The sequence below is a fragment of the Miscanthus floridulus genome, chromosome 4, assembly GCF_019320115.1.
Source record: "Miscanthus floridulus cultivar M001 chromosome 4, ASM1932011v1, whole genome shotgun sequence".
Classification (NCBI taxonomy): Eukaryota; Viridiplantae; Streptophyta; class Magnoliopsida; order Poales; family Poaceae; genus Miscanthus; species Miscanthus floridulus.
In genome coordinates, this window is record NC_089583.1 from 108,797,575 (window position 1) to 108,867,743 (window position 70,169).

At 44.2% G+C, this 70,169-nt stretch overlaps 5 protein-coding genes and 1 pseudogene across 7 annotated transcripts; 1 reads left to right on the forward strand and 5 right to left on the reverse strand.

Annotated features, from left to right (window-relative positions):
- Positions 1–2,521: 2,521 nt before the first annotated feature.
- Positions 2,522–13,648, reverse strand: LOC136550283 (brefeldin A-inhibited guanine nucleotide-exchange protein 5-like). Its single transcript, XM_066541804.1, has 32 exons — positions 13,316–13,648; positions 13,044–13,210; positions 11,982–12,103; positions 11,842–11,900; positions 11,357–11,414; positions 11,177–11,261; positions 10,882–11,085; positions 10,730–10,788; positions 10,517–10,586; positions 10,364–10,432; positions 10,166–10,288; positions 9,997–10,050; positions 9,805–9,893; positions 9,585–9,681; positions 9,373–9,471; positions 9,088–9,291; positions 8,874–8,984; positions 8,582–8,766; positions 7,869–8,492; positions 7,137–7,554; positions 6,754–6,993; positions 6,526–6,649; positions 6,268–6,416; positions 5,829–6,185; positions 5,512–5,678; positions 5,228–5,433; positions 4,959–5,122; positions 4,158–4,274; positions 3,814–3,950; positions 3,450–3,738; positions 3,249–3,344; positions 2,522–3,157 (listed from the first exon to the last, which is right to left on the reverse strand). The coding sequence occupies exons 1-32, from the start codon at positions 13,428–13,430 to the stop codon at positions 3,095–3,097; spliced, it is 5,121 nt and encodes a 1,706-aa protein (XP_066397901.1). The 5' UTR covers positions 13,431–13,648; the 3' UTR covers positions 2,522–3,094.
- A 7,958-nt stretch (positions 13,649–21,606) lies between these two features.
- On the reverse strand, positions 21,607–28,542 carry LOC136550285 (uncharacterized). Of its 3 annotated transcripts, XM_066541806.1 has the most exons (16): positions 28,052–28,531; positions 27,150–27,256; positions 26,899–27,018; positions 26,777–26,812; positions 26,527–26,658; positions 26,281–26,364; positions 26,093–26,211; positions 25,901–26,002; positions 25,396–25,512; positions 25,260–25,313; positions 25,013–25,079; positions 23,926–23,979; positions 23,210–23,299; positions 22,330–22,395; positions 22,198–22,230; positions 21,607–21,905 (listed from the first exon to the last, which is right to left on the reverse strand). In XM_066541806.1, exons 3-16 carry the CDS (start codon positions 26,986–26,988, stop codon positions 21,774–21,776), a joined length of 1,176 nt encoding a protein of 391 aa, XP_066397903.1. In that variant the 5' UTR covers positions 26,989–27,018; positions 27,150–27,256; positions 28,052–28,531; the 3' UTR covers positions 21,607–21,773. The 3 variants fall into 3 exon arrangements, 2 of the variants coding, with proteins under 2 accessions (XP_066397903.1, XP_066397904.1); XM_066541807.1 differs by having other exon boundaries at positions 27,150–28,531; XR_010782198.1 differs by lacking the exons at positions 21,607–21,905; positions 22,198–22,230 and adding an exon at positions 23,720–23,832 and having other exon boundaries at positions 22,324–22,395; positions 28,052–28,542.
- A 235-nt stretch (positions 28,543–28,777) lies between these two features.
- LOC136550284 (uncharacterized) lies at positions 28,778–33,218 on the reverse strand. The gene is made up of 5 exons (XM_066541805.1): positions 32,869–33,218; positions 32,015–32,064; positions 31,041–31,118; positions 30,000–30,861; positions 28,778–29,606 (listed from the first exon to the last, which is right to left on the reverse strand). The coding sequence occupies exons 1-5, from the start codon at positions 33,025–33,027 to the stop codon at positions 29,037–29,039; spliced, it is 1,719 nt and encodes a 572-aa protein (XP_066397902.1). The 5' UTR covers positions 33,028–33,218; the 3' UTR covers positions 28,778–29,036.
- A 323-nt stretch (positions 33,219–33,541) lies between these two features.
- LOC136552555 (protein STRUBBELIG-RECEPTOR FAMILY 3-like) lies at positions 33,542–39,604 on the reverse strand. Its single transcript, XM_066544115.1, has 19 exons — positions 39,231–39,604; positions 38,492–38,754; positions 38,144–38,273; positions 37,981–38,052; positions 37,810–37,875; positions 37,654–37,725; positions 37,480–37,551; positions 37,323–37,394; positions 37,173–37,238; positions 36,991–37,056; positions 36,516–36,910; positions 36,368–36,424; positions 36,148–36,213; positions 35,736–36,046; positions 35,369–35,637; positions 35,126–35,261; positions 34,393–34,526; positions 34,115–34,271; positions 33,542–34,036 (listed from the first exon to the last, which is right to left on the reverse strand). Exons 2-19 carry the CDS (start codon positions 38,613–38,615, stop codon positions 33,950–33,952), a joined length of 2,352 nt encoding a protein of 783 aa, XP_066400212.1. The 5' UTR covers positions 38,616–38,754; positions 39,231–39,604; the 3' UTR covers positions 33,542–33,949.
- Positions 39,605–50,884: 11,280 nt separating this feature from the next.
- Positions 50,885–54,673, reverse strand: LOC136552556 (uncharacterized). The gene is made up of 2 exons (XM_066544116.1): positions 54,076–54,673; positions 50,885–51,359 (listed from the first exon to the last, which is right to left on the reverse strand). The coding sequence occupies exons 1-2, from the start codon at positions 54,436–54,438 to the stop codon at positions 51,201–51,203; spliced, it is 522 nt and encodes a 173-aa protein (XP_066400213.1). The 5' UTR covers positions 54,439–54,673; the 3' UTR covers positions 50,885–51,200.
- Positions 54,674–60,837: 6,164 nt separating this feature from the next.
- On the forward strand, positions 60,838–63,699 carry LOC136549053 (uncharacterized; annotated as a pseudogene).
- The last annotated feature ends 6,470 nt before the right edge of the window (positions 63,700–70,169 follow it).

Genomic DNA, 70,169 nt, shown 5'->3' on the forward strand with positions numbered 1-70,169 from the left:
CCATTACACCTGACCTCCAGCGGAATAACATGGTGGATATGTGGTTCTTCACCATGAATATTTCATGCCATATGTTGAGCATATATCTTTGGGTCATTTGTGCATTCTGGACCTTGCGTTGTATTCATAACTTTTGTGTTTCTTGAAACTTTAGTTTTCAATAATTTTTGAATGGTCTCAATGACCTAGCTAAGGCCATAAGCTTTGCCTTATAAATAATTTAGCACCGATAAATGAAAAATAGAGTAATTGACCAAACTACTATTATACTTTCAGGCTTGGTTTCAGATTAGCACGACCATCACAACTTAGCAGCATCTGTGCCACAGAAAAGGCATCATCAACCCATTCCAAATGTGACAAAGATCCATGAGTGGGTTGATCCAACGGGAGACGCGCAGTCTGGGCAGCACACACTAATTATTTTCATATTCATATTGAGGCATAATCATGGGCCAGTCCAACAAAAGCCCGCGCGTGGTTTCTAGTTGGATATGTAAAATGGCACTTCTCACACTATTTGGAGACGTGCCACGCAATCTCTGAATCTCACCACCTTTTTTGGTTCTTGACCAGAAAATGACGTGGCGGAGGCTGCAAAGGGTATGGTTTATACGATAATGATTCTACGAGGACATCCGTCCCCAACTTGTGTCCGGACGTGGCCCCGTGACTCCCACTCCTTATCCCATTGGCATCGTTATCCTATCTCGTGACCTATCCCGCTCCCCCCACGAGCCCACTCGTTGCTTCTCCGCCATCCCGTGGCCCACTCCGCTCCCCTAGCACGCCACTTGCTGCCGCTCCACCCTCCGCTCTCTGGGCCTGCTAGCGTCGCCGGGACGGACACCGTGTGCCGCGCCTAGCTCGTTGCCGCCCCGCCCACTCGTGCTCCCTCCCTCCCTCCATCCCTCCCCTTCTCGCGACCTCCATTGCAACCCCACGCTCCCAGTGACCCGGCTCCCGCTCCCCCCACCGGAGACGAGGACGGCGGTGGCAGCTTTAACGAGGTAGGTCGGTCCTCCTCTGGATCTGAGCCCGCCTCCTCCTCCTCCGGATCTGAGGGACGCAGCGGTGGCTATGGTTCCGGCGAGCTCTGGGGTCCTATTCCCTCCTCCCCCGGGCGAGCTCGAAGGTGATGGGCCAAGGCTGGAGCAGCCTGCACCTCGAACCCATCCCTTTGTTGTTTGTACGTCCTTTGTTGTTTCTCCGTGGTGTAATGGGTTTTTTAGGGTGTTACAACAGATGATTTTTGAATGTTGCAATGGTTTTTTTTTTTGTTGCAACAAATGATTTTCGAATGTTTTTCTATTCCATGTTTCAGGGTTTATTTTTGTGATGTTGTAGTACTACTATTTGAGATGTTGCAGCACATATTTTTTTCGATGTTACCGCACATAATTTTCGATGCTTGCAGTACATATTTTTCGGTACATGTTTTCTGATGTTGCAGTATATGTTTTTTCGATGTTGCAGTATATAATTTTCGATGTTGCAGCATAATTTTTCGATGTTGCAGCGTATATTTTTCGATGTTTCAGTACATATTCTTCGATGTTGCACTACATAATTTTGCAATGTTGCAGCATTTATATTCCGATGTTGCACTATATAGTTTTTTCATATGTTTTGCGATGTTGCACTTGGTGTGTTTTCGTGCTCTTGGGACAAGGGGGCATGGTGGGGGAATGGGGTGCGTTGGGGAACAGGGACATGAAGCGCGGTGAGGAACATAGGACAGGGGCTGCGGTGGACGCAATTCTATTCTATTCCGATCTGATTTCTATTCACATTGGGAAGGGGGGCTGCGTCGGGAGCGGGCGGGTTTTGGTAAGAGGAGCAACATCGGAACGCATCTCGCGCGCCGGATGTCCGAGCGCTAGGATAACGTGGTTTATATCATGAGTATCTCATGATGTTGACACTGGTATAGTTGGAGAACTTTGCAAACAATCAAACATTGTGGCCTTGTTGCCATATACTCGATTGTAGTACCTGGGTTCTGGAACCTGTTCACTTGGGCTAGGGTTTGGTTGTCTCGTCGGCTGCATTATGGGTCTGAGGGTCTCGCCTATTAGTCCTACTTCTACAGCGATCACTCTAGTACGCAAGATAGGCCTACTTCTACAGCGATCACTCTCTCTCTCTCTCTCTTTTTGAGGGGTACAGTGACCGCTCTAGTACGCAAGATATATAAAGTATTAATAGTAGACAATATGCTGCGTTCACCTTGGCCTTCTCGGATTCTCGACAGGTGATTGAAAATATGAAAACCAAATAAACAATGCGCCTGCGTTGGCAGCAAATGAATGATTGGATTCTGGTAATATGGATTCACCTTGGACTTCGATTCTCGACAGGTGATTGAAAATATGGAAACCCAATACACAATGCGCCTGCGTTGGCAGCATTCCAAAAATACAGAAAACAGTAGTAATATCTGTATTGCTGTCAACTACGGATAAATACACTGATGCACAATATCAAACAATACATGCGCCCAATACGGACAAGACAAAAATACCAACAGATAAATGCACCGTGTCAACATTACAGCAACTTGAGGACAACAGGAATTTGCCAGCCCAATTCTGCAACAATCAGGACAATAGGAATTTGCCAACGCAATTCTGCGACAATCAGTCAGATAAGGCTATACTTCTCAGGACCCCACTTTATTAGACGCACAAAAACAAGGCTTGCCGCAAATAATCTACTATTGCCATATAATAACAGGCCTCAAGTACAATGTCCTGAACAACGTGTACATATCACCAACACTACTCTTCTGTATAATGGAAGCATCATCCCTGTCCGAGCACAGATAAATAGCTCAAAAGTACAAGTCACTAGCAAAAACATGGTGTGCGCAACAGTCAAGCTACTTCCCTTGCGTCATCCAAAAAAAAATGTGGCCTAGGGACTTGCTGTTCCCGCTGACCAAGCTCTTAGTAACTTCATAGGGAATAGCTGTTGCACCATACATGTGCCTTAAGGATGTCAAGCACCCTACCGGTGCTCCATGTTTGCACAAACTGCTGATGACGAATATATTCCAACAAGATATATGCAAGAGTGGAAATACTGCCATACTTCAGGGCATTAGTGGAGTAAGCTGTTTGCTAAAGAGATCACCAAGGGCTCCACGAACATCCATCTGAAGCATAACCACAAATTAAAGCTCTGGTGTTGTCGCATGTTTCGTTGATGGTACCTAAAAACTAAACGACATCTGAGAAAGTACGTACCTGATCACAACAGATAAGTTTGGTAATTAATGGATAGAACTCTTTCAGGTGACTTTTGAAGATCTGAGCATCCATGATGCACATTCCTTTCAAAACCTGAAATGCAAACAAAATTTCTTGTCAGAGCATAAACAGATTATCCTAAAACATGGATGAGAATTTCAAGACCTAACATAAAGCTTCCAGGATCCAGACATATACCATGACAATAACAGGTGCCCGTAAGTCTAATACACGATGTATGTCTGCACTGGCAGCCTCCCCAGTGCTAGGCCGGAGATCAGACGCCTCTTTCAAAATCTGCCCGCAAAAAGAAACCAGCTTCCCTTCTGCTAGGTACTTGATCTTTTCCTGGTCATCAGATTCCATATTCAAACCATTTGTTTCCTCAGTGGAGTCCTTTTCGCCCTGCTCCACTGTTGATTTATGGAGGATATCTAAATAAATTGTTGTTCCAGCTAGTTCTTGCCGGAGAAGATTCAGTGGAGGTCTACACAAATTTAAAATGTTAGAAACTGATTCCTAGATCAACAAAAGCAAAAATCATTTGGTCTTCAGGTCTTACCTTTCTGGAGGTATATGGTGCATCCTCGTCCGAAGATTTGAAGGTGAGTTATACGAAGAAGCAAACTCTAGGAGTGAGAGCAAGATATCCATTATTGCTATCTGTTGTGTGGCTTTTAGCCTGCTCCAATACCTCTTCTGAAATGTTTCATCGATAGTTAGTCACAATATATCAACCCAAGTAGGGCTGGCTAATATATTAGGGTGACGAATTCCTTATTTGCTACTAGAATTCTGATAGTCCTCTATTGTATCACAGACAAGGTGCATCCAGACCCACATTGTCAGAGAGACAATGGATGGACTCAGATCTAAGAGCATGTATATAAAGTGGAAAGTGCTTACCTGTATGCTGTCAATTGCCCCAAGCAGCAGTAACTGTGTGATACATTTGCTCCTGACAGTTTCCATCATAGGGCTCTCTTCCTCTTCAGCCTTGTCAGCCTCATCATCATAAGGGGCCTAGATCAACAAGCACGAAGCCAAAGAAGAAAATGTCAGTACTTCCATACTAGGCATACTAAGAAATGTTCATAGCTAGTTTTTGGATGCCATATGAGCTCATATGAGCTGAGCGCTTTAGCCTTCAACAACGACCAGATTTTTGGAAGAGTGGAATAGCAGAGTTTAGTAAAACTAACTCGAAAACTTATTCAAAATAATACATTGAGTACTAATGAAGACCCATACAATTGGCTGTCACAACAATAGAGTAGCATAATATAAGTTCATTAACCATACATGGTACCATAATAATTACGAGTCCATGTAATACATCTCTTGTTCACATACCAAATGGACTCAGGTGTCAGCGAGTTAACATACAAACTATTACAAAATAACCAGCATCCTTCGTGAGATGGATCAACACAAAATTTGAGAAAAGACCAAATAAAGCAAATATGTTTTTTTTTTCTAGGAATGCATGGTCAAATACCCTCCGTTCCAAATCATGTCGTTTTGGCTTTTGTAAGTACAAAGCTTTTGCTATGCACATAGACATATATGCTATGTCTAGATACATAGCAAAAGCTATGTACCTAGATGACTTATAATTTAGAACAGAGGGAGTACTAGACTACTAATGCCCAAACCATAGTACCTATGACCTATCAACATGTGCTGGAGGAAAGAGCATACATATACCTTCGCTAGTGAGGGTGGAGTAATATCATCTGTTCGACCTTTTGATTTGGATGTAAGACTTCTGACCAAAAGATTATCCATCATATTGCCCATAATTCTTTGTCCAAAGCTTTGTCCACGTGGGGAAACAGCAGGTTGTGTTCTCCCTGATGGTGACGGTAAACCTAGATGAATACATAAATTGTGTAAACCTTTCATATTCCAATCTGTATGGAATTTACTAAATTAGTGCATCAAAACAGCGATATGAACACCTCAGATCATGATACCTTCTGAATTCTCCAGGCTAGTTTGTGGGCCTGCCTCTGGATGACTATGCTCACCATTATTACTGATGGAGGGTTCCCCCCGGCTGCCATGGTAACTATTGCCATGTGCATTGCTTTCTTCTCTTGAAAGTAACTGCTGGTTGTTTGATTTCTGAAATCCTAATGAATTCAGCAGTTCAAGAGGCTGAGTTGTGTAGGATGCATCCCTGACAAGTGATATCAACAAAAACGAGTAAATAATGAGAAGTAAAAAAAATGGTAGGAACAAAAATTTCAGAAAATACCTGATACTCTTTAGTAATGTTTCCCAATCACCATCACTGAATTGGTGACCACCAACTTCAATCAGATGAACTAAAGCGCCAAGAGCAATTGAAACAACAGTTTGGTCTGTTTTTTTGGCACACTCAAGCAGCAAACTGAGAAGAGGTGGAAGCATAAAGGATACCTCCTGTGTAAATGCCACAATCAGACGATGACCAACCAAACAAGTTTCAGTGTGATGTCAATGGAATGTAGGGGATGACCAGTTTTCATCACACTGAATATTCTGAAATGCAAAGGATGTCCATGAAGCAACTTAAAGAACAACACATGTTACCTTATAGAATGTATTGAAAAGGTTGCAGATTAACTGCAGCGAATGAATGCTAGTATCACGAAGCCAATCATCCCCAGAAGAAGAAAGTCCATCCCTTCCAGCATGTCTTACATGATCAAAAATTGGAAACAGTACACGATGAAAAATACTCTCCCAGAAGGGAGAAGAGAACTTATGTCCTCTTTCATTCAACAAATCAAACAACACTTCCAGTGCACAGTGTCTGACTTCTGGTCTGGAGTCCAAAGTCAAATCAGACAAACCAGCCAGCATAGGAAACCAGTAGTGCTCAGTCACATCAAAATTGGCCTCTGGAACAACATCAATAGGTTTAACAGCGCCGTCTGGAATGAATCCCTGTATGATAGAGATAAATGAGACAAAAAAGTCATCCCCAATTCTAATGAATATGCAGGTGAATGTTACAGATAATCCAAACCTCTGCCAAACGATCTTCACATATACGCAGGAGAGCAATAGCCTTCAAACTAATCCGAGGAGTGCACTTGTTATTTGCAAAACCAATAAGACAGTTGACACAATCCATGAAGCAATCGCCAACAACTTGGTCAAAATGTTCCAAGATAACTGTAAGACATCATTTAGCTCACGAAGTCAGCCAATAAAATTTCAACATTGGTAGGATATAAGCTGGGTAAGGCACTTTACGAGCCAGCTATATAAATTCCTTATTTACCTTGTTCTACATTTTCAAAAGCACTCTCAACAATTGATTCATCCTCATCATCAGCCGCTGCAGTAAATATCATGAATACACAACGCCACCCTGACTTTATGCTACCAACTTTTGACTTGATCAACTGCATGTACATCCAGCAAAGTTTTTACATGTAGCATCATTTGATAAGAAACACCAGATCATTACATTTCATAGATGTGTCAAAATTCATGCATAAGGGCATACCTGAACAATGCAATCAACGATTAAACCTCGGATTTTTGAGTTGTGGCTATTCCTCATTAAAATGACAAAAGGCTTCAGTATGTCACTCTGAAATGTGAAGTTGTTTAATTCAGCACGCTCCAAGTACTTCATACCAAGCTGTCTTAGTGAATCAATGGCATACATTGCAACTTTCTCCTCATGGTGGCTTCCAGCAGCAATAAAATGCTGGGCCAACACAGACCATATTCTAGCCCACACCTACATTTCATGTATAAATGGTAAGTTGTTGTGGGCTATGGCAGATTGCATGTTCAGACCAACTTATTTATCACTTCACACAATTATTGTCTAGGAAAAATGGTGTAAAATGGATGGCACAGAGAACAAGAAACAGAGCATACCAGCCGTATACGAGCCATGTTATAATAGCTTATCTCTACAAGCTTCTGCAAGCTAAAGACACGAGCAGGTGTTTGTTTTAGCTCTTCAGCAGAAACACCACAAAGGGCGGTGAAGAATTCAACAATTGAATCACTTGGCAGTTTTACACTGTTTACAAAGATTTGTTCAGCAGGCTTCCCAGCCAACTCTTTCAGTGATTGGACTACAGAATCCCTCGATATTTGATTTGATCCCAGCATTACAGTTGCGGAAATTGAAGGATTTGAAGTGATATACTCGAGTCTCGAGACACATTCTAAAACAGCATTCCAAGTATCTTGTAAAGCATCCATATCAGTGTCAGCTAAACCAAGAAGAGTCCTCAGTGCCTCGACATTTTTACTACGCATCTCCTTGGGAGCATGCAAAAATGTAAACCTGCAAAATGGTTATGAAAGAAAAGGGTAGCATTATATCTATATATCTCTTATAAAGCTAATCCCCACTACAAGTCTATCTCAACATGCAAGCCATCCATATAATCCCTATTAACTATCCATATCATCTTCCACTAATAGCCATGCCATCCCACTAACTTCCAACCTCTTAATGCAAGCTATCCACATCATTTTCACTTAATTTCATTCCAAATTCTTCGCAATCTCTGCAGCAACGCGCAGAGTATCTTCTAGTTGCTACATAAAAAGTAAATGCAGTTGCACTATATGAAGAAGTTCAAAGGATAAACCTACCTCACTAAGGATGTCAAGAAAGCATATCGCATGGTGTCCATCCCGAGAACACGAGTAAGATGGATACCAGCACGAAACCCTTCCATGCATGATACAACCCTAGGCTTACTGTCACCTTCCTCCATGGTCACAGAAAATGTTGCAAGCAAAGGCCATCCTACTGCTTCAAGCATTGGTCTAACAAGCTCAACCTGATGTGCAACGTAGAAAACACCTTTCTTCTGTCCCTGGTTTTTGAAAAGTGCTTGGGTCTGTTTGATGATCTTTTCACTCTCTGCCTTTGTATCACTAGCTGACTTCAGTCTTGGAAGGGCTAGATTGAGGATATTGACAAGACGGCCTCTTTCTTCTGTTTCAGGTCTCTTGGTGGTTTTTGAAGTATCATGAGAATCATCTTTCATCTTTATCTCTTCCTTGACAATTGAATCATAAATTTCTTCCAAGAGCTCCTTTGGGGCACATTCTTCTGCATCACTCGCAGTGTTCATACGAACAAAATCTGATTTTGACATCTTAGGCCATACCATTGGATTATGTGCATCAGTATTCAACATTATAACAGCATAAGCAAGAACATAAGCAGTATCTGCATTTTTGAAAAGCTCAGGATTATCAGCACAGTACCTGCAAATAATCATATCAGCATCTGAGGGTCACTGGGGGGAAATCTTAAGGAAAAATGTGTTGAGTTCTATAAATACATATACACCTACCGCTCAGCAAACTTTTCCATTATGCGATCTATCTTCTGTGCTTCACCGGGAAGGCGAAATCCTCTCAGGAACTCACGAATTGCAGCATCAAACTTCAACCCTGAAAACTTCATGGAGTCAACATAGGCATGCATCACAGCAAGAGGGAACTCCTCGTGTTGTCCCAAGTATTCACCAATCATAACCTGCATATAGCTAACAGAAGTTAGATGTATGTACACCTTTTTGACAAATAACATTAAACAATAGTTATATTGTTACAGCAAGACGCTCAATGAAATCTCGAAATCACCTTATCCAAGCTGGGATTGCTCTTGAGAAATTGAGCTACAGATGATGCCTTATTTTCTATCAATTTATTTGACAATAAATATTCAATCCCTTTAGTTGGTTTACGATTAAACTGCAAAACAATTAGGTGAAGGTGTCAGTTACGAACTAAAACATTCAAGAAACAATGTGATATTTCAGTTCCAAAGTGGTTATAAAAACTGCAGGCATCCCACCTCTGAGATTGCAGCCTCCATTGTCGACTTATGAGCTTTGGCTCTCTCAAACTGATTCCGACCATCCTCTTGGCTCTTCATCTCATCAGTTGCCAAGCTCCTCGAAGCATCCTCTTCATGAGATTCAACAATGCTCCCTTGCTTTGAGGAATCTCTTCGAAGTTGCTCCCAATCAGCCAATGACTTCAGAATACTCACCAAGCACTGAAATAAAAAATCTTCATGTCAAACTAACAATAAACAAGAAATTATAAAGGAGGCTCGAGTAACCTGAATCATAGTAACCTGGAGAGACGAGCCTTTTACAGAAACTGTTTGGGATGAGGCAATGGAGTTAGTATCAGCAATTTGAGATCCTTGTGCTATTCTTGAGAGTGCACTAACCTGGTAGGAGACATATTATCAATCAGATGTGTTACAAGCCAAAGAAAAAAAAGACTGAGAAATTCAGAAGCTATGCTTTGTGGATATGTGAAATAAAAAAAACATATGATTACCGTGCGTTCAAAAAGATTTGGTCCCTCAAGATCACAGTCATAGTTCACAAACACATCTGCAAGCATTTGGGGATCTTTGCAAACTTTCTCCAATATCCTGATTGTAAAATCAGTCAAATAACATCAAACATAAATGTACTAGATGTCTCCAATGACCAAACTGTGTCTGTTCATGCATTATGCATGCAGCTGAGATTCCATAAAGGAAAAAGATAATCACCTAAGAACACTAGCCTTCTGGCTGAGGGGGCTATCAGAGCTATCCAAAGACCTTAACACTATCAGAGGAAAGAAGACACCAATTTCCCCCTGCACCAACATTTGAAAAATTCAAAGAATGTAATGGTACCAAAAGAAACATAACACAACAAACAATATTTCCATACATGAGTCCTCTTAATAATAATTTTACCTTCAGACTCTCTCTAAACCGGAGCAACAGAACTGAAAATATACCGCAAGCATACTGTAATAAAAGAAGAAACGTCAACTTAGCAAGATAGCCCACTCTTCAGAAATGATCAGTACCGTCACACCAAGTATGATGAAAACCAAAACTGAATGAATTTCAATTTTTTTACCTGAAAAACAACTGGCAACGAAGAGACAGATGCTCGCAGAAGAGCATATGAAAGATATGCTTTGACCGAATCAATGAAGTGGAAATTTTTTGTGAACGCATTGCTGACTCCCTCTAGCAATCCCTGAAGAGAATGGCTATGAATGACATCAAAACAAACAAAAAATAAACATTATCAACCCCAAAGAAGTAAGCTAACCTGTAGTAGTTCGAGTGATAGCAGCCTTGTCTTGGTAGCAACCTCATCGCTCTCTTCTTTCATGCTCATCTAAAAGGATGACAAAACGCAGGAAGGATATAATTGTTACTTTCATGTAGCTCTCACTAAAGTAACATTACTCAAGCAACCAACCTTGCAGAGAGTTCGAAAGAGCAATAGTGCATCACGCTGTATTATATTCACAGTGTCCAGGTCAATTCCACTGGAAAAACAGAGGGGGGGGGGGGGGGGGGGGGGGGGGGGTGCAAAGGTAGTTAGTTACTGCCACATCATAGTCCCGGATGCATCGCCTTAGACATGCAAAAACCCAGATACTAAGCACAACTTAAAACAAGCTTAACGAACCGTGACACTTTCTTCCCATCTTCAAGTTCAACGGCCTTGTCTAGAACAGCTTCCAGCCCCTGCAAATAAACTCTTTGAATTAGATGGAACCAATGCAATGCATGAGACACATTGGGAAGTTCCGATAGCAACAAGAGATCAAGTTTCAGTACCTTAATATCTGCTCCACCTGCAAGATTCTGAAGCTCTTCAACAGATGTTGGAGGTGCTTCAGAAGGACGGTTCATGGACAATGCATCTCCCAGAGTAACTTTTTCCTCATCTTGGCTATCAGTAGATATTTCTCCATTTTCAGATTCCTTTGTGATAGATGAAGGCGTATCTTTAACCACAGAGCTTGCAGGTGATACAGAAACCTGGAACCAAGAAAGTAAAATAATACCTAGAGAAACAACCTCAACAGATCATTTTCTTATGCACAAGATAAGATATGCGGAAATTCTTTACCTGCTCAGATTCCATTCTCCTGAATACAATGCTGATCATCTGGGTTAACATAGCCTTTGAGGTAGCCTGGTTCACAGGGCTCTTGCTAAGAAAATACAAATGAATAAATTATCATACAATGTTATAAAGACGCAACAAGCCAACATACTGCAAATAAGAAGATAGCGATATAACAGGTACCTATTAAGAGCAATGTTATAGCATACTCTAATGACCCCAAGCAATGGCTCTCCATGAACTGCATTCCAAAAAACAGAATCAAACGCAAAAGATGTATTGAGGATTGCAGCTTACATTGTACTTTAACAAACGAATATAACTACATGCAGAGCTGTTTTGGCCCCCACTGACTTTGGAGCAGTAAAATATAAGAATTTATTAACAACTTGCAATTTATTTTCTTATATGATTGTTATAAAGACGCTTGCACATACAGGAAAAAAAGTATGAGAAGGAACATTGTACAAACTAATGCATGCATGTTGCAGTGTTATGCATAAGCTTAACCGCCTAATGCATAATGTCATTATCTATAACCTCATATCTCCTAAATGCATTTCAAAAAACAGCATTAGTTAAACTTACCTAATAACAAAATACTATGGATGTCTCCAAGAGATAATAACAAATACTAGGAGTAAAGAGAATATGCTTGTAAAAGTTACCTCTAAACCTATTTGAAGCAACAGCATTGAGAAGCACTTTCAAGACTTGGAGAACAGTACTATAGCACAGAGAATAATACTCATGTTAGTACTTGATCAAAAGTGTGACACGACATTATCTCAGTTAATGTGATGTATACCTGTCAGAGGAGGTGTTATCGACGCAACCGCATACCATGTTCAGGATGTCTGTAAATATTGGGGAATTTTTGCCACCTTCTAAACCAGGATCGCCTTCTAAATGGTCATAAGCAATAAGTTTCTGGTAACAGAAATTGAACAACTCAATCAGAATGGATTGTTGAAGATGTGTCTATTGCGTTTTCATAAAACAAAAAAAAAGGTGGTACAGATATATTAGCGAACTGATTCTTGGTTCAAAATGAAATGTGGTGGAAAAGGAGCAGAAAAAAGCACACTGATCTGAACTGCTTTGCAACTATCGTAAAATCCACACATTTAACTCCACCCCAAGTAACTTAGCACTGCCCAAACTCTTGAGTACATGGCATAAGGGAAAAATTATGGAAATTGATTTATGCATGGATTATGGGCAAGATAAGATAGCACCAAATGTCCAAATCTCACATCTGTGTAAGCATATAAGCAATTACTGCACAAGGATCCAAATTCAGTGTTACATGAGATGTATATGATGGCAACATATAACTTAAATGGACGTATTTATACATCATATTTCTGAATATTAGATAATGTGTAGCATAGCATCCTATCTTATTGAACCTTGTCAATGCATAATGTAATATTGATGTATCAACTTAATGTCTAGACAGCTACTTGTTCATACTGCACACTCATTTTTACCATCCTGAGTTCTATCAGTCTTCATATAACAACAGTCTGTGTTACATCACAATCTTCTCAAAATTGTAAATAAGTCAAATGGCATAAACCTGGAACTATCTACCATCTCTAACCCAAACAACCAATTCAGGGCCTTGGCTCTGCGGTGTACAAAATGAGGACTGGTCGATACAAGTATCTACCCTAGACAAGGAAACGTGTTTCTATCCTGCTAACGTCCAAAGCATCCATGGTGCCAGAGCGAATGACCCCTCCAGTGACACCATCACAGTGCTCGACGTCAATGCAACACGTCTGACGATTTATAAGCCTCAGGCATGCAAGGCAAGCAAAGGAAGAGCAGAAATGGGATGATGATGATGATGATCAGTAATTACGTGGAGGCAGTCGAGCGCGGGCTCGACGAGCTTGACGTGCTTGGTCTGGACGGCGAGGCGGAGCGGCTGCAGCACCAGCTCGGCCTGGGGCCCGTCGAGCACGCGCCCAGCCGACGCGAGCGCCTCCGTGATGACCGCGCCCTCCGCCGTAGCCCCCTTGATGCTATCTGCAACGACACGAGCCAAGCAGAGGCCACCACAGCTCCATCATCAGCCACCACGAGATCCCAATGCGCGGGAGGAGAGGGAGGAAAGGGGCCGCACGCACGCACCGAGGTATGACTGGATGGATTGCTGCAGCGCGGCGAACTTGCCGCGGTTGGCGGCGCACTCCTTGAGCATGGCCTCGAAGGCCCGCGTGACGAACCCGCCCGCGGCGCCCGCCATGGCCGCGGAGACGGGAGGAGGGGCGGAGTGGTTAGATCCGAGGAGGGGGAGTGGGCATGGGATGGAGAGGGCGCGAGATCTGGAGGGGGTGCGAGATCTGAAGGAGGAGACCGCGAGCCCCCGCTGCTGTCCTCGGCTCGGCGGGGGGCGGATCGGACCTGGTGGTCTCGCACGCACGCTCGCTCCGCTGATTTGCCTTCAGATTCAGACGCTTTCGGTTTCAGCAGACAGATCGCCAGGACCATCTCTGAAATTTTTTTACGCAGGCATATGCTTGCCTTGTCACGGCGTACTGCCGTGACCTACGGTACTGTGCTAGTAGTAGAGCTAATGTCCCCCAGAACACGAACATTAGCTCCTCTTAATTTTTCTGCCATGGACTAAAAATTTAGGGTGCTGAAAGTTGAAGAAAAAGATGTTGTTGATTTACTACCATTTGTACCTGTGGCTATGAAGTTTATCTTGATGGTCTATGTGAGTTTTCTTCATAGTACGTTCGAGATTATTATAAGCTTTTGCATCCTGATGCAAACATTATGACTCATGAGTTTATAAAGAGCGTGCCAAGATGTTCATTCCAACTTCATCACCTTTCAGCATGTAATAGAAAGTCATAAAAAGAGGAATGAGAAAGGCACTTTGAAATGCGCGTTAATGGATATGATTCTTCGGCTGCTAAAAAAGTTGCAAGAATCCCACCACTCACAACTTGAAAGATGCATGTTCATTGATCTAGGGTTTTTATAGCCAAAGTACCAATTTTGTTTCATGTACATGTGTTTGTTAGTGCTTATTCCCTCCGGTCCCTCCAGTTTAAGGCGCATAGATAAACGAAGATTCAAAATTTAGAATTTTGGACCAATAATTATCCAATATTGTTTAACTATTCTAATACAAATTGATATGGTTAGATTTGTAATCAAATATACTATCCAATAATCGTAAGCTTATAATTATAAACAAATATACTATAAAGCAGATGAATGGTTAAAAGTGTAATTTGGGATATCATGTCATGTGATAATACATCTTAGGCTTGGTTCAATGGAGTTTAGGTTTTTTTTAGGGGAGCTCAATGGAGTTTAGGTGATGCATAAAAGATGGTGTGTCATAGAAATTATGCGAAGAGAGAGATGCGTTTCATCTAAATAAAACTTTGTATGCACTATTACCAACACATTGGAAACTAGATCACCGGGGGTGTTTTGTTTCATTCTTATGCTTTGGAAAATGAGTGAAACACCACTGGGAGCATTTCCGTCGCAAAACAACATACAACATTTAGATATTTAGACATGACACTATGCACCGTGGATTTTGTTTCATTTCTTCATAGGAATGGACTTATAAAATAAAACGGACGAAGTATTGATTCCTCGGTGGAGTGCGATCCGGTCGCATGGAGTGAGTGAATGAAAGTAAAAACATGTGAAGCAAAAATTGTACTGCTACTGTTTATTTGATTATGCGGCTCATCGATAGAGCAACTTTAGACTTGTAGTGAGGTTTTGCTTTACAAAAGATTATATAGATAAAAATATACATAGATTATATAACTTCGTCTTTTAATCTTGTTTCCCCTATTTTAGCGATAGCTGTGTTTTGTTCTTTTGGGTTATGACGATGAGTACCAGTAGCATTTTAAGCGTCAATACGCTTACACATAGGCGATGACGCGGCATGGGGTAAACAAATTGCTGCTGGATAAGTCAATTACAAAGCGGACATGGGTGGATACCTAATTCCGAGGGAGAGAAAGAGAGGAACAGAGTGCGGCTCTATTTTCGTTTACACGAGGAAAACACACGGCCGTCGGGCAAGGGCCATAACAGGTTTGATGGAAATTCGAGGGGCCATAGTCTCCATGCCTATTTGGTGCTACAACAGCGATGGAGCTTGCTAGCGGCAGTACGTCCAGACACTCACGCCTATAGCCGTTTCTCACGCGGCTTCGCGTGCCTACATGAGGTCCACTGCCGTCCGAATGTCACCAGCATTGAGAAAGAGGGGGAGGGGGCGGTGGATGCCCAGTCGACAGTCGGGAGGAGACACAGAGGAAGGCAGCAGAAAAGTGAGGAAGAAGATGCAACACTCTATCTACTTTTGAAACATCCAAATGCAACAATTGCAAGATACGCCTGAAGACTGATGAAACACTTTGAAACATGCATCTAAAACACTTGCAAAAACACATGAAAAACAATTGAAAGCCATTGTAAAACATACGCAACATTCAGATAAAACACTTGCAACATAAGCGTGAAACATATGCAACATCCAAATAAATACACTTGTAAAAGGTCCTAATGGCTTGAGGGGGTGAATAGCCTATAAAAAATTCTACAACAACACTATGCAAAGCAGTCAGACAAATATGAGACGAAGCGAATGTTGCGCTAGTCTACTAAAAATGCAAGTCACTTACCACAATTCTAGTTGCTATTGTCTATAAGCACTCAAATGCTATGTCACTACACTAAATTAGTGAGCTCTCAAAGACTAACTAAAGAGCCTCACTAACCACTAAACATGACTCTTGCTTGCCCTCGAAACTAGCTACACTAAAGGGTCAAGCTGCACTAAGAAATGTAAATGCGCGGAAAGGAATGGAGTGATATACCGCCGTGTAGAGTAATGAGCCAATCACAAAGGAGTCAATCAATCATAGGAATGAATACCAATGAAGATCAATCACCTCGGAATCAAATAATGATGCAATAATTTTTTATCGAGGTTTACTTGCTTGCCGGTAAGCTAGTCCTCGTTGTGGCGATTCACTCACTTGAAGGTTCACATGCCAAACCCTTAATAGGGTGCCACACAACCAACATAATATGAGGATCACACAAGCCACGCGTAATCCACTAGAGTTTCCTTTCGTGATCTCCCACGGAAAAGGCACAAGAATCCCTCACAATGTCGATGATTGAAGCCGACAACAATCACCAATAGCCGCCTCAACAATCCACCAATCACCGGGCCGTCTAGGTGTCGGCAAACATCAAGAGTAACAAGAACTCCACCAGCCCAAATCGCCCAACTAGTGCCACAAGATGCTAGACACTAAGCAATGCACTAGAGACTCTTCAATCTCACTCAAGATGATGAAATCAAATGTGCAAGTGAGTGGAGTGGTGTGCTCAGCTCTCAAAGGATGTATGCAGCTGTTAGAAGTGCCAACAGAGTGGCCAAAGCTGGCCACTAGCTCTATTTATAAGCCCATAAGAAAATAGAGCTGTTACCCCTTTGAGTCAGCTTCTGTGCGGTCACCGGACATATCGGTGTGGCACCGGACATGGGGTGGCGGTGCCCCTCCAACGGTCATCCAACGGCCGATAGGTCCTAATGGCTAGAGAGGGTGAATAGTCTATTAAAAATTTCTACAACAACACTTAACAAATCGGTTAGACAATTATGAGGTGAAGCAAGTGTTGCGCTAGCCTACTAAAAATGCAAGCCACCTACCACAATTCTAATTTATATAGTTTCTATCCACATAATAGCTATGACACTACACTAAGTTAGTATGCTCTCAAAAGCTAACTAAAGAGCCACACTAACCAAACTAACAAGCTCTCACAACTAGCTACACTAAAGAGCTTGACAACTAGATTACGGTAATGTAAAGAGAGTGAGCAATTTGTTTATACCGCCGTAGTCGAAGAAGGAGCCAATCAATCACAAGAATGAATACCAATGAAGACCAATCACCTCGGAATCAAATGATGAATACAATGATTTTTTTACCGAGGTTCACTTGCTTGCCGACAAGCTACTCCTCGTCGTGGCGATTCACTCACTTGGAGGTTCACGCGCTAACTGGCATCACACGCCAAACCCTCGATATGGTGCCACACAACCAACACAAGATGAGGATCACACAAGCCACGAGCAATCCACTAGAGTACATTTTGGCTCTCCACCGGGGAAAGGTCAAGAACCCCTCACAATCACCACGATCGGAGCCGAAGATAATCACTAACCTCCGCTCGATGATCCTTGCTGCTCTAAGTCATCTAGGTGGCGGACAACTACCAAGAAGTAACAAGAGAATCCCGCAGCGAAACATGAAACACCAAGTGCCTCTAGATGCAAACACTCAAGCAATGTATTTAGGATTCTCTCCCAATCTCACAAAGACGATGAATCAATGATGGAGATGAGTGGGAGAGCTTTGGCTAAGCTCACAAGGTTGCTATGTCAATGCAAAATGGCCAAGAGAGTGAGCTTGAGCCGGCTATGGGAGTTTAATAGAAGCCCCCACAAAATAGAGCCGTTGTGCTCCTTCACTGGGCACAACACGGGGTGACTGGACGCTGGACCTCAGCGTCCGGTCACACGATGCGTGCCACGTGTCCCCTCTCTTCAAATGTTGATCGCCCGATCTCAACGGTTAAGTGATGACCGAACGCTGCAACTCAAAGTGACCGGACGCTGAACCCTAGCGTCCGGTCATTTCCAGTAAGCATCTAGAGATGACTTTTCACGACCGAACGCGTCTGGTCATGCTTGACCGGACTCACCCAGCGTCCGGTCACACGACAACTCCCCCGTGCATGACCATGTCAGTGTGACCGGACATAGCCAGCCAGCGTCCGGTCAACGACCGACGTTGCGCTTCTTCTGCTGCTACTGACCGGACGCGTCGGTCCTTCAGAGATCGACGTCCGGTCACTTACAGCGACCTTCGTCTTTTCTGTCTAAGGTGTCGGTGGCACCATCGTACTGTCCTGCACTTTACGAGCGGACACTCCACCGGTGAAGTTCCTAACCCTTGCTCAAATGTGCCAACTACCAAGTGTATCACCTTGTGCACATGTGTTAGCATATTTCACAAACGTTTTCAAGGGTGTTAGCACTCCACTAGATCCTAAATGCATATGCAATGAGTTAGAGCATCTAGTGGTATTTTGATAACTGTATTTTGATACGAGTTTCACCCCTCTTAATAGTATGGCTATCGATCCTAAATGTGATCACACTCACTAAGTGTCTCGATCACAAAAACAAAATGGCTCCTACCATTTATACCTTTGCCTTGAGCCTTTTATTTTTCTCTTTCTTCTTTTTAAAGTCCAAGCGCTTTGATCATCACCATGGCATCACCATCATCATGTCATGATCTTCATTTGCTTCACCACTTAGGAATATGCTACCTATGTCATGATCACTTGATAAACTAGGTTAGCACTTAGGGTTTCATCAATTCACCAAAACCAAACTAGAGCTTTCAACGACTAGTTTTGAACAGGCGACGGTGGCATCACTTAATGGAGGCGAGGATCCCGATCTTCCATCAGGTGATGGTAACTATCGTTGTGGCGGAGAATGACATACCGATCCGGCTTCAGATCGAAAGATCGAACCCTGCAATCTTAGCACCACAGCTCCTCTGATTATCAACCAAGTCATGGACCAGGTTGACCTCGCCAAGAAGGCTAATCTCTACCTGCGCAACGAAGAACACAAGCAAGAATAAGAAAGAACGCAATCAAATTGCAGATGAATGATTAAACTCATGAAGTTGGGGTCTCATAAACCGATGAACGGCGAAACTGTTCTTGACTAGAATAATCTAAGCAAAACCCAAAGCCTAATGGAGGAGCGGTGGCTGTTTATGAAGACTCTAGGGTCGTGCAAGACCCCTGGACGCGCCCCTAATGGACCCAAACATGATACACGGTCCTAACGGACCAAAAGATCGGTGTCGTAGCACCCTGAACAGATTCTGGACGCTGACTTGTTTCGACGATTCCCATTGATTCCGAACTGCTTTTGACATGAGACCACTTGGATTGGCTTCCTTATCAAATTAGCTTTCCATCCATATGTGGATCATCGAAAATGGAGTTCGGATACGTCTTGGGTGACCAGTTTAAGGCAGTCTAGTCCTAGAGGCTGAGGTAGACTTGAATTCTTGTTGGACTGGGCCTTCGGCTTGTGTTGGATGTCCTTGTTGGTCATCATCACCTCCACCACTTCCTCTAAGTCCTTCATGACCCTCTCCAATGTTCCTAAGCAAGATAACATCATTAGGTAGTAGTCTATTCTCAAAAGTATGAAAAGTATCGCTTAAGAACGAGCTCACCTCTAAACTGAGTTGTCGCTTTTGAGCTCGGATCATTGGACCTTGCATGACTGGTTGGAATAATCAGCGGGTATCTCTGAAAAAGTGATGTCCTCATCACCACCCCTAGGGTGGCGGTGACTACCCAGCCACTGCCCGAGAAACCCCCTTCTCTGGATGAAAAATGGTGGTGCATCGCCCTAGGGGTGGCGGTGCCCGCGGCGATACCCATCACGGTTTCTCCTGCTCTCTGTTGAAAAGGGATGGTGTCACCAGACAAGGTGGCGGTGCCCCCGGCGGTGCACCAGTCACACCAGAGGCGGTTCACACCGTCACGTGCGGTGCCAGCCTCCGCAACCTCGCTCTCGGGCGAGTCCAGGTGGGCACCGCCCTATGGGTGGCGGTGCCACCGATCAAGGGGTGGCGGTGCCCCCCCAGAGCACCTCCCTCTCGACCTCCTATGTCAATCACCGCCATAGGGGTGGCGGTGCATCATCACAAGGGTGGTGGTGCCCTCGAGGCAGCAACACAAGCCCGGCTATGCCTCATTTTCTTCACCTTTTTTTACCACCTTTGCAAATGTGCTAACACTCCAAGTGTTTCACCATCATGTGTAAGTGTGTTAGCATTTTCACAAACATTTTCAAAGGTTATTCACTTCTCATCGACTGTGCACTAGGCCTAAAATGCAATGCAAGTATTTCAACACCTAGTGGCACTAGATGATCGAATTATCCGATAAGAGCTCTCCTCTTAATAGTATGACCATCTATCTTAAATGTGATCACACTCTCTATAGTATCTCGATCACCGAAAACAAAATGGCTCTATGGATATCACATTTGCCTTGAGCCCATTTTATTTCCCTCTTTCTTCTTTTCCAAGTCCGGAGCTTGATCACCTTCATCACATGTCCACCAACAACACTATGGACTTCATCTTGCTCCACCACTTGGATTGGACCATCCTATCTAGTCACACACTTAGATGCAAGGATTAGTCCAAATAGATTTTATCAATTAGCCAAAACTAAACTAGAGCTTTCAACTTGTAACATACGTTGAAAAAAAAACGGATGAACCATTGAGAACAGAAGCTTGCAACATACGTGTACAACTATTGCAACACATGTAACATCGATCTACTTTTGCAACATTCGCATAAAACATTCTTTGAAACATCTGAAACACTTGAAACAATATGCTTGCGCGTCGGCAGCCGGACTCGTGAAGCGCAGTGGTTGTCGGAGGTGTGGGCCGCAAGAGTGCAGAAGGGTCGCAAGTCAGCAGCCGGACGCCGGAAGCGTAGCAGATCCCTGATGTCGCGGCGTTGGGGAACGAAGATGGACTGTTGTGCGCAAGGTGGATGCCTTTGCCTTTGCGGCTGCATCGCTGACCCTATGCCACCGCCACCGAATCTCCGATTCACCACATCAGCTACTATGGTGAGCTGGGTTTGGGTCAGCATCTCGCCCACCTCTTTTTTTTAGCAAAATCTCACACATCTCTGAAAATAATGGATGAGGACTAACTCGCTCTAATGGATAAGGTTACACCAGACATCGCTTCAGCCTGTTCTTTTAGAGGTGGTAGTTGGACTGGCTCGGACGACTCACCATTGGAAGCATCCGGGACGAACGGACGCCCTGTTCCAAGAACTACCAAACAGCGATTTGGATGAGCTGTCTCTGTCCCTGAAGAACACGACGCGGCGACAAACTGCGAGGACGTGCGACATGTCCGCCACTTCTGTTTTCCTCGTTCGTGCGTGACAGTCAACAGCCCAGGCACGATCAGACATTTCGCTGTGCTGAGTTTTGTTTCCGAAGGCAGTCACAGGGTAGCAACATGCAGAGTTTAGCCAAGTAGCCAACGACAAAAACACCACTGGACTCGGGGCCTGTTTGTTTGCCCCCATGGCTTACAATCAGCAGTCGAGGCATCGAGCCACTAATTTTCATTGCTAATGGGTGGTTCCTCTGTTTTTATGCTACAGGCTGCACTCACTGCCCTCGCTCTTCGAAAGCAGAGTCCCAGTTGAGTGATTAGGAACACAAACTAGTTCGTCAGTATGAGTGTATGACACATTCAATTTCAGATACAGGGAGCCTGAACCAACAACTTCCACTGGGAACTCACTGCCCCGCAAAATTTCACGTGTGTGGTCATCTGTTTCGTTTCGTCCTTGAGAGCGTTGATTATTCAATTACACACTCTATCTAAATCGAAGGTGCAAATGGAATTCTGTGCAAGTGTAACAGTAAAGATTATGCTGATCTATTGTGGGTTTCTATTCCTCCGCTTTCTTCGGGAGCGGGCAAACGGATCAACCCATGTTCTGTCTTCCCTTGCAGCCCGGTCCCAGCGCTTCTGGAAATCACGAAGCTCCGATCGTGATTTTCTCCGGATCTGCAAGGTCGAAACAATGTTGTGGCAAACTGTGAGGACTGATCGATTAATGGCATGCAAATTTTGATGCGTTGCATATGGATAGCTAGAGCTGATTATTGCGCTGTTATTGTCAACTGAAGGGAAATAAAAAAAAATAGGCCCCCTTTTATTTCATGTGTTTTCCTGTAAAAATAAACTAATTCAAGTGAAGTGACAGGGTTTTGAAATCTGAATTTTCAGCTTCCACCGACATTTTTCGAGTTAGACACTTGAAACGATGTACAGTATACCAAATGCTTTGTTAGCTCACCTTTGTTCGCATATCAAGGCCTGGTGCCTTCCCCTGGTAAATCATAAAAGGTGTCAAGGTCGCTGAATAAAATACAGCAACATACGTAGTATGCATCAAACTTCTCTTTAAGGTCAGGCACACAGAACATACTCTCGTTTTTTGGACTTGAGCTGCTTTCTGACGAAGTGGCTGGGCATTTTTGCCACGAGTACCATCCTTCCAGAATTCAAAACGAAAAACAGAGGAAACATTTAACATTAATTTGCACACCAACAAAGAACATTCATAATATACAGATGTGAATATACAGATAGAAGGCATAGTATTATCAAAAGACATTTCCATTGCAAGCGAAAGATACAAAGTTCCTAGTTCCCATAATAACTTCACCTTATAAAATATCAATTATGACTCTAGCCGAATTGGATAGATGGCTCTAGTAACTCTCGGGAGCGAACGGATGGGGTTAAAAAATCCCCTCATCTGTCACACGCCAAAACATAGCTCTAAGAACTAGCTCAGGTTCTCACATAGGTGATGGTGCCGCTGTATATGGGTGGGGCAGTTTCGGGGATTTTCTCGACCTGCGTGAGAAGGTTACCTTCTATCTTAAGTAGAATGCCGGAGGCTGTCTTACCCCCGCGGGTCAAGTTTTTTTTTAATTATGACAAAGGGCTTTTCTTAACTGAGGTCAACCCCATTTCCAATACTCCCATAACATAAATGTAGAAGTTTGATGGCATCTAACCAGTTTTATGAGGAAACAAAGGGCTTTTGTTCTCACAAAAAAAAACTTAATTAAGGATTGTATGAATTATGCACAAGTGCAGATGAACCACTTTTTTTTCTCTGAGAACACACAAAAGCTTGCGTATTATTGCATTAGGAAGCGCAGCTCAAATTCATGGAATGTACTGAAAAATATTGCCATGATCTATTGTTCTTAGACATAACCATGTTTTTGTATGCAAGAGTTGCAGGAAACACCAAGGTTCTAACTTGCAGCAACAAAACAGGAGTTAAGACAAACCTTTGTTACTGTAGAACCTCCTAATGTCTGCACTCCTCGGTGAACTATAAATTCACTATCAACTACGCCGATGTTCTTTGTCCTGTCACCCTGAAATCAGTTTAAGAAAAAAACTTTTATTTTTTTATTATTTTTTTGAAAAAGAAAACTTTTATTTCAAGTCTTTACTAAAAAGAGGACAAAGTTTGCTTGGACAATGAGGTCATGAACTCAGAATGACTATGTTAAAAGATGCTAGATGCATAAGAGCATAAAGAGGTACAAATGTTTCTATTCCTTTATATAACACCTCGGGCAAAAAAATGATAACTTTCAATAGATTACCATACAAAAAATATATTAATTTAACAGATGGAAAATAGTGCTATATGATTTTTCTTGGGAATACTGATCATAATATATAATTTAAAATAAACACTTTTTTTTGCATGGACAAAGGTCAAACGAAAAACTTTCAATACTTTGTGCTTTAGATGAAGGGCGGGCCTGGTGCAAGCGGTAGAGTCTTACCGCCTGTGACCGGAAGGTCCCGGGTTCGAGTCGCGGTCTCTTCGCATTGCACAGGCGAGGGTAAGGCTTGCCACTAACACCCTTCCCCAGACCCCGCACAGAGCAGGAGCTCTCTGCACTGGGTACGCCCTTTTTTTATTTTGTGCTTTAGATGAACTTAAATTATAAGGCATGCCACAGTTACTTGAACAACATTTTTATCAAACCTGAGCACAATATCCAAACTTGTAATCGATACCCCATCCATGGATAAGATCATTCTGTATAAATACAATGTAGATATATTAATATCTGGAATACCCCACAAAAATCAATCAGGTAAAACCATAAAAGACAAAGGAGATTATCACATAAAGTACTTTTTTTCTTTTCAAAAACAGCTTAAAGACCTATGAACTAATGTGGACTCATATTTGCCTGTGTCCCTGACAAATGCAGCAGTGACAATGCGTGGAGCAATCAAGGTATGTGAAGGCACTGTAGTGAGTTCATACACACCTATAAAACTAGGACCATAAAAACACTCAACCTACGGGGGTAAGACAGCCCTCAAGCATTGCATTAAAAAGGTCGAGAAAACCCTCAAACCCCTTCCCCACCCATACACAGCAGCACCATAGCCCATGTGAGAACGATCACGATCGGGGCTGTGCCTTAGACCTGTGCTTTGGCATGGGACAGGCGAGATTTTTTTAACCCTAGCCTGAAAATTCGCTCCCACGGGGAGTCGAACCAAGGACCTAAGGAGTGTTACTCAAGCCACCTAACCAACTCAGCTAGAGGACCATAATACACAGAAATAACATGAATCTAATTCAAGAATTATCCACAAGTAATGACACAAAATGTTGACGAATGTAGCGTCAAAACTAACCTTGTGATTTGTGAATATTATAAATCAAAAAATATATTGTAGCCAATGGGACAAGTAGTTAGCTCCTAGCTTGTATATATCTATTGCTTCTGCACTCCATATTATTTCAGAAAGAAGCAAAATATAAAGACATCACACATATCAGAAAGAAACAAAATGTGAAGACTCGACACTAAGCCCAGGTTTCCACCCCTGCTTTTCTCAACATGGTTACTCACGGTTACGCATGTTCCAAGTATTCCCTGACTCCAAATTCCAAAATAGGAATACGATACACATGGACATCTAATGCTACACCATATTGTACAATTCATGCTCAGAACTTGTGGATCACTGAAAGGAAAACAGTCATATTGTCTGGTACAATAGAAGTTCAAATACAGAACATGGTTAAGAAATCATATGAAGATAAAGTCTACCTGGATAAGATGCCACACACATTGCCAAGCGGACTTTGAGAAAACAGGCGCCATGCCCTCGACCCATCTATAGATCAAACAAACAATTATCATGTCATGCACGGCTCTCAATCATATTTGTCACATGCATATACCATGGTTGGTAAATAGTAAGACAATTCTGGTGAAAATCGATCATGCAGTAAAAATGTCAAGAGCTAATCAGCAATTCTGTTGTAGCATAAGGAAGGGTTCAAGAAAGAAATACCCAGAACAAGGCGGTCCTTCTCTTGAACACTGTTTGTTAGCCCGGCTAACTCTTCTGTCAAAATACACATTGTGTTTGATTTAGTTATGATGTAACCACACATTTCCAAAATAAAAGTTGCACTACATGAACTTACCTATGAAAGGTCCCTGTTTTTTTACGAACAGTTATCCGGTGATGAATTTCAGAAAGCTTAGAGTCAAGACCTGGTTGTGATATCTCCAGCCCTTCTGATCTAACTATATTTAAGTATCTGAAAGGAATCAATGCATTAGCTAAATTGGTGCAGAGAATGGAAAGATCAAACAAACACATTTGGTGTGTGCGCGCGCGCATTTGTGTGTGGAGGGGGTTAGCATAATATGCCGTTTCTTCACAGATTTCTCCTATATAGAACACAAACTTAAGCTGGATATTTTCAAGAAATTGTTTGCTGCCTAGCACATACATGGCTGGCTGGCACTGGCAGCAGAAACATCCAGAAAACTGTCATTTTATACTAGTAGTTGCCTGAACCATGATTTAAAAGTCCAATAAACAGAACTCTGATGTGTACGTCTTTACTCTTTTTTTTGTTGTTGCTAGGCAATGATAAGTTTGACAACATAAGGTTGGTATCATGTAATACAATTACACAATACCTTCTCGGGTTAAAGTTATCAACTTCCAGATCTTCATCCCAAAGAAAGATGTACTGGTACATGGACACAACAGAAGGATGGAGGAACCTCTTTGCAAACCACCTATAAAAACAGATACCTTGTCATCTTATCTTAAGCTAAAATGAGAGACAAGGCATGCCGAATTTCAGTGCAAAGGAGGAGATACCATACCATTTAGTCTGGTTAGAAGCAGCTATATGTATCACACTTTTGCTCCATGGTAGATCATTCCACCCATTGACATTCCCATCATAATGGAACAATATAGCTGTAAAATTTTCTGGAAGAAACTGAATAATCAAGAGTCACATGACAATTTTACGTGCAAATTACCGCTTACAGAGGTGTAAATGAAGTACCTTCTTCATAATAGCATCCACACTTTTTTTCTGATTTATACCAGCAGCAATAGCAATAAAAAACTGATCACTTTGTTTAGACTTCTGCTAGGACAAAACACCCACAGAGCATTAAATAACTAAACAAATAAGATTCTGTAGTTATGAGGTGGGAACAGCTAATGCTTGTTGAGTTTGAAAAGTGAAACCAACAGAAATATTGTACTGGAATCAAAGTTCGTCAGGTATATATTGTACTTAACAAACCTTTGACTGCGCACTTGTCAGCCACAATGGCTTCAACTCCATGTCGGAGTTAGACTCCACTATACCATGGGGTAAATAACCAATCCTAGCCTCCGCTTTTTGAGGCACCTTAACAGCGTCTCTGTCAGACACCTGATATTTACATTGGAGGCGCAAATCATATCTTAGCAACAGAGGAAAATCTGCCTCTGGTTAATAGGGGGAAAAACAAATCTTGCGACTTTTGATGGAAGGAAATGTGTTCACATACCGTCACTGTATCAAATGGATGAGATTTTGCTTCCAACTGTAAAGTTGCATAATCACATCAGATTAATCTTTTATGTTCAGAGAACTCTGTTATACAATAAACCAGGGGATATTGATTGTTACCGATGTCTGCTTATGTTGAAAGTTAGCCATATTGTACACCAGGAATATGATTATCACGCACAGGACGAACAGATGCAACCGCAGTTTCATCTTAGGACACCTATCGCCCCCCTTACCATTCTGTACAATCAAAAGTAGGTAGCAATATAGTAGTATCCTGACCTCACACTCAACCAACCTTCTAAGGGTTCAGAAAATGTAGATGCCACTAATAAGTAAGGAATCATCAAAAGATCACTAAGCAAACTCACCTTATCTTTCAAGACACTAGTTTTCTGTGTACAACTGGAAACAGATGGATCGCCTTCTTATGGTGTCAAGAAGCAACTCAAGCAAGTGAGGATCATTTCATGACGCCCTGCTTGCAGGATAGCAGGCCAAAAAACAGCGTAACAAACAGTATCATTAATTTTATAATGGAAAGATTGGCGTGTTGCTTAGTTCAGGCACGCCACACAGAATGAAGGAGAAAATTCTTACAACATATAAAAAGGAAAGACTAAAAGTATTGTCCGGGTCCGACTGCATTGCAAAAGGACCATGATATTGTTAAGCGTTTACAGTTCCCCACATCCCTTTCACAGACGGGACTGAGCAAACATCTCACACAGAACACTGAACACATCGACCACCACCCACTCAAACAACCTTAAGTCAACAGGTTCCAGGCACACATCAGGTAAAAAAAAAAACTTTAGCATCTCTTTTCTCCATATTTTTGCTGGTAAAACGGAAAAGGATAGGGAGCTAACTAGGCGGTGAAATCTCGAACGAATAGATGAACGTCCGGTGCAAGCATCATGCGTGATCACGCTTTTGTTGTTCGGAGTGCAGCAGTGCCCCCTTGAAGCAAATTGACAGCAAAGGGGTGTGACGCACGCATCAATGACGAGTGGAGCAGGAACACTGACACACCGGCCGCGACCGAATTACACTACACTTGATTAACCCACCCCTCCAGACTCCAGTTCCAGGCTTCCAGCTCGGGAGCCACCTCGCGACAACGAGCGCGTCCCAAGAGACCGTTTCCCAAATCCGAATTACAGGTAGGAGCACCCAAGTCCCAAGGCACGAGCAGAACCAATCCATGACATACCAGGCGTAGCACGCGGATATTTGTACTATCGGATTGAGTGAGAACAAAACGAATTACCGCGGCGGCGGGAGGAGCCGGAGATGATGCCGCGGCGGGCGGGAGGCCTCGGAGCTGAGCGCGCAATGGGCGGTGGTGGAGCCGTGGGGGCGCCTCCAGCCACTCGTCAGTCGTCGCACGGGTCACGGGTGGGCGCCTTGGCAGCGACGGCACCGGTGGTGCTGATTGTGTCGTGGGAATGGCCAACGAAACGTCTCGCAGTGCCGGAGGCCGGAGGGATTGGGAAAGGTTGGGACGGGGACGGGGACGGGCGGAGGCGACCGCGGGAGGGAGCGAGAGAGCCCGAGAGGAACAGCGCGACAGCGACGGTCGGGTCAGAGCCTCAGAGGAAACGCGACGGGTGGCGCCTCGCCTAGTTCCACCCGCGCTGCCCTCTCAGTGCTCGCAGCGAGCGCACCGCACGGCGTCCTCCGCTCGGGCGACGAGCGCGCAGGCGGCGCAGCTGCCGTTTCGGCCACGCCCGCGACCGGGTTTTCCGCTCGGTTTGTTGGTTCCTTCTGTCACCCTCGCCGCTAGTGCGCGTGTGCCGTGTGCACGACGGTGACGCAAGGCCCACGAGCGGATGCATGCCAGGAGAGTGACGCACGGCAAGCGGCCCACCACCAGCCCAGCACTGCCTCTTTTCTTCTCGCTGCCTAGAGCCGAACTGTTAAGTCCTGCAGTTTCTCCTACTGGTTCAGTCTGACAGATAACTGTCGGTGTTCAAGCATCAGTTCACATGGTATAACAGCTTAAACTATTAAGCATTACACAATCAGACAAGTATAGCCTAGCTCGGATAATCTCTACAGGAAAATGAGGGTTCCCCTCTAACTGTCCTTACTCCTTACAAAACAACATAAAAAACAGCTAGCCCCTTCCTGTTACATCAGTTTGAATACTGGGACAAAAACTTTTTTGTCAGTTAAACAACACTGGAAGGGGCCAGCCAATGATATATGGTTAAGCTGTACACAGTTTCACCGGCATTGAGCTGATGGTAGCTTCACCGCCGGCTCTTCTTGCCCCCTTTGCTGGGGCTATCCTCCTGTGCTGCCGCACTCCTCTTCCTGCCTTTGCTGGGGCTATCTACCAGTGCCCCAGCGCCCCTTTTCCGGCCTTTGATGGGGCTATCTTCCTGCGCCTCAGCAATCCTCTGCCCACTCTTTGGAGGCCGACCCACACCTCTCTTATTGGCTTGCTCATTTCTCTGTATAGTCTTTTGATTAGCCAGCACATCACTGCAAGGTCTCTTGCCATCTCCTTCATTGGCAGTAGCGTCCCTTGAAGAAACCTTGATTGCCCTTGCATCACCAGCTGTTCTGGTCTCTCCATGGCTTTTCAAGAACAAGCTTGCACTCTGCTTCACTGTTTTGCATGCAAAGTCACGAAGCTCAACCGCAGCCATGTGCTCCAATGTAGCCTTCGGGTAGAAGGCTATTACATTATTGATGAAAATGAGCATATCTCTCAGAAGCTCCTTGGTGCAAGAGATTGCGCCACTCTTGACCTTAGAGTGAAGTATTCGGAAGTCCATATGCCGGCGAATCATCTTCTTATATCTAGCTCTTTTCCTCTGTATATAGACGAAAAGGAAAGGAGTCAGATGAAATTCAGTCCATAAGTGTTCATGCTATTTCACAGACCTTGAGAATGATTTGATGGAACAATCAATTTGAGAAGTAACATAATCAACTATAGCCAGCTAGTAAGAAAATAACCATAATTAAAAACCCACAAAAATCTGAGTTGAGTAACTAGCAGGAAAAAAAAAGCGGAACCGTTTTAATAGCAGTTTTAAAATTATTAGCACCCACATGAAGTATCCCATCTCTCAAATGACCTAAGGAGTCATTATAGTCAACATAAGTCCTATATTAATCAGTGGAGTATATATATACAGATAATTTAGACCATCACTTAGGTACTGCAAATAGAAAAGTGATGAAATTCGGTGAACCCATCATACCTGAGTATCAAGTTGGCGTTGCAACATTTTGCAGTCATCTTGAGTCGATATAGTATTCAAAATTTCTGCCAGCTTCAGTTTAACTCTCTCAATCACAGGCTGGCCACATTCTGCCTTTGGAGATCTCAAGCCCTTCTTCATAACATCAGATCCTGCTTTGGGAGTTTTCAAGTCCTTTATAACATCAGGTTCTACTTTGGAAATTTTCAACCCCTTCTTCATAACATCAGATTCTGCTTTAGGAGTTCTCACGCCCTTCTTCATCATATCAGATTCTACTTTGGGAGTTGTCAAGCCCTTCTTCATTATACCAGATCCTACATTTGGAGTTTTCAAATCCTTATTCATCACACCAGATTCTACCTTTGGAGTTTTCACACCCTTCTTCATAACAACTGATTCTACATTTGGAGTTTTCAAGTTCTTCATGCAGCCTTCAGACGAACCCTCCCTTTGTATGCATGCTGTAGATGTAGGTTCACCATCCCCACTACTATCACCACCTTTCAGAAGTGTCCTTCTAACTCTCCTTCCTCTTTGTTTTCTAGAACCCCAAAGCAAGCCATCTTTGGGACCGACCTTTTCAACGTGGGCCTGGGGATATGACTCATCTGGTGATGGATTGATAGCTTGAATTGAATCAGTATCACACTGCTGCACTTTCTGAGATTTCTGACTGTTGCTTGCTTCCTCTGTGAAACTAGCAGCTGATGATCTATCCCTGGACGTTTCTTTACCTGAGGAATTAGTATCTGCTGTATTTTCGGAGCGCGGACATGATTCAGTATGACTGGTGCGGCATTCAGAACTCCCATCAACATGTTTGCTATTGCTGAGGCTTTGAATAACAGATTGGAGAGATCTGGAAGAGTAAAAGGAAGATCACACATTACCAAAAAGTTGGCAAAGTATCAAACAATGACTTGCTTGGGTGAAAAACAATCAACAAAGATTGTATCTGGGATAGTCAACAATAAGAAAAAAAAATATAAATAGCTCAAGTGAACTTCAAAAATGCTCTGTGAACAAATTGTCACTAACCCAATAGAATTTTCCGACTTCTCCAAATCCCTTTTGAGTTCAGCAACTCTCTGCTTACGAAGCTCTTCAAACCAAGCACTGCATTGAAGCAAATAGGATGATCGGAAGTTCGGAACTCAGAAAAATATAAAATGCTTCACATCAGAGTTATCTATTCAACTGCAGCCATCTGAAAGGCAGTGCAATGCCTGCATTGTTGTATACATAACTTATTGCTTATGGGATTGAGAATCCAATCTTAAAGCTGAGGTTGTTGATCACTAAGTGGTCTATGTTTTAGTATTTTCTCTCTTTATTCTCTTCCTTGTATATTATCCATTCTTCAAACTGAGGTTGGTTATGTATACTTGTGAAGTAGTAAGATGCAAATTTAAAAACTTGAATCACCAACTTGCAAATAGAAAGAAGTGCAGGCATTTCTGATCGTTGAGTACAGAAGCAGACATGCTGATTAGCAACTACTCCCACGTTCCAAATTATAGTTCACTTCAGTTTTGCCCTGCGTCAAACTTCTCTAATTTTGACCAAGTTTTTAGAAAAATACATTAGCATGTACAAGTTCAATCAAATGCATTGTCAAGACAAATTTCATGAAGAATTTAATAAAAATAATTTGATATTCTAGATGTCGATGTATTTTTCTATAAACTTGATCAAAGTTATACAAGTTTGACTTAGGACAAAGGCACAAAGCTAAAGTAAACTATAATTTGAGATTGAAGAAGTATTGTTTAATATGATCAAAATGTAGCATGCTGCTTACATGTTATCATTTAGCACAATAGCAAAGACTCTTCCCGACTGTTATGTTTAAAGATTCACAAAGTTCTTAATCAGCTCATAAAAAAGGCTCAAAATTCATATTACTTCAACTTCTCTAGATATATAATGATATGCAGTAGTTGTTCTATGCCACTCATCCAATTTGCAAGGTCATGACAAGAAGGTACAAAGTATGAACATCACACGCTTACTTGCATGCAGAGTACCGCAACTGTATCTCTGCAAATTTTGCTTCACATTCCTGCAGATATTAACAACTGTAAGCAAAGAACTGGTATGTAACTCTAATAACAACCACTTGATCAGTCTGCCATAACTTACAGATGATAATAAAACAGTTGAACTGCAATGCAATCAGAAAGAACTTGATACGTAAAACAAACTGCACAAAAAACACACATTACTAGGCTAAAGGTTCTATTACGTTTCACTGTTGGGAAAAAGGCAACATAGTAGTAGCACCCCAAAAATGCCTAGGAAATTATACAGCAGCGACAACAGAGCCTTTTAGTCCCAAGCAAGTTGGGGAAGGCTGCCTGGGAAACTATCTTGTTTCTAAGAAAATAGCTGTCACCTAATAGTGTGCTCCTCGTGTGTGAACTTGAAAATACTCAAATAGCGCACATCATTTCAATGGCTATAAGAACATGTAAGCAGAAATTTGTGCACAAACCATGCAATGTGCATTGTCATGGTGTGTATCGCAATCACACTTCATTAATGCCTACATGATTGTTACTGGGCTTCCCTTTGTTCAACTCAAAATCATTGCATGGTAAATCAAATCCAATCACAGCCTACTTAGGAACCAACCATCTACGACCACAGAAATTCAGCATTTATAGAATCACATAGCTCTACGGACATTGCAAAATCAAGCATTCGCAGAGGTAGGGCCACGGAACCCTAGCCTCGATATTAGCTGGAGACAGTTGTTCCGCGCCGGTGGGGCCCTAGGGGCCCTAGGGCCATGCCCTAATCCGTATCCGAGTCGGTCTCGAGCTGTAAACACGACCTAGGGTTTTACAGGGTGCGGGGTGTGTACCTCGGGCGAGAAGGTGCACGGGGAGCGGGTCCGGAGCTCGTCGGCCACGGTGGCCCACGCGGCGCCCCCATGCCGGAGCACTGCGCCGCCCAGCACCAGCTCCTCCCACGTCCCCCAGCCGCCGCCGCCGCCGCCCCCTCCCACCGCCACCACCACCATCGGTTGCCGGCTCTGGTCGGCTTGATCGCAGGGGAGACGGGCGGTGGATAGCCAGTAGGAGTCGGAAAGGGAGGTCAGGAGGAGAGGTGGACAAGGTGTCGGGTCGTCGCGGTTTCGGGGCCGGTGGTCTGGTTTCCCTGCCCCGCCTGCTGTTTTTTCGGGTTTGGCTCGCGTCGCGTGGGTGATGGATTTTTCATGTTTGGTTCCTATTCCTGGGTTCGTGGTTTCGTGCGGTGCCTCGGACTCGGGCGGGAGAGCGCGCGCGTGACGTGGGGACGTTGGGTGGTGGGGCCCCACGCCGCTCCACTTTTTTCCCCGTTGCGACCTTGGAGTAGTGCATTGGAATTCGGAATCGGATGACCCGACGGGGACTGAATTGGGTCCGTGTCGGAAAAAGCACTGAACTGGAATCGGATTGCAGGATTGGACTTTAAATCCGACAATCATGAATTGGATCAGAAAATTTTCAGCGGCATCTCAACAAAGTGAAATCAATCGTCAACACAGAGTGACCTTTAACACGAGCAAACTCTAATATATTTGCTTGACGTCTTGGTATTTACATATGGTCAAAATAACCACGCATAATCACACCAAGTGATCTGGAACCGGGCACTGAGAAATGTATTGTGCAGACTACAGAATTACAACAATAGTTTATTGGACTATAAATTGACCAGAGATTCAGAGGAGCATTGCTGACAATGGACAAAACGCGGTGCATTCTTTGCATCATGCTACTGTGTTCCATCCATCTTGCGTTGGGCAAAATATCCTACTACCGTATCAATGATCATCAAAGGCATCTTGCAACATGGCCAGAGAGAACTGAATCTGGCAAGAAGCCCCAAAACGAGGTGCATTCTTGAATTCTAATTTCTAAGCACGGGCCTCCACATTTTTCCCTTCCTTAAGGGATCGCCTACATGGAAGCCCTTGATACACTACTTACCATGCGAGTTAAGTCTTGGACAACTTCAGACATTGGTGGCCTGAATTCCGGTTCATGCTGCATAAAGTTTAAGGTTAGTCACACTGCATACCTTCATGTGAAGAGGACGTCAGATGTAGGATCAAATGTTTTTACCTGAATGCAGCGGCTAATAATGTCAGCAAAACGGGATAATGCCTTTTCAGAACATTGTCCTCGAATGGAGGGATCAACCATCTTCGCTATGGCATCAATATCATAGAGTTGAGAAGTGGCCCATCGCACTAGATGTTGTTCAGCTCGTGGACGTGAACTGCAAATTCCATTCCATGTGAAGTTGTTAGATTCCTTAGGTCAGAAATCATCTTCAAGAAAAATAAATGTGCCAGATGAGTGTAAAAAAATGGATTTGTGTTCTTTATTTCTAATGTTACCTGTCATAAGGTTTACGCCCTGTTAGAAGCTCCAACATAACTACACCGAAGCTGTAAACATCACTTCGATCACTTACTGATCCAGATTCATGCACTTCAGGTGCTTCATAATGGAATAAGGTGCGTCCGGACAACTGTCATGCAAAGTAAAATAAAGGTTGGTTTATAAGAAGATGGAATAATAGCATTCCCTCCCTTCTCATCAAGCATGGATTCTACTATTCACTACTTTGAAATGAATTGGCAAGTTTTAATGACAGCAATATATCATAAGTTCACAACCAAAACTCAAAGAATAGCATTGTATATGGAACTTTAATTTTAAAGCATCAAAATATAAAGAAAAAAATAGCCCAGTAAAATCACATGTGGTTACAAAATGGAAGGAGAAAACAAGCATGAGGTGGCAGGTACAGATGCAATAGAAAACTGGTATAGGCCAAAAAGCATCACGGCATAATGCATGTTTTAGTTATGTTTAGGTTCATATTTGTCTTAACAAATGTGTTGAAGTACAAGTGAATTGTCCACAATCATACAATTTTGCAGCTAGTTATATAAATGTGGCCAATAGTCCAATACAAACCCGTTTTCAAGAGACTGAACTAACAAACAAATATAAAATAGATAGGTCGGGATTAGCAAAATAGAAATAGCACCACCTTTAGTTACAAGCATCCTTAATAGGTAAGAAAAATCTAATATCAAAATATTGTGATTAGCATTATTTTACCTGAGAAACTGATTTTGATGCTAATGATGCAAGGCCACATTCAGAAATATGCACAACTAAGGTGCTGTTGAGAAGAACAACAGATGGTTCAAAATTTTGATGTACAACTGGTGGTTGGCAACTGTCATGAAGATGTCTGCAAAAAGGAAAGATATACACAGCATTTTCAGATATCTTTTCAAATCACAGCACACAAATAATAATTAAAAAAAATGGGATAGGGGCAATTTTATGTCTTCATACTGTAATGATTTTGCTGCCTCCGCAGCAACTTGGAGGCGCGCATTCCATGATAATGGCTTGCTTGAGTCATCTACATGACGAAGTTCATCATGTAGGGTCATCTTGCTACAGTACTCGTAGACAAGTAATCGCTGCTCAAACTCCGCACAGTATCCAACAAGACCAAGTATGTTAGGATGCCTCAGTTCAGAAATCCTCACAACTAGCTCAAGAAAGGCATCTACTGGCACTTTTGAGTTAGAAGTGTCGATCTTCAAAATTTCCAGTAGCTGCTTAAAAAATGAATACATAATTTCAGAGCTGATAACTGTATCATGAACCCAAACTTGAAGATAACAATTACTTGAAATTTTGCTGAACCATTTACCTCTCCATCAGGAAGCTTTGCCAGATATACCTTACCAAACCTGCTGTCTCTTATGATATTTTCCTCACTGAAACTATTGGTATATTGTTGGAGGGATGCAATGGAGAAGGACTTGACAGTAGTCGTCGATTCCACCTTTTCAACTGAAGGTACTCTACCCTTTCTTGTACGAACACTTGGTTTGACAATGACTTTTTCAGTCCGCGGTGCAATTGGCTGCGGGGGATGCAGTTGGTCCTCAACAAAATTATCAGCCTTTTCCATATCAATCACATGCTCTTTTTTATTCATTGTAACAACCCCAGGTACAGCTGCCATGCGATTGTTTGTGTTAACTTCCGTATACTAAAATTTGCAGTGCACTGGAATAATAATTCTGGGTTCTGATGCAACTGAATTTGAACTCATTTACCTGCCATTGACGAATCTAAGTTCTGCCCATCCCTTCGACTTGGATCATAAACCACATTTGAAGTTTCTGCACAAAGCATTCTTTAAATGTAAACAGATTGAGGAAATGTGGGACCTCATATGCCAGTATATCTGTTAATTCTCCTGTATTCAAACTTGCACCGAAATAAAATAATAATAGTTACAATTGTGTGCATTTTCTTAGGGTTCAAGTCAGTCACCTGACGTTGGCATTTTTAACTTCTGCTCCTCTCTTCCATCAGAAACAACATTCGAAGCTGCTTAAAATATTGAAGATGTTAAAGGTTAGAGGGAAAAATCAGAGAGAAAGAGAGATGACAGAATAGTGTCAAGAGAAAGAATTGGAACCTTTCTCAGCATTATTCTCGAGTTTTAATGGCGACTCCTTCATTTCTACCACTTCCTTGATTTTAGGCTCTCCAAGCTTCTGAGGTACCCTTCCTATCTTGTTTTTCATATAAATATGACCTCTCGACTTTTTTTCTTTGTACTTGGATAAACAGTACATTGCAATTAGCACAAGAACTACTGCTAATACCACCCCAATAAGAATATTTCCAACTAATTTGAGTGTAGTATGTTTTCCTGATCCTGAAGTACTTCCACCTGGAACACTAGAAGAATGTGCAGGTTCTTTTGAGGGGACATGCCCTGTTGAAGGTGGGACTGATGGTAATGGTGTTGGCGCCAAGGGAGGCTGCGCAGATGGAGCTATGCTGGTATTGAATGGGTTCCCATCCTTCCTGGGCAGTAAATTAAATTATATGAGCACTGTGCACCCCTGCCAAAAAAAGGGCCAATCAAGGAAGTTCTGAGTTCTTACTTGAAGTTTGGCAAGTTCAGTAATTTCACAGGCACGGGACCAGAGAAAAGATTGTTTTCAATGTTCCTGTTGAATTAAACAGTTGTCATGAAATACGGCAGAAATTTCATTTCATTAAAAGGCCAATTCAGTTACCCTTCAGGAAAAGAAAAAACAGAGAATCTATAATGGAGTGGGCATACAAATCTTGGAAAGGGAGATCTTGCAACACATTAAGGGTTCCGGATATTTGATTGTTCTGAATATGTCTGCAACGATTGTAGAAAGTGAGGTAATTAAACATAGTGAAAAGTCCATCACAAATGATAGTGCGATAGGCTTTCAGTACTCACAGGCTAGTCAATGCTGTCAAATTTCCCATTGAAGGCGGCAACGAACCGGTCAAGTTGTTGTCAGAAAAATCTCTAATTAAGAAGATTGATTGTCATTGATAAGTAGCTTTAAATTATCTGTAGAATAACATTGTTATCCAAGTTAGAGTGCTCTTACAAATTTGCAAGTCCAGTGAGTGCTGAAAATACATCTGGTATCGCTCCAGTCAAATGATTGCTATTGAGTGACCTGCAAAATGAAAGAACATAGGAGGGACAGATTGAGAAACTATCATAGCAAGTTCTAATTTTCTAAAGGCCTGTGAATTTGTATTGGCAGTAATATACTTACATGCTTGTCAAAAGTGTAAGGGACGACAATGTACTTGGAAGGCTACCACTTAGCTGGTTAGCTGAAAGGAAACTGTGATTGACAGAAAGGTCTTGTAGTAAGAAAATAATCATGCAAGTGGATGGAAAGAGCAATAGAATGCTCGAGTAGACATACAATCTCTGCATTGTGAGTGGTAGACCATCTGGTATGGTCCCGCCGATATTATTGTTGCTGAGATCCCTAAATGAGGTAAATCAGGCAGCGTTAAGTGCCAACTTGATAGAATGTCACGAATTCAGATCCCAAACAGACTGGCATCACAAACTCTACATATTGTCAGCTTACAAGGTGATTAATGATGTGAAATTCCCCAAAGTGTTGCCCAGCTGTCCACCCAAATTTGCACCGCTGAGTACTCTACAAGAAGAACATGCTGCATTGTTCAGTTAACCAAAAGGGCTCACTGAGTTGAAATACTTCAGGAAAAAAATATAAGCACTGATCATACATGGAGGTGATATTTGACGCCACACATGAAACACCCTGCCAGCTCTCATTGCAGGGGTCACCACCATTTGAAGTCCAATTAGGCAGCTGTGGTGCTCCAAGTGCCGTGTACAAGCCATTTATCGCAAACACTGACAAACATAAGAAAACACATAACATGGAAATTGTAGCGAGTCAGTAAATTAACCCATTTTCAGTATCATTGTAAGCATAAACACACACAATCTCAATCTGCGACCCTGCGTGATCTTTCGAACCCATAGCGATGTGTGTGATGTACCATGACCGCCTGACGAATATTGAATCTTGAAAAATAGTGGCAGCAAACAAAAAAAAGGATGTTGCATACCATCTTGCTCGTAGGTGTAGGGCCGACAAATCGGCAACGCAGAGAGTAACAGCAAGATGGCGGCGGAAGCAATCAGCGCTGACAGCTCCCGCGAGCTCCCCGGGGTGCCCATCACCAGAAGCATATCCGTGAGCAATCCTCCAATGCGAGCATTAGCAGACGAGCGACCACAGTGGATGAAGGTGGCAAACTCAGTCACGTTCCTCTCTGGTCTTTGGACACACTGATCAATTATGAGTCCCTGACTCCCTGAGGATTACAGCCTGGGGTCGAAAAAAAAAAGGAGGGAACATTAGAACGCAGGGGACAAAGGAACGAGAGGCGCACGAGAAAGTAAACAATGCTGATGCAGGAAGATTCTCGGAACGCAAAAAAAAAAAAAAAAAAGACCAAAATTCAGTATCAAACTCACAACATCTGGAGGGAAAAAAAAAATAACTCTCACTTCTTGCGGTTACGCGTGTTAAAGAAATCACGACGCTTCCTATACTGCAATTGTTTTCAGGCATCTCTTCTCGCCTGTGTGTGAAAGCGTCACTTGCAGTTCGCTTAACATATCTTTCCAAAAAAAAATATTCGCTTAACGCCTTAACATCTTCTTCTTCTTCGCATGGAAGAGAGCACACAGGTGGGAATGCAGAGCGGGGACGAGAGAAGAAGTAGAGCCGGAAAAACCAGGGACGCCGAACAACCTCCAGAATCCAGAAAGAAGAAAGGAGAAGAAGAAGCCCCCCCATACCTGCATCAGGATCCTGTCTCCAAGGCAGCACTGCACTGCGCAGCAAGCAAGTCCAGTCTCTGCCGCCGCCTCCGACGCCGACGCCGCTTTACCGAGACGCTCGCCACCGAAAGCAAGCGACCAGCAGCAGCGAGTGCGGTCCTCCTTTTCTCGGAAAGACTTGGCCGCTAAGGATTCGCTCAGCTCGGTGGGGAGTGGAGGAGGAAGAAGAGAAAGGAGGATGGCGAGACAGGGACGGGGATAGATAGAGAGCTGGGTCGTCACGCACAGCACAGATCTATCTATCCGCTCGTCGCAGTCCGTCGCGGGCGCCGGAAAAGGAGACAAAGCGGGGGCGCGTAACGCGGCGGGACTGCGGCGAGGGGGGGGGAGCGTCTGTGTTGAGTGCGCGCAGGCGAGGCGAGCGGAACAGCCATTTACTGCAGACGCTGGGGCAGGGCCGCAGGGGCTGTGGGGCAGGCAGGAAAAGGACAAGCCCCCACCGAAACGAGCCGCTTTTGAATTTGAGAGAATTTCCTAGTTGCCATCGAAACTTAGGCATTCTTTAGTCCTCCCTTATACGTAGAGAATTAAATATGGGCTAAAAATAATTAATTGTATAGTTTGCGACTAATTTACAATATGAATCTTTAAGCCGAATAAGTCTATGATTTGACAATGTTGTGTTATAGTAACATATATGCTAATGACGGATTAAGTAGGTTTAATAAATTCATCTCGCGGATCACTTACGGCTGTACTTTGTTTTTTTATTAGTATCCAAACACCCCATGTGACACCCCCATGTAACGTCCCGAAACTTTACATCCTAGATTTAAACGAGGCCTTATAATACTTCCTTGGTTGCCATAAAAAATTATAGCATTCCTTGGTTGCCATCACTTTGTAATTTTTGATTCCTTCATTGCCATCACCGTTACATAAATGAGTTTTGTTTACTTAACTGCCATCTATTTAGATAATTTGGTTCCTTATTTGCCATTGAGCTGACAGAAAGGCGCGATCCTTGTTCACTTTGGAAAAATGATTTTCCGGTCTTGCCCCTGCCCCTGTCCCAGATGAACGCATTGGCCAAAAAGCCCAGCAATCCTTCTTGCCGCATTATTTTTGGGGAAAAACAAACACGGATCAAGTACCCGATCCACGGCCTCGTTCGCTTCGCTGAAAAACAAGTCGAAACACTGTTCCGGCTGATTTGTTATGAGAGAAAATATTGTTCCGGCTGAAAAAATAAGCTGAAAAGTACGGATTATAAGACAAGCGAACAGGGCCCACATCTGCTCGCACCCTGATCTCGAGCGCGACACCACGGCGAGCCCTGCGCGGGCGGACCTCGTGCCGCCAGGCGCCGCCGTGCGCCGCCGCCTCCACGCACGGACCGTGCTAAGCGCATGCCGCTGCCGCCGGCATGCGTAGGCAGCACTGAGCGCCGCCACCGGCACTAGCGAGCCGCGCCACCGCAGCTGCGCGCAGGCCGCGCTGAGCACCGAGCGCCCAGGCGCCGTTGCTGGAACTAGCAGGTCGCGCTACAGCCGCCACGCGCAGGCCGCGCTGAGCGTCGAGCGTTGCCGCCGGCACTAGCGGGCCGCGTTGCGTGCCGGGTGCCGCCGACGCCACGCGTGGGGCGCCACCAACCGGACGCCTCCTCGCCCCTGCCACCGATCGATGCCTCAACGTCGCCACCGTCCGAGGCCTCAACACCGCCACCCACCGGGCGCCTCGCCTCTCGCCTTGGCCCCCACCTACCGCCTCCTTGTACTGTTGTACATGGTCTGAATTCTGTTGGAGAAAATTCAAGAGAGGGGTAAAGCTGTCTTTTTTCATCTAGTCTAACAGAATGTGCCTGTTGTCCACGGCAATGACAATGAAGGAATCAAGAATTACAAAGTGATGGCAACGAAGGCAAGCTATAATTTTTTATGGCAACCAAGGAAGTATTATATTTTTTTATGACAATGAGGAAATTTTCTCTTTGAATTTGCCGCTGCCAGCGCCAGTGTCCATCGGCTCGCCCCTGGGAATGAGCAGTGCTGGCGACAGCAGTTGTACGGAGCAGCTCAAGCGATTTTAGGTTGAAAAAAAAAAGTCTTAGAGCCTCTTTGGCAGGGGCTTCAGCTTTGACCCCTGCAGGAGCTATGCCAAACGACTGTTTTGAAAAGGGCTCCGCATGGGGAGCCGGTCAAGAGCCGAAGCTATTTTTTGTCTGCGCAGGAGAAACCTCAAAAACGAGTTTCACGTGGCTCCTTGTTGTGGGTTCACGTCGTTCAGTGCGAATGAGACGTTTTGCCAGATGTTTTTCGAAACGGCTTCAGCTCCTCCAGAGAAACTGCTCCTTTAAAGAAATTAGAGCCGGAGCCATTTTCAGAGGAACCAGAGCGTGCCAAACAGGACCTGGGCCTAGCATAAGGAGGCGTGTGAAAATACGATGGATTCAACAGGTCCCGAGTGACTGAGTGAGCCCGCTTTCCGTTCGGCTTTCGATTTCCGGCAACGTTGATGGCGTTGGCGCAGGCCAATGGACAAAATGGATGGGGTCACGGAATGATCGCGTACTCCCTCCTACCTCGCGTGAGCCTTTTGTCCTGTCTTTCCAGCCCGATTCCAGCGTAAATCACCGGGGCGCAATTCCATTCACGTCACGTCATCTCTGAACCTGCGCATCGGCATTTTTCATCCGTTCTGACCGTGTGTCGTCGCCGTGCACGACTGCACGCGAGCGGGCGAAAAGCACGTGGAATTTCCTCCCTCTACTTTCTCCGTCCGTGCCATGCAGAATAACACAGTTCCTTTCCTACCGGCATTCCCAGCAAGGCAGACATAGTAGAAGAAGAAAAGGGCACTCGAATTCCTACAAGCGAAGAGCAATATTCCAACCAGAACCAGCAATGCAGCAAATCGCACGAGGCTAGACCGTCGGATCCACGCCAGAAAGGAAAGGTGACGAAGCTTTTTGAGCTCTTGGCGTGCATCCGCTGGGCGCTGTACGGTGCGGTGCAGTGTGATTGGCTATCGTCGTCAAGTGGCGTGTTTGTTAAGTACAATCGCACCCACAACATATTTTAGTCGTGGCCAGTGATGGACACTCACGGTGGATACCCGTCGGTTTCCGGCTGTAACGGCTACTAAACGGCCCTGCCAGTACTTTTTGAGAAGTTTACTTTCTAATCCTATCGAATGTTTAGATACATGTATGAAGTATTAAATATAGACTAAAAAAATAACTAATGGTACTAATTTACTAGACAAATATTTTAAGCCTAATTAGTTCATAATTTGACAACGTGATGCTATAGTAACACATATGCTAACGACAAATTAATTAAGCTTAATAAATTCGTCTCGCAAATTACTGATGGATCCTGTAATTTATGTTTTTATTAGTATCCGAATACCACCTCGGACACCCTCTTATGACGTTCTAGGTGACACCTTAAATTTTTACGTCCTGATCTAAACCAGGCCTAAACAATGGCCAGTGCTAGGGGTCGTCGGTCTAGTAGCCGTTGTAGCTGTGTCAGTCCCGGTGGCCGACGATCCGCTCGAGGCCAGGTTTAGATTGCAACTTTTTTCAACTCCATGAATAATATCACTTTCGTCTTATTTGTTAAATATTGTCCAATCATAGATCAACTAGGCTCAAAAGATTCATCTCGTGATTTTCAATTAAACTATGTAATTAGTTATTTTTTTTACCTATATTTAATACTCCATGCAAGTAACTAAAAATTAATGTAATAGAGAGAGAGTGAAAAAACTTGAAATTTGGATGGTATCTAAACAAGCCCCGAGTCGCCGAACTGACACGACAGGACCGCAGCGCCGCATGTCCAAATCCTGACCGAATTCAAATCACGGTGGCTTTTATTACTGCGATCCGAGTAAAAAAAAAAGAGCGCGTGTTCAGTTGTTGCGTGAAGTTTGGATTTTGGGCTACTGTATCACTTTTGTTTTTATTTGGCAATTAGTATTCAATTATGGATTAATTAGGTTTAAAACGTTCGTCTCGCAATTTCCAATCAATTAGTTTTTGTTTTCGTCTACGTTTAATGCTCCATATACGTAGCGCAAGATTAGATGTGATGGGTACTGTAGCAATTTTTTTGGGAATTTGAGGTTCAACTAAACACGCGCAGAATGGACTTTATTACTAGTGGCATCAACGAGGAGTGACGGCGGCTGCCCTCACGTGCATCGCTAACCCTAACCCAGTCGGTAATCACAGATCATCTTGTCCTCGCCCGGTCGCCCCGCATCCCGGGAAAGTTAATTACGCTTAATCCAAGTTGCCCTGTTGTACGGCGCGACAAGGCCGGAGGCGCAACCGCGCCCGAATTTTTTACTATTTGGCCCTTTTTTGAAAGTTTCTCTCAAATAGACCTCTGGCGGAAAGAATTCCAGAAATGGACCCTTGGCTCGGCGCCAGAGTGACTGGCGCCGAGCTTGGCGCCACGGTCATTGGCGCCGAGGTCCTGGGCACGGGAAAATGGCCTGCCAAGGGCTCGGCGCCAGAGTGACTGACGCCGAGCTCGGCGCCATAGTGAATGGCGCCGAGACACCTGCATTTAACCTAGCCTGCACTTCTTCCTCGAGCGTTTTTCCTCTTATTTCTCCTCCGTCTCGGGTTTTTTTCTCGCCACTTCACCCTACCTCATAATCACCGGCAACTTAGAATTTTGGCTAAGTCCCTAAATTTACCATGAGATGGACATGCTGAAATTTGTTAAGCCTGGATTTTTACCATGACTTGGACATTGTCAAATTTGATTTTTACCGTGGGACAGACATATGCAAAAATGGCCAAGTCTGAATTTTTGTTATGACTTAGAGACTAGAATTACCATGGATATGTAATTTGAATTTTTACCATGGCAATGCCATATTGAATTTTATTGTGACTTGGATATGTTACAATTTGTCTAAATCTGTGATTTTACCATGAGATGGACATATGTATATTTAGCACGAGATGGTCTGATTTTTTACCGTGGCTAAGTCCAAACTTGACAAGACTTGTTTTGTTGTCATGGAAGTATTAGCTTTAACCTTGTTAAACACCATATCATTCCTACTCAACCATATCGCTCAACAGAGCACAACTCCTGACAAAATTTGGTTGTCCATCACAGATCTATTTGTCGGAGTTGAGCATGTTCTCTCTTAGATATGACCACGAGCTCACTCAAATGAGGCTTTTGGGTGGCGCCATGGTGGTTCGTCGGTGTCAGTCCGATGTCACATGGTGGTGGGACCATGTGGCAGAACCTCCTAAGTTATAGGGCCCACATGCACCTGTCACTGTCCGACGACCTTTGACATTTATGCATATGTTTCTAATAACTTAAAAAGACTGTCGGGTGTCCTCGGGGAACCCCGAATCATCCACGATTTCCGAGCAGGATCACGTTACAGAGTCATTGCAGTATTACAACATTTATTCAAATATCAAAACCAGAGTAAAAACAGCGGAAGTCTTACAATAACATAGTTTACAAACAGTTGTTTCAAACCTTACAAACTAAGTTCCATAATTATTACAAACCATAGTAGTAGTAGAGTGGCATAACTAACATATACTTAACACACAAAATAAACATCCTGCCCAAGGATCACACATTTAATTCTCATCGTCAGAACGAACGATAGTCATGCAGCACGATCCAAAACAGATCTGCTCATGAGGCTCACCTGCAACAAGGGGTCAACGAACCCTGAGTACAAAGGTACTCAACAAGACTTATCCGAAATCTTAACTGATAAACTCAGTAATGTAGGCTCAAGGATTCAAGGTATAGCTTTAACAATGATCAAAGTTCTTTTGCGTAAAAGCTCTTTTAACAACATTCTTTATATAGAAAACTTCTCAAGAATTATATACAAAGCTGACACGATCCGCACTGAGATCATGAAACTTCATATTCAGCACCTTCACAAGCCTTATTCAAGTTCCAGTTATTAATTCTACGATGATGAATAGTGAGTTGAGTCTCTATAACCGAGGAGCAACGACGATTCGAACCGATTAACACCCAGTTGGGAATTCCAGACCACACGACATATGCGGGTCCCCGACCTACATATACCAACCTACCCTCAGATCCTCTAAAACAAGAACGGGTCCACGCCACCCGAGAACACAGTACTCCACCATTCCAGCCCATGGCCACGTGGGTACACGCTATTCCCGCCATCTCTCCACTCCCAGTGCGCGAGTAGCCATTCTCGTAATAGAATTGCCAAGTTTAGGCTTACCGGAGTATGTGGTTAGTACTACAAATTCTCACCTCATGCAATTCAACAACGGACGTGTCTTAATCGACACAGGCGAAAAGAACCCGCTCACAAGACCTCCATGTCTTGTGGCTCACACTCACCGAGTCCACCCGGTCTAGATTTATTACTCCACATTCCTATATCACATGTTAACATAGTTAACCAGTGTTCCATTTGTAACTTGCGGGTGGCAGGTAGTCACCCGACTTTCATCGTTCTACGCATAGCTAAGCAAGACTAGGCATATACGAGTTTAAAACTGGTAATATGGTAAATATGGAATAACAAGGGTGGTAATGCAACAATTAGGCTTTTACTTAACTCCTAATCACTTAATGCAGTAATGGAAAGCAAAAGCGAAATTAATTTATAAAACACAAGGTAGGGTTGTATGCATCCGGGGCTTGCCTTCGTTGACAGAAAAGTCCGATTCCTGCGACGTTACACAAGTATTCGACCCGACCTCAACAGACGGATTAACCTCTTCAACAGCTTGATTAACTACCACGTTTTCACCTTCGTTCACTACACGTAATAACAATGCCATGTTTAACATGATGCGGAATTCGAAACATGATGCTCGATGAGGGATGAAAAATTAATAATTTGAATACAACTTTCCTTCGCGGTACAGTTGCAAGTCAAACAAACTAATCCTTTTTCGTAAACACATACATCAACTGCCAAGGATCATTAACAACAAATGACCCAAGGTCATCACTCAATCCAAAATTCCAAACAAAACCTAAATCACTAAAGGTTACTATTTGCATTTATGAATTAATTATTTAATTCAAAATTATGAAATAAATCAACTTATTCTAATTGAGCCCAAAATTTTAGTACATGTTCATTACATGTTAACTAAGTGGCAAAACAAATTTCATAATTTTTGGATAAATAAATAAGCCTAGAAAAATCCTGGAAATCCATTTATGAATAAATTGAGCAATTTTTATCACATTTAAAACTTACTGAAAAACACTATTTCATATTTTTCTTAAATACTATACATCTCAGAGAAGTCACACAAAAATTTTCATAATTTTTGGAGCTCTAAATAAATCTACACAAAAATAACAAAAATAGACACTATTCATTCAAATCTGAAAATAGAAAAAAAATCCATTTGAACGCTGAGTCACTGACATCGGACCCCACCTGTCATCATCTACCTCCCGCGTGTTGACTACGACGACGACGGCGCTGACCGGCGCAAACTCACCGGCGGTGAGTCCAAAGGCGACGGTCAAGGTACCAAAATGACCACATCATCACGGCGCATCGACTGAAGGCACTAGCTAGACGAATTACTATGAGTTACGAGCTTGGCGTCGGCCATGGCGGATGCGGTGGCTCGGCGACGTTACGCCGGCGAAACGAAGCCGAAAACGGGGAAACAGAGGGCATGGGAAGGTCCAGTAGCTCACCACGAACACGTTCAAGCAAGAATTAAGGCCGGAGAAGCAACGTAGACACGGGTCGACGTGAACAGCAACGGCGGCGGAGCAAGGATCGTCGGTGACGGTGTGCCGGCGACTGCAGTGGATAAAACGGCCAAACAATAGTGAAATGAGCACTACGGCATCGAGACGAAGCTAAAGGGACATCAATCAAGGGCAACGGCTCACCGACGGACTCTGGCCACGAAGATGCGCATGCGACGGTGAGGTTACCGGCCGCGAGGAAGAAGGCGATGAAACTCGAGTTCCCGGTGAAGACAAGCTAAATTGGTGGGTCAGATGGACGCGCAAGGTTCAGGCGGAGCTGGGACTAGCTTAACAGCGACGGTGGAGCACGACAACGACGGCACGGGCTCGCCGGAGATGGAGCAGCGGCGACGGGAAAAACAGAGAGCGAAGAAAGAAGAACGACGGCGGCTCCAGAGCTTTATAGGGCAGCCAAGGAAGCACAAGGAAGCCACGACGCAGCCTTCGGCACGCCAACGCGACGCCCAGACGGCCACGCGCGCGACTGGAAGCAAGCCGAAGATTGCCGCCGGTGTAGCCTGAGTGGTGAGTACTGTTCACAGAAATTACAAGTTTGCCATTCGCCAAATTTCATAAATTACTCTCAAATTTTCTAAACAACTCAAAAATCTCCAAAAACAAAAGTTGTTCAAAATCAAAAGTTCTACAACTTTGCTTTTATAACCATCTCCTAATTCGGTCTAGATTTTGAAATGAACTTTTGAATTTGAATAGGGAAATTTACCGAATTACGCCTTTTTGATTTACTCAAAAATTTTCTAAACAACTTGAAAAACTTCAAAAACAAACTTTGTATAACTTGCCAAGCTCTACACTTTTGCTTTTGGGCCCAACCCCAAAATATGCTTAGATTTTGAAATAGATTTTCAGGGTAGGGTTTACATGTTGAAACGCGGGGTTTTCTCGAAAAATTCAAAACCCAGTCAAACTTTGAACTTGAGTCAAACAATACAATTCAACACTCATTACACAAATGTAAACTTGTTTTAGTAATTGCGCATCAAAGTTTTCACCAAATGCCAAATGCTTTGCAATGCATATTATGACATGTCAGATTTTAACATTTAAACACCCGAGGTGTTACAGACCACGACCTGAGGAACTCGCAGCAGCCAGCAGCTCTCATCTGTCATCTGTGGCTTCCCCAGCAGAGAGAAGACCAGGTTACAGGAGTTTAGCCACTGTCGCTTCTATAGAATTAAGAAGAACAGGGCATAAAAGATGCGATTCCTTCTCTATTGTCCTAGGTGAGTCGGGATTTTGCACCACATCCACGATCTATGCGTATTTGTTTTGTGGTATTATGTGCTCTAATATCTGCTTACATTTTGCATAGTGGCTGACATTCTAGATTTGAAAATCACATTGACATATATATATATCCAAATTTACTTCTTCAATTTCTCACAATCTAGCTTATATGAGATGTACAAATTTATCTGCAGCTCATGTTTTGATTTTGATTGTTTATGAAGCAAATTATCGCGTATCATCATCGACACCTTGGCAATCGTTCCTGACTTTGATCCTGTCACTTCACAGGGACTCAGGTAAGTAAATGATTTAAAGCATCTGAGACAAATGAATGCCCCATCATCATATATGGAACCCCAAACGCCATCAGAGAGTACTCAAACTCGTAATAAGGTATTAAATTGAGTTGCTATACAAATTTGGAAGATAAAATATCGCAAACTGATTTAGGTTTAGGTCCAAAAACAAAGTTTGTTGTACTCAACTCAAACTACAACTTCTATTAAAGGTCAAACTTTATATCTAGAAAAGAAACTATAGTTTTACTGTGGTCAAAACTGCATCATAAAAAAGGGTGTTAACTATTGATCCAACACTTAGAAACATTTTTAGGCTCGTTCATCAACATGAACCCTAGATCATTTTTTATCCTAAGCATTTCTACGTTGTTTTAAGTGCTCAAATATCAAGTCAGTGTAAAACTCTAGAGTTAGCCACATTTCTCAATATCCAAATCATGGTAAAATTTTAAATTTGTCAATGTTCAAGTCATGGTAAAATTCTAGTCTCCAAGTCATAGCAAAAATTCAGACTTAGCCATTTTTGCATATGTCTGTCCCACAAATTTCAGCATGTCCATCTCATGGTAAATTTAAAGACTTAGCCAAATTCTAAGTTGCCCATCTTATGGTAAATTTAGGGACTTAGCCAAAATTCAGCTCGGGGAAGAAGTGCAGGCTGGGTTAAATGCAGGTGTCTCGGCGCCATTCACTATGGCGCCGAGTTCGGCGCCAGTCACTCTGGCGCCGAGCCCCTGGCAGGCCATTTTCCCATGCCCAGGACCTCGGCGCCAGTGACCGTGGCGCCGAGCCAAGAGTCCATTTCTGGAATTCTTCCACCAGGGGTCTATTTGAGAGAAACTTAAAAAAAAAAAAAAGGGGTTAAATAGTAAAAAATTCGGCAACCGCGCAAGTGAACAGGCGGCGGCGACCGTCGAGGCCAGGAGGGCATTGGATAATCGGGTTGGTGAAACAGTGGCCGGATTCCGCCTGTCGTCTCCGTCGGCCCGTCGTGCTGCAGCGGCCGCAATTCCGCCGTACGGAGTAGCAGTAGATCTGGCTGGCGGCTTAGGTCTGACCAGTCGGGCTCGGCACGGTTACGGTCTCGTTGCCTCGCGGTTGCAGCGTGTTTTTGTCACTGCGTTGTCAGGTTGGCTGAACAAGAGACGTGACTAAAGTCTAGGATGTCGTGTGGGATGTCATATCGAGTGTATAATAAAATAAATTATAAAAATCCTCATTAATCTACCAGACGAATTTATTAAACTTAATTAATATATCATTAGTATATATTTATTGTAACACCACATTATCAAATCATGGACTAATTAGGTTTAAAGCAAATTAGTCTTAATCTATGTATTTAGTTTCGTAATTAGTCCATATTTAATACTTCCCGCATGTGTCAAACATCCGATGTGACCAGAGCTAACAGGGCCCGCACGCTGACAGACTACCAAATGACACCCTGGGCCCTTGCCGCTAATGACTGCCTCGGAGTTTGGACTGTCGAATTGCCTGTCTCCTCGAGGGCGTCGTCTGACGTGCCGGGTCGCCCGTCACCACCGAACCTGTCAAGGTTCAGCGTCGACACGAGACGGCGTAGTCACCTGAAAGCTAGCGAGCCGCTTCTCACGGTTGCAGTCATACCGTTCTGCTATTGATTTTGATTTTGACCTTACAGCCTTTATACCGTATCACTATCACGCGAGCGAAAGCGACCGCAGTTACCGAAAGGAAAACAAGGTGGGCGCTTGACCACACACGCCGCCTGCGCCTGGCACCTTCGTCCTTCGCACACCTTTGCCCACGGTGAATGTTTTCAGCCTTATAAACCTGTGGGTCCTTGCTAATTCTCTGCTTCGAGAAATAAGGAAAGAATGCAAATATGCAGTACTACTTTTGAACGTCGAACACGGGAGGCACTCGAAAACCAATCATCAGACAGAATCAGACGAAAAGACTTCCTGAGATTAAACATCTGGAGGTCCACATTTGCCAGGCGAGTTTACATTACGTGCTCCATCAGGCATCTACTACGTAACACACAGCAAGTGGGATCTGCAGCAACAGCTCCACGGATCCACCAGCCGCCGCTCGCCCGCCACAATGCAGCAGCAGGGGGCAGCAGCACAAGGGGAGTGTTTGATCCGGTGACTAAAATTTAGAAGATGTCACGTAAGAGTGTCGCATAGGATATTTAGATACTAATAAAAAAACAAATTATAGAATCCATCGGTACTCCACGACACGAATTTATTAAGCCTAATTAATCCATCATTAGCACATGTTTACTATAGCACTACATTGTCAAATTATGAACTAATTAGGCTTAAAAGATTCGTCTTACAAATTAGTGACAAGTTGTGCAATTAGTTTCATAATTAATCTATATTTAATACTTATACAGGTGTCTAAACATCCGATGAGACAGCAACTAAAGTTTAAGAGGAGAAACCAAACATCTCCCAAAACTTGCTTCAGAACAAGACCTAAACCTGTACAGACACAGAAAGAGAGGAGAGAGAGACTGTCTTGGCTGTCATGCTCCTGAGCCACCAGAGACGGAGTGGATCATCGGCAATACACCCACAGAGCACACGGCTGCTCCTCTACAGACTTTGGTGGTTGACTGACAACAGCCGGGCACTCTCAATGTGGTGTGTGCTACAGCAACCCTAACTAGGGTTTGACGAGGAACCAGTGAAAGGAGGGGACTGGTGTGATGGCCATCGGATCCTCTCTGGGGGGCAGGGAGCAGGGGCAGGATGCGCGATGAACGTTGGCATGTCTTGCCCTGGCATCAGAACTGAGACACCTTTGGGGTAGACAGGTATCTGCAAGCATCATGAACAAAGTGGTCAACGAGAATGTCTCAAGTGAGCCCACTGTGGCCAATGTGGAAACAAAAAAGTGATATATTTCGATGGAAGCATGATACATTTTAGTAGAAACAAACATGCGAATGCTAACTTCATGATATATTTTCATGGAACTGATCATGATATTTCATACAAGAGCAAATGCTAACTTCATGATAATGAAGTCGAAAGGCTTCTACTTTTCACAAGAGGTTCTTGTGTAAACTGGCAAAAACTACAAGGTCGAGGTATCGGGCAGTATTTTCACACAGATGAGTTCTGCAGTGGCACAATAGATCATATGAGTTTTCTGCACTTGGTAACTTCGCTATGTCAGGAGAAACCAGGTCTAGAAGAGGCTATCAATCCTACTTGTAGTCACTCAGCCTGTTCGGCAGGCTGTATCTGGCTTATCAGCCAACGAACAGTATTTTTCTCTCACACCAAACCAGCCAACAGTACTTTCAGCCATGGCTTATAAGCCAATCCAGCCGAAACGAACAGGCTAACTATAGTTAAATAGGCAAAATGGTTCAGGCTAGATCCTCTAGTCTCCTGCAACATAGTTTAGCATTTAGTTTTTCCATACCTCCCCCAGTTAACAATAAAAGTCGATCCTGTGCACTGGTAAGCAGGAACTAATGCTGAACATGAGTTGAATACAGGTAGTTGCACTATCCACTTTTGGATACAGCTTGTCAATTGAGTGTGCTAGTTCGCTTAAAAATTACAATTAATGTTCTTCTTTCACCACTGATGAAATAGAACAAAAGATGATGTTAGAAAGCAGTTAGTGCAAAATTTTGATGAGTTATCAAGAGTACTGCATAGTGCATACTTGTACATTACATTGTCTGAACTCCGCATAGCAAAGCAATAGACTTGAAACTGAAAATAAGGACAATGGATTTATCTGCTAGCCAGCTTCTACAGTAAACTGAAATGGATGTTTCAGTAGTTGGATTGGAAAAAAAAGGGCGTGCAGAGAGCTCCCGCTCAGTGGCAAGCCTTACCCTCGCCTGTGCAATGCGAGGAAACCACGACTCGAACCCGGGACCTTCCGGTCATAGGCGGTAAGACCATACCACTTGCACCAGGCCGAAACGTTCTAATTTTTCAAATTGTTAGAAGAACGTAATTTATATTTGTGGTTTGGTACACCTCTCACGTGAGTATTTTTTTTATCTCCATGGTCTAACCCACTACTCCAACAGTAACTAAGTTCAACTGCTGATCCATCTTTTCCTAAAAAAAAACAAATAAAAAAACAAATAAAACTGGTGACCCATCTTAATAATAAGATGCTCCACATTACCACATTACTAACAAATTTCAAGCATAAAAAATGATTACTGCACCTGGGACCGTGTGTAGTTGTGGTCCTGTGGACAACCAAGGTTGCAATTCCTAAACTACACTGGGACCAAATTTTGGTGTGGCTGCAGACAAGGATGGGCCCTTGTCTGTTTGCTGCTGTCAGACGAATTTCCCTCTCAATTCCATAACCCATGTTCTCCTTTCTGAAGGATTATAGGCCCCAATCTTTTATGGCTCATTCGCTATATATTCCTTCAGAGAAATATGAAGATTCTTGTGACAAAGTACACAGATGCATTAACTGAACTTAGCCATAGGATAAAAATTGGGGAAGATAGAGGGAATTGCATTCAAGCATAGATGCTAAATCGAACATTCTTGGTGCCGTTATCTACTCTAACCTCTCACGGCACAGAACAAGTACTTCTCCCCCACTTTCCAGAGACAAGTATAAATGGCGGCGCTACCGAAAGAAATTAGTAAGAATGAAGTTTCTAAAAAAGTATTGATCAAAAGCAGAGTATGTACATGATGGGCATATATGAAGTTGGAGCAATCAACAATGGCATGCCCACTAATAAACAGCCTGTTCGCTTGGTCGTATTTGGCTTATAAGCCATGGCTTATCAGCCAACGAACAGTATTTTTCTCTCACACCAAACCAGCCAACAGTACTTTCAGCCATGGCTTATAAGTCAAACAAGCCCAAACAAACAGGGCAAAAATAATTAAACAACATGTCCTGATCTCAGTCCTAGTAGAACTCAAGTGCATAGTATTGAACAACACCTTCTATGTTTTGACAACACCAAAACGTCTACTAGAATGTGAATATCAGATAAAAATAGCTTCCTTTGCCTTTTTTTTAGTAATGCAATGCATGACCTTTCCCTGTACACAGATAAACACCTATTATTATGCAGCGAATCATAATAGGGGTGGTACTCATTTCTAAACCTACGGGACTGCAGTTGCACGATCTCTTTAACGGCCAATTATTTAACAGCTACAGGTAAGACATCATTGCAGTTTCATCTTCCTCGCTAGGACTAGATGCCTTCGCTCCACTCCACCTCTGCATTATGTTCGAGCATAGCAGAGACTAGAGGACAACAAGAACCGGGGTCCGACAAGATTCCATGACTGAAAGTAGAGTTGGCTGGTTTGGTGTAAAAGAAAAAATACTATTGGTTGGCTGATAATCCATGGCTCAAATACCATCACAACGAACAGGCACACAGAGTAGCGAAAAGCAAGCCACGCGAGAACAGAAAGCTGAGGAAAAAAGGCTAGGCAGCGGAATGATTAAAGCGTGGCTCCATGGATGGGCGGGAGGCGAGGAGAGCGTGCGGGAACAGTGTGCCGTTGCCAGTACCTCGAGGGGCGCGTGGCCTTGGAGCTTCCTCGCCGCCTCGAGATCCGCGCCGGGGGCGGCGCCGCGCTCGCCGCCGCGGCCGAGGAAGAGGCGGAGGCGGCGGAGGATCCCCCGGGGCGGCGCGTGCCCGGGCGCGTGGGCCGGGGGGCGGAGGAAGTGCTCGAGGATGGCCATGGTGAGGAACATGGACACGAGGATGGCGGTGGCCACGAACCCGAACGACACCGCGCTCACGCCGCTGTCTAGCTGCCGCCACCGCATCTCCTCCGCCGCCGCGGCCGCGGCCGCGGCCGCCGCAGCCGCCGCTCTCGCCCCCGGCCCGGCCGCCGGGACCATCGCCGGCCCGCGCGTCACGGCAGCCATTCTTGTTCCCGTCGCCTGCGACGCCGGTCACGGCCCGCGATGCGCCATTGTTGGCTCCCTTCGCTAGCACCTAGCAGTGGAGGTGTGGAGTGGCTTGGCTTCCGAAACCGAAACCTTTATGGAGTTCCTGGCTTTCTCTGCCGCGTCGTCGCGCGCGCGGCGCGCCGCGTGAGTCAGCGGGGGCGTGGCTGCGAGGAGAGAGGGGGGCCGAGCACGGAATACACGACGCGACCCTTTTCCGCTGCGGCGCTGAGAAGCAAAGCGAGAGGGGAGAGGCCCTTTCGGAGAAGTACAAGGCGGAGCAAGGGGCATGAAAGGCATTTCGTCGCGACGGTGTCTCGCGCCGCGCAGAGGTTCATCAGGAGACTTTTAGGTATGTCATTATAAAAGATCGTTATTTTCTGTGTACCCTAAAAAAATTAAACGGTCTTAGCGTCAGTACTCTAACTTTAAATTAAGTGGTCTTCAGTGTTACTACTCTAACTTTTTCGTGTCCTCAATGCCACTTTCGTCAGTTTGGTCTCTAACACCGTCAAACTGTAGATTTAAAAAGACGAAAATACCCTTAAGTCTAAATATGTTATTAATTTTTTTGAGCATCTTAACGACTCCAAATGGAAAAACTCAAAACTAGAAAGTTGCAGATCTCGTCGAGGTCTATAATTTTTATATAAAAATTATTTTTATTTAATTCCACAAAAAATGATGATTTTTCTAAGATATATTAATCATATTAAATCATATTTTTTTGCGGAATTAAATGAAAATAAATTTTATATGAAAATTATAGATCTCGGCGAGATTTACAACTTTCTAGTTTTGAGTTTTTTCATTTGAAGTCGTTAAGATGCTCAAAAAAATAAATAACATATTTAGACTTAAGAGTATTTTCGTCTTTTCACTCCTGCAGTTTGACGGCGTTAGAGCCCAAACTGACGGAAGTGGCATAGAGGACACGAAAAAGTTGGAGTAGTGGCGCTGAAGACCGCTGATTTTTTTCAGAAACACACGGGGGATTGTGATCTTTTATAATGACACACAGAAAAAAAAAAAAAAAAGTCTCGTTCATCAGCCGGGGCCCGGGGCACGGGCGCGGCTCGACGCCTCGGCTCCGATGTGTTTTCTCTCTGGTGCCAGAATTGCCAAAATTGCATGCATACCGTATCTATATATGGGCATGCAGACCGAACCCGTTAACCCAGCACGAGACCTATTTTTTTAGCTCGACCCGATGGCCAGCGGGCCTAAACGGGTCATGCCTGGGCCTTATCCTAGGCACGTGGGCTGGCCCAGCATGGCCCGCAATTTGGTAAGAGGCCCATGACCATCCTGACCCGCTAAGAGTAAAACCAACTCTGCTAAAAAAAAGAGCTCACCAGCCGCAATCACCCTAACTCTAACTTCCTTTCCCCAATCCACCGATTCCACCCCTCCTCACACCGCATTCTCTCACTTGCGAGCCACGCCCGCGGGAGACACGGAGAGAAAGATGCGCTCACGCCCCCGGCCCCTCTCTCCCGACGCCACCAATCCACCACCTCCGTACCTGGCTGCGCCGCTGCGAACGTTGGAAGCGGGCGCACTGCCGGCTCAAGCGGCTCCAGCGCCTCCTTTGCAACGCCATCGCCTCCTCCCTCGGTCTCTCCCCTCGCAAGTCGTCGCCGAGCCGGCCCCCAGCGCCACCACCCCCAGCCCGAGCTCCCGCGGTCGAATCCGGCGTGGGCATCGGACATAGCTGTGGCCGCGCGGAGGCACCGCGACGGAGCCGGCCTTGAGCGTCGGAGGCACGGCGCCCAACAAGGTGTGCTTGGGCCATCGGCAAGGCACGAAGCCCAGGGTAGCATGGCACGTTGGGCCCCGTCGAGCCTTGCCGGCCCGGCCCGGCCCGTTGCCCATCTATAACTGTATCCACCGTGGTGGCATGCATACATGGGTCGGATGATTGCCACGTGTCCCACGAACAGATCTGAGACGTCTTTGACTTACGCCAATCGTGTCGAGCCCTGCTTCCAGTCCGCGCAAAAGAAAGGGAACCAAGCCATGGACACGTGTCTGTTAACTAATGCATGTATGCATGCCACCACGGTGGATACGGTATGCATGCAATTTTTTTCCTGAAATAGTGGCATGCTCGCCTCCCACGAAAATGAACTCCGGTAGATCTCTTCTCTCGACCCTAACTGCAGTTAATCTCACTAGTCGCTGGAACCTGGAAAGCTCGTCCCGTAACCGTTATGGCCAAAGGTTCACTTCATGCCAACGGCGGCTTGCGACGTTTGGCAATAACCGTAATGTATTTTAACCCATGGCACAAAAGTGTGTGGCTGTGTGCCATTATTATATGGAGTACTCTATTATCATTAGTGTGGATGAAGAGTTGTAACCGAAGGAAAAGGATGAGGGGGAAGAGGATCGACATAAGGCCTGAATATAAAGTGCGCATACATGTTATTTACTCCCTCCATTCTAAATTAGAAAATATTTTGATTTTTCTAGATACATTGATTTTACTCGTATATTTCGACAGAGTGTATATCTATAAAAGTCAAAACCTCTTATAGTTTAGAATGAAGGCAGGTCAAATTAATCTGTGGCGTGCTCAAGTAATTGTATCTGATACCATTTCGAGATGGCACATTGGCATCGATGTTTAAAATAAGTTGTATACTTTTTTCATACAAAATCTAATTTCATTAGTGTAAAATCATCTCTCATAAAAAATATTTCGTATTTGGTGAGAAAAGGCTACTTAGCTACCCATGTATTTATGGTATGGTTTGGTAGAGCTCTGGGAGGCTCTGATTCCAGTCACTCTATGCAATGCAATGAGGAGTTGTTTTTTTTTTCTCTTCTTATAAAATGAACTAGGAGTCGATAAAATCACTATTGGTCTGTTTGGCATGGCTTCAGCTTTGACTTCAACAACAACTTCTGCGCTTTGGCTCTAGCTTCGACAGCAACTTCTTCGGAGGAGGCAGACCAAACACATTACGAAGAGAAACCATTTTTTAGATAGTAGAGGAGCCAGAGCCGAAGTTTTTTTTTTTTCTCGAGGAGGAGCTGTAATTGGTTACTCAAGTGCTCCATCTCCTCCGATGAAGTAATTGAGGACGTGTCATATCAAACAAACGCTATTTTTATCCTCGTCCGCTCCAACTCCTTTATGCACCGTAGCAAAGAGGTGGAGCCTTGAGCCGTGACAAACAGAGCCCATATTATTTCTCTTTTTAGTATTTTGTTTGCTCGGCGTGACATAAATATGACCCTAGTTGGATTATCTAAAGAGCTTTCACCAGCCCTACGCCTCTACGTGATCTAGATAGAACCGTAGCTTTCGGAAGCAGCTTTTAACAATCTCTAGACAATTTTACAATTCATCCCTCCTGGCTTTTAACATCCGCGATCCACAGTGAGCTTTAACAATCCTTAGCCGATGCCGATCCATTCAGGCCTGCTTTGGTGATTGGACTTGGACGTCTTGAATGCCTTGACCCTATTGTCTGCAGCTACTCTGGTTTCGGCTAGAGGCTAGATGCTTGAGGCATACTAGAGGGTGCAAGTTTTATATGAAAATGTTTGTTTCAAAAAAAGATTTATTGAAAATGATATGAAGTATGAACTGACGTACCAACTGTCCAACTCCAGTTTTCTAAATAGCTGACAACTATAAATTCAGTATCCAATGATTTATAGTTACCATACATACAGTACAATTGGACCATGTTTGAAGGGGGAAAACCCTCGTACGTTGTCACATCCATATTCATGAATGAGTTTTGCTGTGGTACACCAAAATCACTGTGAGCAGTGCATTCATGTTGAGCACAAAAAGAAGGTCGTCCTCACGAAAAAGGAAGGCGCGTTGCTGGATTCTCTCTTCCGTAACGTGAGGATTTGATTATTTTTCTTTTCTTTTTTAAAATTAATTAATTAACTAACTTAAAACACTAAAAATCAATGGCTCTAATTTATTTAAGATATTACCTCCTAATAATTAAAGGGGGTACCGTAGCATTGCCCTGAATGAATATTACTATATATACGTATAATATATGAAATATTAACAGTTAAGTGTGACGTTGAAGACTATGTCGAGTCAAGCAATGCCTTAAATAAACAGGAAGTATTCTGAAACGGAGGGTTGTCACACAATACTCCCCGTTTTTACAGTACTTGAAAGAACCTTCAGAGAAAGAGACCCGTGTTGCAAGGGAGGATGCAATGCAAAACATAATTGGGTTGGTTGAACCCTTTTACAGTACTTGAAAGAATCCTCAGAGGAAAGATACATACACCTACATGACCGTAAGGTGTAAACATTGGCTATCTAACAGCTGTAGCTCTACCGTGTATTACGTGCTACTGCTACGTAGAGCAGCTGTGAAGTTCCCTTGGACAGTCAACAAGCTGAGCGCGGATGGCAACAAGAGCTCAGATCTGCAGGCTGCAGGCTGCAGGCTGCAGGCCACCTGGCAGATAATGGCCTTCGATTAGTAGCATCACCATCACTAAACAAACTGGTCTAATGAACCTTATCGTGACACAGGAGTAATAAAATCTAAACAAATGAGCGTCTCCCTCGCCACTTCCACCGGTACATGGGGGCGACGAACAAGGCTCGAAGCACGCTGCCCAGGATGAGTCATCCGATCGGAGCGAGGGCAAGCATATCCTTCCGGCACCTGTCACTCTAACAAAAGGCAAGTGTCATTTGGCCGCGCGACCTTGCGCCCACCTGACCCGATCACGCACTTCGCTGCATGCGGCTGCTGGCTCGATGCATGGCGTAAAAGACACTCCGTTTTCCGTCAGCTACGTCAACGAGTGGGACAAAAACTTTGGAAGCTTTGCGACTTTGCGAGTCCTACTATGACGAGGAGAAAGGGCCCGCGTACCAAGGGAGGAAGAGGATCGATGCTCGCGAAACGGCGAAAGTAGTAACTCCGTATGTGTTGAGACTTGAGAGGCTCGTCGTCGTCGTCCAAATGAGCGGCGCTCCGGGAACGGGACTTGTTTGTTCAGAGGCCCTTCCGCTCGATCTTGCCTGTGATTGTCTGGCGTCGCTTAGCGAGTTAGCTAGCACCACAAGCGAACAAAGTTACCGGGTCATGTTTGATCCTCGACCTCTCGATCCGGTACTTTTGACATTGAAGAGACGCTGCCTGCACGGCACAACAGCACAAGTAACACCACCGTTTTGGACGATCCAAGTCAACAAGACGGTAAATATACAGTGACATGTGCGTACTTAATCTGTCTTGGTTCGTCGAACGTGAATCCCAGGAGCATATCATAGGAGATTAGGAGCAGACAATCCAGAAGGAAGTGTTCCGTCTTCTGTCATCCTTTCCTTCCTCGGTCCTCCGTAGAAAAATGTTTGGTGCCGAGCACACTAGTTTAAGGGCGGCGGTATGCAGAACGGGGAGCATCCCTCGTGCCGATCAGTAGGAGCTCCATAAATCCCGCGGGCTCGGTACACGCATCCCCAACTGGCATAGCCCCCGGATGCATGGCCTGGCCGCGCTAGAAGAAAGACAACAACTGTACTGTACTGCCCCAATCATGGTTACACGCTGCATTTCCGAGTTACCGAGTCCTAGCAGGAAGAGAGAGGGTAGAGAACATACTCCGTATGTGCTAGTGGCGGTCGGTAGCACCGTTTGGACTTACAGTTAGGCCTTCTTAAAATCCAGTGACTAAAGTTCTACAGTTAGGCCTTCTTAAAATCCAGTGACTAAAGTTCTAGGGTGTCACATCGGATATTACATGAGATATCGTATAGGGTGTTTGGATACTAATAAAAAAATAAATTACAGAATCCACAAGTAATCCGTGAGACGAATTTATTAAACATAATTAATCCGTCATTAGCACATGTGTTGCTGTAACACCACATTGTCAAATCATGGACTAATTAGGCTTAAAAGATTCGTCTCGTAAATTAATCGTAAACTATGTAATTTGTTATTTTTTTAATCTATATTTAATACTCCATGTATATGTCTAAATATTTGATGGGACATAAAATAAACCTGAGGGAGGAAGTAAGCAAGGCCTCAGAGACATGCGATGCATGCATAGATCAGAGGATTGATTTGATGGAGACGAGGACTGCATGAGCGCGTGACGTGACATCCGGAGTCACCGCCTAATCACAAAAGCCCAGCAACAAGCCTAAGCAGTGATTGCCTGATTGGACATGGGATTAGCCGATTAACAGTTGAGTTGACGAGGGGTGCAGTGCAGGGCAGCGCGGCGATCCAGGCTGGACGCGCGTGTGGGAGTGATGGCGATGCGTGACAGCGTGTCCCCTGCGCCCCTCTGCCCCGCCGGTGCCAGGTGGAGACGGCGTGGTCGATCAGGGAACCAGGGGGCAGGCGGGGTGCCGCGGCAAGCGGCATGGAGGCAGGCAGCCACCCGCCGCTCGGAGGTGGGGTTGTCGGGCGCAACGCCGTGCCGCGGTGCCGGTGGTTTCATGGGCAGCGCAGGTCATGGGTCTGTCTGCTTGGCGCCGCCCTGCCCCTGCGCCTGCGCGTCCCCCACCGGGGCCCTCGATCCGTCCCAGTCCAGTCCCCCCATGGCCCTGGCCCTGGCCCTGGCCCAGGCTTATACCCCTCCGTCCCGTTGATGTGGTGATACTAGCCCAGCGGAGAGCTTGGGCCAACGGAGAAAGAAAGTGAGGCCTATGCCGCAGACCAACATTGTCGAAACCGTGTCGGCTTGTAGCCCAACTGCCTTGGAATAGAAGTCGAACACCACCACGACGGCGACGTCAGCAACGGCCGCTTCCAATCCCCGCACGGGCCAAGCGTCGTGCGCCTGGACCCCTGGTCAGTATTCCCTCCATAAAACAACTGCTCTCAGACACAAACCGAACACACGAAAGGCCGCATCCATCAAGTCGTTTCCCAACCGCTTCCATCAAGTCGTTTCCCAACCGCTTCCATCCAACTCCGCTGCGGTCGGGTCGAGCCATGGCGAAGCGATCGGTATCCCGAGCCCAGATACCTTCCCGTCGATCGAAGCGGCGTCCGAGTGCCCTTCTCGATGCACCTCGCCCCTGCTCAGCCGCCCAGATATCATCCTGGTCTGCTAACCTCTCGTGGGGGATGAAACGCAGGCGCACCGCGCGTCCAGACAGGTATGAAGGGACTGGGCGAACCTTGGAGATGGACCGGCCGGCCTGATCGCGGAGCTCGTCCTAGCAAAAGACGTGGCTGACTACGTCCGCTTCCGCGCGGCGTGCCGCGCGTGGCGGCTGTGCTCACCGGATCCGCGATCGCAGCGCTGCTTCGGTGATAGCCGCTACCACCCCCGCTGCCGCCGCTTCCTTAACCTCACCACCGGCGAGTGTATCCGGATGGACCTCCCGGAGCTGGAGGAGCACGCGTTGCTCGCGCTCACCCCCGAGGGCCTCATCCTGCTGCTCAACGAGCCCACTCGTGTTGTCCGCCTGCTTAACCCGCTCACACGCCAGCTCATCGATCTGCCGCCGGTGACCGCACTGCTGACACCGGAGTGGCAGCTTGACGGGCATCTAGGAAAGACTATTGAGGTCCATGGCGCTAGCATTGTCGATGCCTCCACGGTGGTAGTCAGCTTCAAGTGGCCCGAAGTATTCGTTGTCGCTAAGCCCAGCGACGAGGGCTGGACCTTGGTTGACAACAGGAGCTTCGAATCAGTTTTACCATCTGCAGGTCGCTTATATTGTGCCACCCGCAGGGGTGTCGAGGTTCTGAACGCCAACACAGATGAGGGGGAGACGCCAAGGCTGCTGACGGCCATCGACTGGGGCAGGTCATTACATATGAATGCAATGACGAATGATAGTCTTTACCTGGTGGATAACGCTGGGGACTTGATGATGGTGCACCGCATGATGCGATGGGATACCCATGAAGATGACTACAAGAGGAAGTGGGCGGTGTACAAGGTGGATCTGGACAGCGGCGTCCTTATTCCGGCCAAGAGTTTCTGTGGACGGGCGGTGTTCATGGGCTGATACCGCGGGTCTGTATACACAGAGGGTCGGGCGTTTGCGAGACATGTCTCACTCGAGTGTCATGGCGTCTTAAAACACTCGAATCCTAACAACAAAGTAATCGGGTGACACATTCTAGCTAATCACTCGATTCTTATAGCCGCTGGATCCAAATCTAACGATGCAGAATCAAATAATAAAATAACAAAAAATTGCCAAATAATTACTATGGAATGCAAATTGTCAGAAATTCAAAAGAAAAAGCAGATAAAACATACCGACAACAAATAAAAAAGGCAGAAAAATAACCAGATAATTTCGATGGAAACCAAATTTGAAGATTTCAAAGAGAAACAAATAAATCAAAAAGTTGTTGTGAAAAAATAAATCATACAGACAAACAAAAATGAGCAAAAAAAGATCAGAGAAGTGTTCAAGTAATCCAAATGGACATTGTCATTTACAAATAATAAATTTACACCAATTAAACATAGAATTTACATCATACACATGTAGCAAAATATGGTCTAATAAAATATAATATGCAACTAATATCAGGAACAATGGCCACCCCTGCCCATTCTTCTCTTTCTCTCTGCTGAATGGTGGGCTCAGCAGTTGTTGCTTTTAAGGCACAGGGTCACGATCTCCAACACCGGTGCAGGGGTGATGCTTGTGTGTCGGATGGTTTCAACGGTTGGAGTCCCGTTCGTTCGAGGAAGATGAATCTTAAAGAATTTGTAAGAGAAAAATATTATTTTAAATAAAAAAATGGATTAAATCAGATTTAAGAACACACAGACACGGCCTAAAGAGATGCGGCGCGTGGGCCCAGGCAGGGCGCTGCACTCCCTCACGCGCCCAGGCGTGAGCATCCATGGTGCATCTGACGTGCAGGACGAAATCGAGTGAGCGCGGATCAAAAAACACTCAAGTATAAGTATAATCAGCCTGTTCGTTTTGTCGTAAATGATCTTGAATTATTTACTATTAGCTAGTTTGGTTAATTTGGTGTAAAAAAAATTACTATTTTAACTTATAATCCACGATTGTATACGACCGTATAAGTCCAACCGATTGCTGTATACCGCACGGTTTCTGTACCACTAGACGCCTTTGATATCGCTGCCGATACTCTCTACTTCAGGTACGAGTGTCGTGGTGATGCCACGTACACTCTTGGGAGCGGAGAAACCACTTACTACCGCGATTTCATCGTGGAAGCCTGCGAGTGCGATGAAACTGACGAACCTTGCAACCACAGCATGGACTATGAATGACGGGGACCTTTGGACATCGGCGCCGTTTGCTCGGAGGAATTTTGGAGGAATTTGAAATAATTTGTGAGAGAAAAACACTGTTCCGGATAAAAAAAGAAGTGGATCAAGTCGGGCTTAAGAGCACGCGAACGGCGACATCGTGAGCTGCCTATGCGACTGTATTCAAGGTATAGGCAAGGAACTTGCTTGAGCGACGATGCGCGCTCAGTTATTTATTGGGATAATTGTCTATTGGACATCTAAAGTGATGATTATTTGTTGGCGGACACCTACTTTGGAGCATTTTACCAGAAGACACTCTAGTTCGGTGAAATTAGGGCACAGGACACCGCGGACCGGTTGCAGCCGGTTAAGGAGAGAGAACAGCGGTGAAATGACATTCTTGCCCCTGTTGTTTTTTCTTCCCCTCTCCCTTTCTCTTTTTTTTTCTGTTTCCTGTCCCCGCTACCCTCTCTGCCTCCCGCACCCGCCGTCACGCATCACGCCGTCGCGACGCCCGTGCCTCCGGCGGCCCGCTTCGGTGCCGCGCCCCAGCCTCGCGCCTCCGGTGGGCCGCACCTCTGCCGACATGGACGGTAGACGCTTGTACACCCTAGACCCGAGGTGCTACAACTTCTTCTACTGTGTCTTCACGGTCTTGCTGATGATTATGTAGTTCCATCGCTGCTGCACGTACACGGCGGTAGCTAGAGCGACGGCCACGAGCTGGATCGCCACGTCGCCGAACCGGGAGTAGAAGTCCAGATCGTGTTCACGAACTCGTACTCCTCGGTGAAGTAGGGGTTGATGGCCAGCGCCTTGATGTAGTCATACAGGTGCGGCAGCAGCCGCACCACCGTCATGCCGACGTAGTAGCTCTTCTTCAGCGGCCTGCAGTTGATCCGCCACACTGAAAGTGCATCTAGCCCTTTAGTGGGTTTTGGATGATTGAATGACAACGTGATTAAAGAACTAACCCGTTTGCTAAGTGTGGACAGGTAATAGGTTATCTCACAGGTACTTAATGAAAGCCAAAATGAAGTGTTGTTGTATAAACAATCTAGTTCAAGCACAAGACAACAATACAAATGGAATTCATGCAAATGCTTGTTTATTGTGGGATTTCCATATACTATGTGAAAGCAAGCTCGTGAGTATTAGTTAATGAGACATGAGGGATTGCATATGGAATGGTCTCATATTTGAAGCTTGCTAAATTGAAATGAAAAAGATAATAATACATATGAATGAATGATTCAACACAAGATGTGACTTAATGGCTTGAGATGGTGAAGATAGCAAGGAAAGGCATCGAGGTACTAAGCAAGGGTGAAGGGCAAGCGACGGCTTGGTGGCCGAAGAACCTAGCTAGGGTGAAGAAGAAAGTACTTGCATTTAGTTGAGGTACTAATCAAGCTAAGATGGTCATATTAATGTGAAGGATCAAATCTATATTGGACAAGTTGATTAAAGTGACTTGATGCATTTGGAGTTATTCATATTTGATGAATGGAATCAAGTCACATGCTCAAGATGGCTATGCTCAAGTGACAAGATTAATATTGACATGTTGGCACCCTCACTTGATGAAGATTGAAAGACACGGCATCAATTTAAAGAAGATCAACTCAAAAGGTTTAATTTTGTTTTTCTTTTGATCTTGAGTTAATAGGTATGCCGTACTATTAAGAGGGATGCAAGTTTAGGTGGTCTGAGGAAGATAGAGTGCTCAAGCATAATAATTAAATCAAAAGAGAGATACTCTAGCACTTCACGAGCACAAAGAATAATTTTCTGTGACTGTCGGTGTCGGAAGTCCCGACGTAAGCCGGAACTCCCGACAGTCGGAAGTCATGACTCTTGTCGGAAGTGCTGACTCCCAGTCACTGCCTGTGCGATGACTGTGGACGTCGGAAGTCCCGATGTGAGTCGGAACTCCCGACAGTCGGAAGTCCCGACCCAAGCCGGAAGTCCCGGCATCGATGGTTCTACTGACCTGCTGACTATGCACGTCGGAAGTCCCGACGTTCGTCGGAAGTTCCGACCGTCGGAAGTCCCGACGTTCGTCGGAAGTCCCGACGTTGGCTGTCTCGAGTGGACTTTGACCTCGCATGAACAGTGTTTTCTTCATACGTCGGAAGTCCCGAGATCTGCGTCGGAACTCCCGACGTAGATCTGAACGGTTAGATTTTGCCTTGGAGTATATATACCCGTCTCCTCCATTCTAACCGTTGCCCACTCATTTCATTGCAATAAACACTCGGCCAAAACAGCCCCCAAGCATTCTAGGCTCGCCACTCTTCTCTCCTTTGCCTCCAACTTCAATTCCTAAAGGGTTTGAGTGATTGGAGAGTGGATTGAGTGAGAAAAACACTTTGAGCAAGCTTGAGCACTTGATTTCTTCGTCAAGCCGGTTTGATTTGCATTTGTTACTCTTGGGGATTTTCCCCCAGCCGGCGAGGCGTCGCCCAAGAGCTTCCATCTTGTGGAAGAGCCTTGGGAAGTTTGTATTACCCTTGTTTTCTAGTGAAGAAACTCAAGTGACCTTTGTGGTATCCTTGAGTGAGGCAAGGAGGTGGAAGAGACTCCGACCTAAGTGGTCACCTCAACAACGAGGACGTAGGAGCTCCTTTGTGGGGCTACCGAACCTCGGGATAAATTCTTGTCTCCCGCGTGCTTGTTGTTGTTGTGATTTGCTCAAAATTACTTGTATTTGGTTGTCTCCCTCTCTCTAGCTATTTCTTAGGGTTTGGGACTCGATCTACGGAGTGGTGGCTTATCAACATCAAAAGAGTGACCCAACACCTTACCTTACCACTAGGAAGTGGGTTTGTAAGTTATCGGCATCACAAAGTTCATTTTAGCACTTGTAGTTCATTTCCCGTAGGGGTCGGAAGTGCTGACAGTTTGCGTTGGAAGTTCTGACCCAAACTGTCAGGACTTCTGACACGTCGGAAGTTCTGACCCAAACGTCGGGACTTCTGACACGTCGGAAGTTCTGACCCAAACTGTCGGGACTTCCGACATTAACTGACTAGTGCATTTTGATTCAACTCTTTGGTTGCCACTGTTTGGCTCCCTAGGTTTATCTAGTATCTTTTATATACTTTGTGGCTAACTTGTGAGGGGTTGTATTACTTTGATTTAGAGTTTCCATTTTGGAAACTCCTATTACTAATCGTTTCCGCTTTTAAAGGTGTTGATTTTTTAGAAACGCCTATTCACCCCCCTCTAGGCGACATCCTAGGTCCTTTCAATTGGTATCAGAGCGAGGTTCTCACCCAAAGCTTCACCGCCGTGAGAAAAGGATGTCGACACCTATCGAGTTGGAGCCGATGCTTCTCCAAAATGATGGTTCAAACTTTCTATCTTGGTCAATTCATGTACTCAATGCTTTTAGAGATATTAGTCCTCTTGTTGAGCATATTGTGTTTGCAAGCATACCTCTTCCTATAGTTGATTGGAGCAACTATAAGAATTTATCAAAAGAGGAAGAGATATGCGTGCAACTAAATGCTCAAGCTATTAATATCATTTTGAGTACATTGAGTGCAGAGGTTCAAGATGAGGCAATATTCAATGGACAACCACCTCCGGAGAGTGCTCATCTCATTTGGACCAAACTCATTGAGTTATATGGAAAATCCAAATGCGATGATGCACTTGAGGTCGAGTCAATGAAAAATATGTCCATTATGTCTTCATGTAGTGAAGAAGCCTCACAAGATCTCAAGAGCGCCAAGTCGGAGCAAGAGGTGCAAGCCGAGGTGACTGCGCTGTCTGCAAGCGCATGCCGGACGTGTCCGGTATCCCTACCAGACGCATTCGGTATGGCTGAGGCAGCCGGACAGCAGGCAGTTTATGATGATGAGGCTCAAGCCCGGTGGCGGCCAAGTGATGAGTCAACCTCAGTATCTCATGATACTCATCACTTGTGTCTCATGGCCAAGAAAAGCAAGAAGAAGGCTAGCAAGAAAGATCAAGCCAAGGAGATAGCACGAGTAGATGATCAAGAAGAGAGTGATATTGAAATTGAAGATAGCTACACTCTTGATCATCTAAGCAACAATGACAAGCTCATTCTCATGAAGCTAGTTGAGAAGAATGATGAGCTAGAGGAAGAGAATGAGAAACAAGAGCAATCACTTCAAAATCAAGAAAAGTTTCTCATCTCCAAATTGCAAGAGCTAAAGGCCATAAATGAGAGGTATGAAAAATTATCAATTGAGCATGCTTTAGTTACTAACTCCTCTTCTAGTGTTTCACAACTAGAGAAGGAAAACTTTGAGCTCAAGGCAAAATTAGATGAACTCTCAAGCAAATATAATGTGCTACAAGCAAACTATGTTCATCTCAAGTGCTCTCATGAAGAATTAGTAGAATCAAGCATCATGCTTGAGGTGGCTCATGAGGTTGTGATTACAATGGTAAAATCATCTCAACCTCCTACTCACACACTCACTTGTACACAATCTCAATTGAATATTTCTTGTGCTAATGAGTGTGCTTCTCAAGCAAGCCAATCTTCGATTGAGCAAAAATTTGTAGAAAATGTAGAGCTTAAGGAAGAAGTGGAAAGGCTAAAAAATGACGTGATTCGATTGAAGGGTAAGGAGAGAGCACAACCTTCTCAAGATAACCGTGTTAACATGGTGAAGAAGCTTGAGAAGGGTTCAAACCTTGCTTCCTCCAAATCCCAACAAAAGAATCACATTTCAAGCAAGGCCAACACAACCAAGAGCAAGAAACATGGAAAAAGACTATGCTATGGTTGTGGAGTGAATGGACATGAGATTACCATGTGTCCACACAAGAGTTGGGCCGACAAGTGTGAAGTGGCTGATCAAACGGCCTCAAACAAGTTGGCCAACCAAAGGAAAAGTGATGGACAAAGCACTTATCTCATGTGCAAGAAGTTGGGGCATCCAATCAAGAAATGCCTAATGTACAAGGAGGCAAGAAAGGAAGCCCAAGTTGCAACAAGAAGATGCTATGGTTGCAATGAGATGGGTCACAAGGTTGATGGATGTCCATACAAGCAAAACAAGCATAGAGCAAATAAAGGTCGCATATGCTATGCTTGTGGAAGAAAGGGGCATCTAAGCTATGATTGCCCAAATGGTAACATCCCTAAGCCGAACACATTTGTTTATGATAATATGCTTAGGAAGACCACAAATAGAATTAGCACTAGCAAGGTGATGTGTTCACCACAAACTAGTACTAAGGCCATTTGGGTGCCTAAGCACTTGTTGACTAACCCAAAAGGACCCAACAAGAGTTGGGTACCAAAATGTGCTTAGGTTGATAATGTAGGTACTTGGTGGTGAGATGAAAGCTTCGGGGTGGTTGAGCAAGCAAATTGAAAATATTCACTCAATCTATCAATCAATTCTTATCATAATCTCATATATGGTTGACCCGAAGATAAATCAATGACCATATCGTTTACTTCATCTCTACCATTGGTAACAAGTACCTAAAGACCTTATAGGATAGCCACTTTGTGTTTAGTGCTCAATGGCTCACAAATAAGCATATTTGTGAAATAATTAGAAGTGACTAATTAGTTTTATTTAATCATTATCATATTTGCCATGTGATGCTTTTAATGGCTCTCTAGTAGAGCAATGCATTTGTTCAGATGCAGGCATACAAGAAGTACTAGAGCTAAAACGAAGAATCACAAGCAGCGCTTCAATTATTTCTGTCCTGCGCCTACCAGACATGTTTGGTATGGCCAGGGTAGAAAGGAAAATTGTTTATGTTCTTCACATGCCGGACGTGTCCGGTATGTCTACCGGACGTGTCTGGTATGGTAGGAACCAGAGCACTAATTGGGATGCAATTGAGGTTTGATCCATATGATTTCATATATCCTTAATTTGCTCAGAAGCTTGTGATCTATCAAACCTAAGTGGGTTGTGAGTATGTCTCAACGAAATTTAAATATGGCAAATTACTTTGTGTTGGTCAAAATAGAAAATTGACTCCCAAATTCTTAAAAGAATAAAGTGCTTGTTGAAAGTCATTCAAATTACTTGTGGTACTTATTTAGGAGGAGCTCAGTTTCTATTTTGCACCATTGTGGACTAACAAATTTATCTAGTATTATTTGTAGTCCTTTGGATGAAAATTGATTTCATATATGGTATGATTATTTGACAAGTGAGGTCAACATGATATTGTCATGCCATGTATTATCTCAGTGGTGATATTGTGGGCTCAAGACAAAGGTATGTATTTACATACATGCATTGTAAGTGCATCTAAGGCCCTTTATATGCTAGTGTGTGCATTTGTGTGATATAGGATAGATGTTTTTCAAAATCCCTAACTAGCATGTGTAGGTGGTGTGGTTTTTGAAAATCATGTGGTTTTTGGGTCTTTGTGACCTAGTCATGTCATATTGTGATTATTGCTACCCTTGGTTGATTATTTGTCTAATCACATGTGACATGGTTCTCTCAAGTCCATAAAAATCCCTATGT

What these genes read in the sequence shown, in the direction of transcription:
- LOC136552556 (XM_066544116.1), bottom strand. Translation starts at nt 54,438, where the DNA reads ATGGCTGCCGTGACGCGCGGGCCGGCGATGGTCCCGGCGGCCGGGCCG. An exon ending in AAGGCCACGCGCCCCTCGAG is followed by an intron (nt 51,360 to 54,075) that starts GTACTGGCAACG and finishes TGATGCTTGCAG; the next exon opens with ATACCTGTCTACCCCAAAGG.
- LOC136550283 (XM_066541804.1), bottom strand. Translation starts at nt 13,430, where the DNA reads ATGGCGGGCGCCGCGGGCGGGTTCGTCACGCGGGCCTTCGAGGCCATG. An exon ending in TCGTTGATTGCATTGTTCAG is followed by an intron (nt 6,650 to 6,753) that starts GTATGCCCTTAT and finishes ATGTACATGCAG; the next exon opens with TTGATCAAGTCAAAAGTTGG. An exon ending in TAGCCTGGAGAATTCAGAAG is followed by an intron (nt 5,123 to 5,227) that starts GTATCATGATCT and finishes GTATTCATCTAG; the next exon opens with GTTTACCGTCACCATCAGGG.
- LOC136550285 (XM_066541806.1), bottom strand. Translation starts at nt 26,988, where the DNA reads ATGAAACTGCGGTTGCATCTGTTCGTCCTGTGCGTGATAATCATATTC. An exon ending in TTCAACATAAGCAGACATCG is followed by an intron (nt 26,813 to 26,898) that starts GTAACAATCAAT and finishes GCAACTTTACAG; the next exon opens with TTGGAAGCAAAATCTCATCC. An exon ending in AAAACAGGGACCTTTCATAG is followed by an intron (nt 25,314 to 25,395) that starts GTAAGTTCATGT and finishes GTATTTTGACAG; the next exon opens with AAGAGTTAGCCGGGCTAACA.
- LOC136552555 (XM_066544115.1), bottom strand. Translation starts at nt 38,615, where the DNA reads ATGCTTCTGGTGATGGGCACCCCGGGGAGCTCGCGGGAGCTGTCAGCG. An exon ending in CTCACTGGACTTGCAAATTT is followed by an intron (nt 37,395 to 37,479) that starts GTAAGAGCACTC and finishes CTTCTTAATTAG; the next exon opens with AGATTTTTCTGACAACAACT. An exon ending in GTTAAAAATGCCAACGTCAG is followed by an intron (nt 36,214 to 36,367) that starts GTGACTGACTTG and finishes TGCTTTGTGCAG; the next exon opens with AAACTTCAAATGTGGTTTAT.
- LOC136550284 (XM_066541805.1), bottom strand. Translation starts at nt 33,027, where the DNA reads ATGGTGGTGGTGGCGGTGGGAGGGGGCGGCGGCGGCGGCGGCTGGGGG. An exon ending in TTGCGGTACTCTGCATGCAA is followed by an intron (nt 31,119 to 32,014) that starts GTAAGCGTGTGA and finishes GCTTCAATGCAG; the next exon opens with TGCTTGGTTTGAAGAGCTTC. An exon ending in AAGTCGGAAAATTCTATTGG is followed by an intron (nt 30,862 to 31,040) that starts GTTAGTGACAAT and finishes TTACTCTTCCAG; the next exon opens with ATCTCTCCAATCTGTTATTC.